The sequence below is a fragment of the Diadema antillarum genome, unplaced genomic scaffold, assembly GCF_040938485.1.
Source record: "Diadema antillarum isolate AM-2024a unplaced genomic scaffold, OU_Dant_1.0 seq00000271_RagTag, whole genome shotgun sequence".
Classification (NCBI taxonomy): Eukaryota; Metazoa; Echinodermata; class Echinoidea; order Diadematoida; family Diadematidae; genus Diadema; species Diadema antillarum.
The window spans coordinates 50,179-111,126 of NW_027271306.1; the positions used below are offsets into that span (position 1 = coordinate 50,179).

Below are 60,948 nucleotides of genomic sequence, written 5' to 3' on the forward strand. Positions count from 1 at the left end.
AAAATTTAGTTGTCTTTACATTTGTTATTACATGGCCATCAATAAATACCTTCAATGTACTTATATCTTTCTTACGAGAGTTAAAAATCATCATATGCGTCTTTTCATAATTAAATTGTAACTTATTTGCACTTATCCAATTACTAACTTTACACAGTTCCATGTTAATCATTTTAGCCAAACATTCTACATTTTCATGTTTAAAAAATAAATTAGTATCATCAGCAAACAACAGTACGTTCATGACATTAGAAATATTTGATAAATCATTTATAAATAGCAAAAACAAAAGGGGACCTAATATTGACCCTTGAGGTACTCCACACACAACTTTTTCATGTAAAGAATTATAATCAGAAAATACAGTAAACTGTTTTCTATCAAACAAATAATTACGGAACAATTCAAGTGTTACTCCACGGATCCCAGAAAAACATAATTTATCCAATAATATTTCATGATTAATAGAGTCAAATGCTTTTTTAAAATCCAGAAAAATCCCGACTATTATTTCTTTATTCTCTATTGCTTTTGATGAATTCAAAATAAAATCCAACAAAACATGAGATGAAGAATGTTTAGCTCGAAATCCAAACTGCTTTTTATACAAAATTCCATGTTTATCTAAGTGACCTTGTAATCTAACATACAAACACTTTTCAAATATTTTAGAAAACAAGGGTAATAATGAAATGGGCCTGTAATTTGAAAACACATCAACTGGTCCTTTCTTATGAATCGGAATAACCTTTGCTAACTTTAATTCCTTTGGTATTTGGCCTGTTTCAAGACAGAGGTTAAAAATTGAACACAAAGGTATACATATTATATGAATTACTCTCTTAACTACCAGAGACTTAACTTGATCATACCCTGGAGCCTTTCCATCTTTCAAAGCTAAAACATAATCAATAATCTCTTTTTTATTTACAGGTTTAAAAAAAGCAGTTTGATTAAAATTTCCACATAAAAAATCTCTGTGAGTGAAAAAACTTTGCCTACAGCCTTTAGCAATCTTATTTCCAGCATTAATGAAATAATGATTAAAATGTCGTGCAATATCTTCAGGATTTTCTAATACTTTACCATCATGCTGAAAAACCTTTTGTTGAACCCTTGTTTTACGTACTTGTAATACATCATTAATTAACTTCCAGGTTTTAGATATATCACCTTTTAAATTCTGAAATTTACAAAAATAATACTTTCGTTTGGCAGCTTTAACAGCATTGGTATATACATTACGAGATTTAAGGTAGCATTCTTTTCGATACTGGGAAGGATTTTTAATAAATTTCTTATACAACCTGCCCTTTTTTGAACAAAGTTTCTTCAATTCATACGAATACCAAGGTTTATCAATTTGTTTTTTCTTTACACACTTCAGTGGAAAACACATATCAAATGCATTACAATAATACTCTATAAAATCTGTATATAAATATTGTGGATCCTTACTGTTATTTTCTTTAAACATAATATTATATTCCTCTAATTGCCGCATAAAATTACACATATTAACATCGTTTACTTCATACTGCATCTGCTGTTTATCAATACCACCATCATCAGAAACACCATTATTAAGTACATAAAAAATAGGTAAATGATCAGATATATCTGTCACCATTATCCCAGAAAAAGCACTCACATTATCATCATAATTTGAATAAATATTATCAATCAAAGTCATTGACTTATCCGTTATTCTTGTAGGTTTGCTTATCATAGGCAAGAATGAATGGGCATAAAATGTTTCTAAAAATTCATGAGAATAAGAGCTAACATCAAGTTTCATCAAATCTATATTAAAATCTCCAAGCAATATACATTCCTTATGCTCTGAATTAACAACAGATAATATCTCTTTCAAATGATTGAGATAACCTTTTACAGATTTACAGGGTGGTCTGTAACACACACCAATAATAACATTTTTATGAGATTTATGTATTTCAATGAACAGCGTTTCACATACATCATTGAATATACTAATATCTGGTCTCATAACATATTTCAGATCTTGTTTAATGGCAAGAGCTAATCCTCCTCCCCTCTTATCTATCCTTTCTTTACTGACAATATTATATCCACAAAAAGAATAACATTTTGCATTGCTAGAATCTAACCAAGTTTCTGTCAATGCAATAACATTAAAAGAACACTCAAGAGAATCCAATAAAAGTGTAATATCTTCATAATGTTTTGGTAAACTCCTGCAGTTCATATGAAAAACAGAAAATGATTTTTTATATTTACAATTATAAAATGCACTAAAATCAGCTGGGGTAAAATATTTTGAAGTCTCACTATCCATATCTTCCTTCAAAAAATCGTTAATATCATTGTCAACACAACAAAAGTCTGATTGATGAGAGTGCATTGTTTCAGAATTGAAAAAAGTATTTATTGCATTATAAAAATCAGTATCAGAGGAGTGCATATTAAAAGGTAATTCTTTACCAATGCATACATGACAATACCAGGATAATCTTCCACTTTCACCAAGTTTTTCAAAATCATCGAGTGAAAAATTAGGAATACATTCTACATGCACCAGATGGGTACATAAATTACAAAGCAGTGATACTTCTGTATGTGACTGTGTGTGAGTGGCTTGTTAAAACAATGCAGTTACATTGTTGTTTGATACACGCCACAGTCGCTGAATTTAAAGGTACATTGTATAGTAACGATGTAATTGTCCATTGCAGGTTGGCATCCAAAGAAGCAAAGCATTGAGCAATATTCCACCCGAATTATGAAACCATACTTTGTCATCTAACTTTTTCATCCTTAATATGTTTTTTTTTCTGAAACTCCAACAATACTGGCAGTAAATTGCACTTTTGGTCAAGGGTTTGAAATATTCTTCGTCATTTAGCAGCTTTTTTCTTCTTCTTCTTTTTCTTTACCGTTACCTCTTTTTAATCGGGAGGTATTAATGTATTTGACAGCCTATCTATCACATTTTATTCCGTCGGGTGAGTGCTTCCTATCTAGAGATGTCGTCATGAGAAATTTCGCCTTTGTCTCAAAAGAACTATCAATCCTATTCATCACAGAAAAAGAAACGAAAAGGAAAACCACAAAAAGGAATTTTCTCTAACAAAAAAAAAAAAATCAAAACCAAAAAACATTAAGATCATCTGGAGCGAATAAATGAATTTTTGCATCGCTTTTTTTTTTCTAAACGTTTCCTTCCAGGAGGAGATAAGATCCATCAACGTCCGCCAAAACAACTTATAATGCAAACTGGAACACCTGCGTGGTGCACCCGCGAATGCTGAGAAAACGCACTTCAAAAGCCTAGAGCTCTCAAGAGTTCATGAATTATACAATTTTCCTTTTCCCATACATCTTGTCAAATGGGAATCAGCCAGTAAAAGTGAAAACAGAACACACACACAAAAATGCCTCGTGTATACTTCATGAGGCTAACTCAAACGTCGACCATTCCTTCATCTACTCAAGTCACATAATTATGGCTTATACCAGCATGTGTCTCGCACAATATTTACGACTCCCTATACAGAGGTGAGTCAAACTGTTGGACAAGGCGGGAATTCTATCTTTAAAGGGGAAGGCTAGTAACTGATCAGTGGGAATCAGTGGAAATGCTGGGAGATGATTGTTCCAATCTTTATGGGATTCATTCAAGAGTTCATTGTATATCTATTGTTGTGTGAAAATGATTTGCTTCAGAACGGTCTCATATTCAAGTAATGTGCAGATTAATGCTCCGTCACTGACCAGGGACGCTAACCTGGAAGCATTAAACTGCACATTACTTGAATATTAGACCATTCTGAAGCAAATCATTTTCACACAACAATAGATATACAATGAACTCTTGAATGAATCCCATAAGGATTGGAACAATCATCTCCAAGCATTTCCACTGATTCCCACTGATCAGTTACTAGCCTTCCCCTTTAAACGCGCATCTTCATCAACCAATAATTGCAATCAGTCATCATGAGTGCCTTCGAAATGTCTTCGCTTTGGAACAGGTCACTTCCATCATCTTGATATTTGATATATATAATTTTTAAGTTGTCACCTGAAAAAGGCGTTTTATAGAAACCTTATTTTCTTTTCAAGATAGATTCTCTAGCAGAGGAAGTGTGATACGTTTTCACCAGTTTCCGAGTCCTATACCCTAATCAGAGAACTATGAACTATTTTCTTGACATTGCGAAATTGGCTCGAAAGCGGTTCTACTCACTTTAGATTGACAATCTATCATGTCCATGTAGGGGAAACAGCCTTCATTCTTACCTCTCCTCCATGACTTCTATTTTGAACCAATCCTACTCCGGGAATGTATTGTGAAAAACTGATCAATATTTCTGTCCCTTAAGCTAATAGTCGATATGCCCCATAAAATGCAAGGGCGTGTGATAACTCTAAATTGCTTTAATTTCGTGCTGTCACCCTTTTACGAGCCATTAGATCGAGCACTTTACATAAGGCCAATGTCGACACTTAATCTTCCCAACAGGATTCACAATCCTGGACCAGAACACCCGTGTTTTTTTCAAACATAGATAGAGATTGAGTCGATATCATGGGGCCAGAGAAGGTATTTGGTGTCACCCATTGAGGCCTACCACTCTTGAAGATAGATTTCTCCACGCCGATGCTCTTCCCTTTTATGATACATATACCACTGTAATTCATTTAATAGTGTTTCAATCACCTGGGATTGAAAGCATCATGTCAATCTGGGTTGTTGCTGTTTCTTTTTTTCATTTTCTTTGTCAAGCATAATAATGAACATTGCTAACTCAGACCAGGTATTATTACCATCATTTTTCGCAATTCGTCTTATCAATGGAATACTCCAACTTTGATACTCTAAGATATGTATATGATATTATGTATATGCATATGCTGACCATGATAATTCTGATTTATTGTCTAATTTCGAGGAAGAGTCCCAGCTTCAGAGTTCTCAGTGTTGTCCCTGAATGCCATGTTCATTACATTTTCATTACCCCCAGCATCGCCAGGTACTCATTTGATATCGTATAATACACCTGGGTCAAGAGGGACATTGTGCACAAAGCATATTCTCCAATTAAGGATGAACTCACCTGGCAGGAATTCGAACCGTAGACCTATTCATTGAAAATCCACTATACTCAACCAGTGCTCCCAGAGAGGTTTTCTCGCTTGATTAACTGATATCAAATTGACGCATGATTCAATATCAATGAAGCAATAGTGAATAATGACTCACGTTTTATTCCCGCACTCTTAATCATGCACAAGAGCAAAAGCGATCATGAAAAGCTAATTACAAGGTTGCGCAAAATTATCAGAATATATACGTATATATATTAATACAATACTAGTAGATGAATATAAGTATATGCCGCTGTAACTTTGATACTACAGTAAAAATACACTCATGTGGGGGACTTTCTTACTTGGACTCAGTCAGGTGGTTTTAAGTTAAACCTGCCTTGTTCCTCACGTCCTTGGACAACATGTTTTACCCACGACGTCCTTCATAGTTCAGATGTAAAAGTACGTACCTGCCAACACTTAGGCAGTAATGACAGTGGCAAGGGCCCTTTGTTAAAATATTGCCAGCGCTGTAGAGGCAACCATGGGTAACTCAGACTATCATAACGACAATACACTTGAGGAGAACTAATGAAAAAAAAGAGAAGTCTTTTTTGGTTAGCTGAGGTCCAGAAGGGAAAATACTCAACTGATCCATGGACGTTCTCTTGCTATTGAGATTGTATCATAATTTTGTAACATGCATAGGGGGAGCTTCAAAATATATACGTTTGACAAAACAACAATAACAATAAAAATGAATAAACAAATAAAAAAGCAACATGAAGAGTGATAAATACTCCCAAAACAAACAAACAGACAAACAAACAAACAAACAAACAAACAAACAAACAAAACTGCAGTCATACATTTCGACGGTGCAGTTGTGTGACGGTGCATCAATTTCGTGGAGTGTATTAAAAAAAGAAGTAGATATTATAGGCCGGCAAGGTATTGCTACAGCGCGGCAAGCTAACCGAAGACGGCATTTAGAGAAACCACAACTTTTGTAATACATTGTGTATTATAACTTTTCCCCAGATCAATTTTCATCATACAAAGAAGTGCAAGTGAAGTACAGATTTACAAGGGGGAGAAAACAAAGTCAAACTAACGTGTGGGATTAGTCCCTGTTGGACACACTTTCCAGAATAAACATGATAAATCCCAAGCCCTGACGCTCGTCGATATACAGTCAGTCCGCAGCACGTATGCTAATAAGCCGATCCGGCAAGATTTATTCAGCACTCTCGTTGACGATCTTTGCGTTCCGAAGGTGGTTCTTGAGTGCGAGATTTTGCGAGAGTTTGACAGGGCTTTGGTTTTCACAGTGCAGCGACTTTTACATGCATTCATTGTGGTCACGATAAATTGTTCCCCCAGACTTTGATTTTTATTTTGATACCAAATTTGCGTATGATATCGGTTCTTGTCATGACGTTATAATCAGTTTAATTTACGTAAATTTCACTGCTTTTCACGCAACGGCGTAGCCAGGATTTCATCTTAGGGGGGGCGGTTAGTATGCGAGGGAGCGAAGCGACCGAGCCCGAGCGAGCGGAGCGAGCGAGGGGGGGAGGGTGGTGTCCCCCCTCCCACGGTGAGAACTTTTTGCATTTTGATGTTGTAAATGGTGCAATTTGATGCATGTTTTTGCGCGTTTTATCGACGTGAAACAGTTCCACTTGTTTAAGGTAGCAGTTTATTTTGATGTAGATTATCATTGAACAATTTGCCTATAAAATGGTATAATTTAAATACACTTCTTGTATTAATTCTTTTCACTGAATATCATGAACGCGACTGAACCCGAGCGAGCGGAGCGAGCTAGGGGGAGGGGAGGGTGTGGGAGGGGGGTGTCCCCCCTCCCACGGTAAGAACTTTTTGCATTTTGATGTTGCAAATGGTGCAATTTGATGCATTTTTTGCGCGTTTTATCGACGTGAAAGTCCCACTCGTTTAAGATAGCAGTTTATTTTGATGTAGATTATCATTGAACAATTTGCCTATAAAATGGTATAATTTAAATAATCTTCTTGTATTAATTCTTTTCACTGAATATCATGAACGCGACTGAACCCGAGCGAGCGGAGCGAGCGAAGGGGGAGGGGAGGGTGTGGGAGGGGGGTTTCCCCCCTCCCATGGTGAGAACTTTTTGCATTTTGATGTTGCAAATGGTGCAATTTGATGCATGTTTTTGCGCGTTTTATCGACGTGAAACAGTCCCACTTGTTTAAGGTTGCAGTATATTTTAGTGTAGATTATTATTGAACAATTTGCCTATAAAATGGTATCATTTAAATAATCTTCTTGTATTAAACAATTCTTACACTGAATATCATGAACGCTGTCTGTTCAGCAATCAAACAGAAAAAGCACAGGGTGTAGATAGGGGCATATCCCCTCCCACACGAAGGTGATTTTGCGTTTTCAGACCTGAAATTCAGCGATCATGTGTAAATTTTTGGTGCAATACTTTTTCATCGAAGTGAAATCACGGAATTTAGCTCTTATTCCGAATGTACACCATCTGTATGTATAAAGTCTAGTGAGGTAGAGCTTAGGGGAAGGGGGATTCCCCCTCCCGCTCTCGGAGTTTTTGCGTTTTTAGAATTGAAATAAAGCGATCTGGGTATAGCCACAGTCTTTTTCTATGCATGGCGGAAGGGGGGGGGGGGGAGGGGCGGGCGAGCAGGGAGAAGGCGTGGGCGAGTGTTATCTCCACCCTTCTCTTCCGATGGAGCTTTTGCCTTTTTAAGGTTGAAATTGAGATATCTCGTATATACGCATATTTGATGACCAACATTTGGGAAATCAAAAAGAAAAAAAAAAAAACTGATGGGGCGGGGGGACTGAGGGAGGAAAGGGTCGATTAAAAGGGGAAATTCCCCTTATACATGAGGGAACCTTGAGTTTATAAGTGATAAGTCTTGTGCACTCAGAATTATTCATATCTTTTTTTTTAATCTAAAAAGTGTACTAAGCTAGGGAAAGAGGCACAGAGGGGGAGGGTTTGGGAGGGGGATACCCCCTCCCAAGCAAGAGAAATTTTGCATATTTTGAATTGAAATTCAACGATCTGGTGCACACTTTGAGTGAAATATTCAAAAAATATCTTATTTGATGAAAGGTTCAAAAGGAGACCCGCTTCATGTGCATGCATACAATATACACGCATTTTTTTTTTCCGCCTCCCAAATCCCCGGTCCAAATCTTAGGGGGGGGGGGGGGCGACCGCCCCCATCGCCCCCCCCCCCCCCCTGGCTACGCCAGTGTTTTCACGGAAGATTTTGTTATCTAAAGTTCGTTTTTGGTTCCTGACCGGATTAAGAAACCGATGTTTCTGATTTTGGCTTTTTCGTAGAGAGGAAACTTAGATGCTCATAATTATAGTGGAGACAAGGAGACGCAAGCATATTTATACTAGTTTTTCCGTTTTGAAATGTCTGTAAAATTCACTCCTAAGCCGGAAGTATGCTCCACACAAAGTGTACAGTGGCCCGAAAGAGCTCTCTCATTGGACAGCGCCTTGGACAGCGCTCGCATTCGCGCGCGCTGTACCAAGCTTCTAGCTTCTGTCCGAAGCACAGAAATCTACACGCGTTCCTATGCAAGCATGCGCTCTGCACGCACGTGGCATGAAATCATAGCAGCGTAATGACGTAATGCAAGCGCTGAATGCAAGCGCCGTCCAATGAGAGAGCCTACTCTTGAGATTGCCCGGTTTCAAACTGACCAGCACTGACAGCGATGTATATTTTACTGGTTCCTGACCGGATTAAGAAACAAATTGTCAAGATATTTACATGGATACAAAGATTAAGAGATGGGCTACCAAATAATGCATTTTCATTGAGACGCAAGGTGAATTTGGTATTCTTTTGACGTCTTGAACGTGTACTACACGAATTACTTTTTTCATCATTTTTCAAGCTCAAATTACGCTATGATATTTTTCATTTACAATAATTTGAGTAACATGAGACGATAGCTTACATATTTTCCTTGGATTTGATACCAAATTTGTGAATATAAGGTGTATTTTTGTTTCCGAAAGCCCAAGGACAAAATCCCCTTCCGCAGCTCATTACGTATGCAGGCCTAGAGCGAGCTTGCATACGAGTTGAATAAATACGAGCGAATTATCGGGTGCTGCGGTCTGACTGTATAATAGTGTCCCATGAAATATCGCATGCGATTGACACTTATAGGTATCGAATTCTTTTTTTATATATATATCGATGTGGAGATTGCCACATTAATGAGAATCCTCGAACTAAAACGTGGATATGGCTGAAAATCATTTTTTTTTTTCGATTGTAAGGACATCTACATATCTTTACAGATGTTGATTCGTAAACATTTAAAAGTCAACTTCACTTTTACTCAGGAACACTGCTCTTCGTCTCATGCTCATAAGCGCTGACAGACGTAAAATCCTCTATTGGGCATAGCGTCTTGAGGTGTCATCAGAATAGTTCGTTTTGTTCCATGGTGTCACATAATTATAGTGATGCGAGCTTACAGTAATTTCTACCATACGATGTCAACAACAGATTCAATAACAACAATCACAATCACTTTAGACACACACAAACACATGAACAGATAGACACATAGACATCCATACATTGCACACACAAACCATTATGTATAAAATAGATAGATGGATAGATAGACAGATAGATACATAGATAGATAGATAGATAGACAGATAGATAAAACGGTGGATAGATAAAGACATACAAAGATATTCTGAAATAGATATTTATATCAGGATGTATCATAAGCATACCTTGTCGTTGTAGACACACTTTCTGACCACGTTGAAAACGTAGGAGAGTATGATGCAAAACATCGCGAAGCAGATGATGATGATGAGCGCACTTCTCAGCGAGAGTGTTGCATCAATCGAGGTCATCGTCGAGTTGGACGACGACGCGTAGGCTATATCCGAACAGGCACTGACTACGGGCATGGGGCCGCAGCACGCCGCGAAGAACCCGGCGAGAAAGAGGTGCGTGGTCCTGCAGACACCAAGAGCTCGATTTCCAGCCATGTTTGTGTGACTTTTCGACTAATTCATTTAATGGCATCAAAGTTGCTAGACTGATCGATTTTTAAAGAAACGTAAATAAGAAGGAAAATGTCTCCCTTGTAGGTTTGTCAAGAAACGCTAATAGCATGAACAAGAAGGGAAATATGCTCCTGTTCTGAAAAAGTGTTTTTTTTCCAAGACGATTAGCTTCTTTATTGTTGTTTTCTTCTTCAGACACGGCCTTCCAGTTTAAACCAGAATGATTTGATTGTAAACGCTGATAATATATGAGCATGCCAAAATATAATCACTTATTAAACAAACAAACATTCGGTGAAATCGTAAACCAGGAACATCATAAAAACGACACTTGGCGACCTCTCCGGGAAAGGATTTTTCTCAAAGTGAAGTCGATCGTCGAGAGACCACATCCATTTTCCACGAGGGTAACGCTCTTATTGACTTGAGAGAGGGGAGAGAGAGAGTGAAAGCGCGAATCGCATCATTGGGAGCTCGCTTGGAGAGCGATTACACACGTTGGCATGGCAACCCTCATCACTCCTGTCTCCGATTTTATGGAGGGCGATAGTCGGGAATCAGCGATGACTGTAAAGAGACCAAAGCATCTTATCTCATTACACACCCTGAGAAGCAATTTGATTACCAACACAAAGTGTCGTCTGGGTAGTTTGAAGAGGTTTGACAAGGGTCTACCTATTCATCACTGACACCATTAGTCATCATTTCTTTTAAGGAAAAGTGCAAAATTGTTGCTGAAAAGGCTAAATTTGGTGGGATTCGTTTAGGCGATTGCGCCTGTTAACTAATGCGACTCATTGATAGGAAAGAATTGAACAAAATGAATTTCGAGTCACCCATTAATTGTGTGTTATATTCGCAAATTAGTTAAGTCGCTGGAATATATTGCATGTAATCAAGGTCAGTCACTGAGGTCCGGTCTTTTTCCGAGACCTGAAGGCAATACGTTGTATAGACGGGCACAATGGTGACCATGCACCTTTATGATGTTGCCTATCTATTTAAGTTCGTAGTTGATTATACAAACTGCAATTTATCTAGTTATCGTCTTTTTCTTTTATCGATTACATATAATTCATGGTTTTTTCATCTATACAGAGATAGATTGGAAATTGCATACACTTAACAGTCGCTTTACAATTGAAATGTCAATCTAAATTTCAATTTAAATCGTACATGAATGTTATTAAACTATACTATGAGATCATTGTTTGTATCACAGCAGGTTTGTTACGGATAATGCATGTTCATTCTCTCAGAGTCTCTGTAGAATAGAAAATGAAACGTATGAGCATTTATTCTATACATGAGAACATGCACAATCCATATGAAAAAGAAGCAGGGCGATAATTGCGTTTGTTTTTACTCGGAAATATATGCCTTGCGTATGTAGGAACCTTTTCGAGGAACATTATATCATAATGTTCTTCTAGAATATTTGGTATCTATTGAAACCAAAAAAAAAATAGAAATAAAATGCCTTACCAATATTGAAACTGAAATTAGGCTTATGGAAGTTAAATTAGAAGAACAAAATTTGGCAGTACTAAAATACGCTCTTTCTATCCATCCAGATAAATGGATGAATTTCAGATTTTAGTATTCTATGCTACTTTATAAACATGATAAAAAAGAGAAAATCTGTTACTCAATTTAAAATATGCGCAAATGAAGAATTCTAGATCAGGCAGCTATATCAGCTGCCTGAGGTGGGGTGGAGTAGGGGGGGGGGGGGTAACTAGAAAGATTGATTGATAGATTCCTCCATGTCAGTATGTTGTTTGTGTATATGTGTTTTCCTTTATCAAGACTTCCCATATCTGTTTTGAGGACCCACACGTCGAGTTTTTCCAATATTGTTTAAATCCTATTATGACACCATATTGTCAACTTTGCTAAAAACAACTGTTCATACGTCCGCAGAATGTGGTTGCTTGTTTGTTTTCCCTATCTGTATTTTAGAAGAATTTGCTGTATGCCCCGGGTATTCATGCCATTTATTTTTGTTTTCTATATCTTTATCCTATGTCGCATCCGTGCTCCTTATCTTGTTTTTTTTTTTTAACGCTCTGTTCAGAATGGGACCTACGCTTAACAAGCTTGTCTTTTAGTAGGTCCCATCATATTTCCTTAGCATTTATACATAGAGCCGAACTTTAATACAAAGATTGACCGTTATGTTCTATATGTTTACAATAACTTTTTGCGCATCCTAGCCGGATATTGTATTTCACTTTGATATTCGATGTATATTCCTTCATTGAGAATTGAATGGAATGGAATAGAGGGAGAAATAGGGAGAGCTTTGAAGAACCTTTATAGTTTTGTTTTGTTTTTGAGGGCGATGCGGACATCAGGGCATTCTGGAAACTCATTTCGTTTTGATTAGATTCATTACATTTATCATTAGTTCGATCAGATATGTTAGATATTCGTGAAGGTTGATGCACGATCAGGTTATGAATGTTTTCATAGTTTTATGGGATTTTTTTTCAAATGTTTTATAATGATTATGTAGTATTGTTTGTGTTTGATTTGTAATGTTTGTGGTCATTGTTATTTATGACGATTACAGAATTGAGAAAATGAAAAATAAACTGGAGAACAACAACTTTGAAGATTTTACTTACCATTTATTTCTTTATCTCCTCTAATCATTGGGTTTATGATATTGAAATGTTCATAGCCACCTCGCTGCATCTAAAATGTCTAATTGAAATACTTTCCTCGATTTTATGCAATAGATACAGTCTTAAAGACTATCTTAGCTGTAGAATAATTGATGCAGCACTGTCACTACACAACATTGATATCAATACCACTCAGCTTATATACACGGATGAATACGCATTGAATATGCGATATCGCCGGATGCGGTAAAGTCCTCTGTAGATCAAGGACATTTCTTTTTTTCCATTTTGTGTCAACATTTAAAATGAGTGTATAAAACATATATAATTTGTAAGCACAAGATTTTAGAATCGCTCGCAGAATACAGATCAATCTCTATCTCCTTTTGGTACAGTCTATTCGTTTTTGTAATGGTGTGTTAATTTTGAAAAGTTGTTTTTGGTTGCAGATTTGAAATTATTTTGGGTATATTCAATTAAAGAAAAACTAAATAGATAAAGAGTGTATGTATAAGCAGTTGCGCTATAGACGACGTGAAACAAATAATTAATATAGTTCAGGAGAGTGCTTCTTTACAATAATGTAAATATTGTAATTGTAATTGTATTTGGCATGAAGATTGCCATGACATGTATGCTTCCTGCTGTTTAATCAATCTTATTCTTCCATTCCAGCGACCTTCTTAAGCTTATCGGCAACACCGTGCATCACACACAGAATATCCTCACGTCCACCCCCCCCCCCCCCACACACACACGAACAAATACATACACAGAGTGGACACACACAATGTGTGTATGAACCGTGCGTATGAACCTTGAGAGAGTGACTCCCATTCGTTAATTATTAAAAACAGAAAAGAACCGTGTTAATCCTTTAGTTGTGAATCTTACCCCGTCAGATGGCAAAATGCAATCAATTAACTTGCTGCAAGGGCGCCCCTGACGATATGAGACGTTGAAAATGAATACTTTTACTTATATCAAAACAATCCAACATTATAGTTGTCATTAGATAAGAAATAACCTTGCCTTGTTTATCGAACCGTCCTGATGACGGGTGTATTCATTATAACGATAAGTAAAAAAACGAAGATAGCACCATCTCGATGCCCAGTTGTAGAGAATCTAAATACGGATAGCTAAAAACGATGATTAAGAAGAGAAAACCTTTCGGCCATCGGAATCCGAATGAATCATACAAAATGGCGTCCGAGCGGACTACCGTCTTTAAAAAATAATACCGTTGTCATGATCAGTTGGTTGCTTCTCATTCGCCATTTCCTTGAAATATTGACAAATATAATTATCACGAGATATTTCACTTGATACAATTCAGTACAGATTGCTTGTAATAACATGACAAATTGAAATACGGTGTTTGAAAGTGCTCAGACATAATCACAAAATCACAATTGTTGCTGTCATAAGAATTATAATATGTAATTGGTGCATTGGACATTGCACAAGTAGTTTCTCAAAATATACCGATAATCGTACCTACTTTGCTTAAGAGTTCAATTATCTATTGTATTTTGCAAAGCATTTTAAAAGATGCAATCTCTCCTGTTGTGGTAAATAGTGATATAATTTCAACAAAGTACATAAAGAATATACCCGGTAATATTTAAACCGGCATCCATAATTGGTAAGAAAGCAACTTGGTCTAGAAATCGATCAATATGCCAAAACGCAAACGAAATCATTTTGACGTGAAATTTAATGGAAGGTTCGGGCCTTCGAAAACAATGAGGATATAGAGGTTTATTCTGTAGCCAATTCTTCACAACCATATACAAAAGCATGTATGTTAGAAGTCCTTTATGAGTAACCATGATTTACTTGGTAGCTCAGATCACTATGCATGGTTCCCCGTGCCAAAAGATCTGGAAACAGCGATAGCGATAGCATTCAAATCTGTCAGGTAGGGAAAAAAGTCAGGAAACATTAATTAGCTCTAATGCAGCAAAACAGCTTTTGACAACATTTATGCTACAGGATGAAGGATATTGTTCATCCGCCAGTATCACCACGACAATAGCCTTGTCGCTGGAAGATGAATGTGTCCTTCGGAAAATGTGTCTCCAGTATAAATCTTTTTCGTCATTAACTTTATTTTTTATTACCCGACAACTAGCCACAGCATTGCTATAATGAAGTGTACTCTTCCTGTTTCATTCAACTCCTGCGATTTTCTAAAAATGAAATGTCACGCAAGAGTTGGTCTTGCATATATGAATGCACATCGCTGTCGTTTCTGTTGCTACGGAGTAAAATCTACAGCAAGAACGTTTTTATATTGAACACACGGAAGGCTTGTAGAGCCTGGAAAAGTGCAAACGTCTTGCCAGGAAATGTGCAGATCTCTAAATTGCATCAACGGGAAATGTGCAAACGCTCGATTTTGCCGGAAAATGTGCAAACGCCGCCGGGAAATATGCAAACCATTCACTTCAGCGATATTATGTTCCGTAAAAGGGCCTAGATGGAAGATAAACTCTCTCATGTCTATCGAAATTACGCATGAACCCATTACCATTTTCTGTCTTAACGACCACCTGTCTACATGTATAACGGCCACATGTCCTTAACGGCAATTTTTTTTTTTCGTTTCCCTTGGGTGGCCGCTATAGACGGGCTTGACTTTGCAGTAAAACCTGTCTTCGCGACCACCTGTCTATAGCGGCCACCTGCCGGATACAAACACTAATAACAATTCCCTCCGAGAGAAAAGGCATGGTAAAGAACCTGTCTATAGCGGTCACCTGTTAATGACGGTCACCTTTTTTTCGTCTCCCTTGTGATGGCTGCTACAGACAGGTTTGATTGTAGCCCCTACAGTAAAACCTGTTTTAACGACCATCTGTCTATAGCAGGCACCTGCCGTATACGACCACTAAAAAACATTTCCCTCCGAGAGAAAAGGCATGGTAAAGAACCTGTCTATAGCGATCACCTGTCAATAACGACCACTTTTTTTCGTCTTCCTTGGGTGGCCGCTACAGACAGGTTGAAGGTGAAAGTGTAACAGCTCTGTCACAATCCCCCCCCCCCCCGGTCCCGTGCAGGGCATCCTGGATCCACCAGAGATAAGCACACTTAAAACTACAGACAACAATGTAGCAATACAGACGAGGTCCATGGCAAGTGTAAAAAGACGGGAAAAATGGATAAGAAAACAAAATTCGTAGTCTTCAGTCTCCTCCCCCGACCGGGAGTTGATTATTTAAACAGATTGAGATTCCACGACTTCTATAGGGATGCTATCTACCAATTTCATCTGGTGAAAATCTGTTCTGGCGTTTTCAAGAAGAAGCAGAAAATGTGAAAATTCCGCCTTCTCTCTCCCCCTCCCCCCCCCCCCCCCACGGCCCCAGTGGGATCTGCCATTAAACTTGAAACTCCAGTCATCAATGTCTTTATGGCGCCAACCTAGCTCTCTCTTATTTGGTTATTGTTCTGGGACTTTGAGGTGCCCCTGATCTCCATAATTTAAACAAATTGAGATCCTATCAGCATAATGGTGTTAGCTGCCAAGTTTGGTGGAAATCTGTCAAGGATTTTTATCAATAGAATACAATTAATGGTGAAATTCATGCGCAGTTTCGATACAGAGTTCATCTACCATCTCTATACCTACACAATATCGGTTAAATAAATCTGATTTGCACATTTCCCGGCGTATGCAAATTTCCCGGTTTCACAATGCTGTTTATCTAAGTTTAGAGTAAGAATTACTAGTAGACAGAAGCACGCTGGCATTGAATGAATTTGTACTGGAAATGGTATAGGAATGTTGCACGGAGTTTTCATCAAACCTTTACCAAACTCTGGTTAAGCCCTGGCATTTTGCAGGGTGGACAGAAGGCGCAAAGAGACGACCCCCATCCCCCCCCCCCCAAAAAAAAATAGTTGTCTTTTCGTGCAGAGGGCGCTGTTGATTTTCTTCGAGACCTCCGTGGGTGGTGCAGTGCAACTGATCCACATTATTGCAGCAGAGCCATGCGGCCGTAAAATGGTGTTTCTTACCTCCGCACTGGGAGAAATAAAATTGAGAAGACTGTCTTTAAAGTTTTGGCATTCGCATTTGCTCGAGAAGTGACTTTAATAGATGTTTGATGATGATTCTGTTTGAGACGGGGATTCAGGTTTTGAAGGCATTATGTACCATTTTGCAGATGAAACGAAAACCCACCTTTAGTGCTAAAATGTGAGTTAGGGATAGAAACAACCGATGTAATAATTTTAATCAGGACAATCAATGTCAAGTATTGTTAAATATACAAAATGTGAACAATAGTTACAACAAAAGTGTTTCTAGACTAAACCATCTACAGTTGTGGTTTAGTGAGAAAAATAGTGATATCTCCTTATATTTTATGTTTTATAGCAATTTTTTAAAATACAAATTATGGTAGGATGGTTTTGTGATACACCTGACCTACACATTATATATATGCATCAAATGTGATAACTTTAACATTTTTAAATCACTGCTCCAAATGGTAAACTTTAACTTAAAAAAATTAGAAACCATGTACTTACATGAAATATCTTTAAAAGATGATCCTACGAGGAAGCAAAAGTTTGTTTTTAAAGGAAAAATCGGTTTTGAAATGCCCGAGATATCCCAAAACAAAGGAAAACAAAGTCGTTCTAATCAAAGGCGGAACCCACCTTTTTATCAGGACCTTTTTTTTTTTTTTAATATCTCAGCCATTTCAAAACCGATTTTCATTTTAAAAAATGCCTCCCCTCAGAATCATAATTATGCTTTAGTATTTCAAATAAGTGGTTTCTAATTATTTTGCAAAAAAACTAAAACCTGGGGACTATCGATAATCAAGTGGGTTTTCTGCCTGCCCACTACTGGATGGAGAGGGTGTTTCAGACAAAGGGGTGCACCGACTTTTTATAGATCTCAGGATGCTCGCACGGGCAACTCATTGTTTTGGCAGTTTATGTGTCAGCCGGACGAGTATCATAATTAAGCCCTTTTGATGTATTATGCGGGTTGCAAATGTTGGAAAATGTTTTCAGAGCCTTTTTGTCAAATATTGTTTGCCTGTATTCTTTTTTAATTCTGTTTTGAGTTTGTACCGGTTTTTTTTTATTTTTTTATTTACCGTGCTTTTGTACTTTTGTATTTAACTTTGTATATATTTTGTAGTGTTTTTAAGCAGGGCCCCTTTGTAAATAAGTTTTCAGTTTTTTTTTTTAACTGAAATTCAATTCAATTCAATCATAGTTTATTTCCAATCATCGAAAATAAAAAAAAAACATAGTACAAAGTATACATGTGTTGAAATAAGGTTCAAACGTTTGCAAAAGATTCATGTAATATATATACGAGACAAATTATAGAACAACATATAACATGTTCAATATTTAGGAAAAACACTGTATAAATTCTTCGTGGGCGAGCGGAAAATAAATTCGATTATGGAAAATAGTGATCCACTAAAAAGCAAAGCTTGTCGGACGTGGATCGCTAGATAAATAATGAGTAAATTATATACTATTCTATAATAATATACATGTAATTATTTTGAGATACACCGGTTGGGAAAAAAATATAGAATACCAATGCTAGTGCCCGGACACTGCTCACTGAACCACGTGTACCGGGAAAATATGACAAGGACAACACGTTCGTACACACATTCGATTACCCACACGTATATACACTGTAAGACGCGAGACAGTACCGAGAGGAGAGAAGACGGTAACAATACAAGTCTACAAAGAACAAAAGACAGGAGAGGAAGAGGAGAGAAGAAAGAAGAGAAGTCTGCACACAGAACACGCCAAGTGCTGCGACATCAGGACAGGTGAAGGCTCAAGCATGAATCAAAACAATTAAAATTATCTATGATTATAAGTAGAAAGTAAATATTTTCTGAGTTTGTATTTGAATGTAACAAATTTGGGGGAATCTTTTAAACTATTATCTAAATCATTCCAAAGTCTGGGTCCGGTATAAAGAAATGTATTTTGGGCATGTGCGGTTCTCATTAATGGAAGATGAAATTCGTCGGATCGTCGCGTGGGATAGTTATGAACATGACTGTTTCGATGAAATAAATCACGGAATATTTTAGGTAAAAAGTTACTGTTGTAATTAAACATGAACTGGCCAAGTTGAAACACATACAAATCATTTACTTTTAATATTTTATGGTCAGAAAACAAAGCATCTGTATGTTCTCGGGTATGTAAATTAAAAACAATTCTAAGCGCTTTCTTTTGCAATAAAAGAAGTTTATCAAGTAACATCTGATATGTATTACCCCAAGCAAGAATCCCGTAATTTAAATAAGGTAATATCAAACTAGAATAAATAGTTAATAATGCAGATGAAGGAAGATAATATTTTAATCTATTCATTACGCCAATGTTACGTGATATAATTTTACATATGTTATCAATATGATTCCTCCATGAAAGCTTGTTATCAACGCAAACACCAAGAAATTTAAAGGAAGAAACTTCTTCTAAGGGAGTAGTATCAAATGTTATTTTGCCTGGGAGGCTATCTAAAGAATTACTAAAAAGAATTACTAAAAAGCATAACTAGCATAAAAACTAGCATAAAAACTAGCATAAAAAGCATAAAGGGCTACCCTGTAAAAATAAAACGGAATAAATAAATAAAAATCCCCATCTCAACCAGAACTAAACCAACCCTTTAAACTGCAGAGATTATTTCTTTTTAAACATTCATTATAGTTTTTCAAATCATTCATCTTCAGGATTAGAGTCAGTTTTATCTAGATACGCCCTCCTGCCAACAAAACCTGACCACGGCCCAACAAATTCTCTCACCAGCTGCATGCGGCAAAAGGACGTATTTGAATGTATCTGTATATATATATATATATATATATATATATATATATATATATATATATATGTGTGTGTGTGTGTGTGTGTGTGTGTGTGTGTGTGTGTGTGTGTTTGTAAATCATATAGAGATACGGTACCTGGTATACAAATATAATAATGTATAAAGAGTAATACGGTATAGCATGTATATTTTAATACTTGTGTCTATATCAAAAGACGCAAAAGTTGAATACTAGTATACTAGTACACCAGCTGTACACTCAGCACAAAGAAAAAAAGAAGAAGAAAGAAAACACTTTTTCAAGTTTGTATTTCTCATAGAAATTTTGGCTAAATGTTAATGTATTATATACCACATGAAAGGTAATTTGATTGGCTATCAACGTGGTAAGTCAACAAAAAGGGAATCTTATAGCATGAGTGAACACCTTTGTTTTCTCTTCCAAGGCACAAAAGTAATATTGCAAATATCAACAAGTTGTCATTCATGCGTATATGCTCTTCCATGTAACAATAAGAACAAAATACAAATTTAACACAATAAAAAACATGAATTCATTTGCAAAAATATACCTATGATCTCTATATCATTGAAGCCCAAAAGATCAATAAAGACTAAAACTAATGGAGGAAAATGAAGAATTTTCTGTCAAATCCAAATTCAAATGAAATGAGAGAAGAAGCAATATTAACAAAAATTGACAATTGACTTATCAGGTTGATAGCCAATGAAATTATCTTTAATATGGTACAGTATATGATACATTGATTTTCATCAAAATCTTTTATGAAAATCATGAACTCAAAGAAGTGTTTACTTTTTTTTTTTGCAGAGTGTACATTACACATGAAATTGCACTCAAATATTGTATTTGCAAATGAGCTCATATTTATTTTGGCCTCGCTTGCATTCTTTTACAGAGCTGACAGAGCTTCACTATGACGCAAATTGCTCTGACCACAACTACATGTACTTCAAAATTAAAAATCAGTGAGACCGAGCAACTGATACCAGACAGTTAACACGAATTTCACACATTCCGAGAATACAGAGACTATACATGTTTCATTGAGACAGACACATTGTGATTTGTGACTACCTGCGTTCATGATTCAGTGGTAAACGTGTTACATGTGATGACGCAGTTGCAATATGGCAAGGCAGTGAGTTGTTCTCAAAAGAAAAAAAAAAGAGAGCACAAGGGTCACTGAGCTACTGCAGGATATGCCTCACAATCTAACCCCTCCTTCCCTTGATTTACACTACAATAATATTGAGTGTATCAGTTACCTGATTGTTAAAGACAACTATCTGATCATCATAAGCAGGGCTACCGACACTAGCCAAGTGGCGCACTCTTCATAGTGCGGGGAAAAGAACATTGCAAACTTTGACTATACATCTGGAACCTTATGTGAAATGTGAAGGCAGATCGTTGCAGAGAAAATGAACCCAGTGGTCAAGAGGGACAATACTTGTCGGGGAAAATGCTCCATGCACCCCTGAATTTGACAGACGCTTGTGCAACTCAGGCAACAGTGATGGCAGCATTTCATTTCTTCTTCTTTTTTTCACTAATCTAAAGTACTTGACTTTCAAAGCAGATCTCAATTGCGCATTCAGCACAGTAAGTTGAAATGTAGATAAATTGAAGTTGTTTATATTCTCAAGGTTTTTTTTTTTTTTTTTTTTTTTTTTTTTAATGTACTTTGCAGCAGGATAGTCACTGTGTGCACAGGGAGATGCTTGGCAAAAGAAAGTTGGCCTCTCTTTGTAATGGGAATGTGTCTGCCATCCTACCTGTCATATACACAAAACAAAACAAAAAAACAACAAAATATAACAAAACAAAATCCAGGGCGGCTCATAAGCACTGATGCTCGGATGTTCAAAATCGGGATTATTTCTCCCTGACACAGCACGACAATGAAAATGCGCAGAAGAACAAGAGAAGAAAAAAGACGAATTATGAGGCATAATTAACACAAGTGAATGAACTCTGCTCTACAGCTATGTACACATTCTAGAGCCAATAGAGGCCAAGTATGAAATGTTTCGTTTGTAACATCAGACAAGTGGACACATGGATTCTTGTGACTGGGCAAAGAAACTTTCCACCGCGTACATGTACATAGTCTATGCATCAGCATCATCACATATCACTTGTAGAACTCTTTGAAGGTAAAATTTTTCCTGCCATGAGAAATCAAAATATACATATCAAGGGCAAAATATCACAAAATATAACTTTTCAGAACAAATCAACAACTATCATGGCAATGCTTAAAATCGTGGTTACTTGACATGTACTAATGACATAATGACATTCGTAAATCAAAATATAAACTTTCCTAGGTCAGTGGCAGCCGATCAATCAATCTAACTTGGTATATAATATATATATTTTTTAAATATATTATCACAGCAAATTTCATTTCATTTTCTATAAAAGCAAACAGACAACTCTAAAAGGTAAGGCCCTATTTCATGGTATTTTACTGATTCAAGGAAAAAAGCACCAGTGCTTGGCACAGCAAAGCTGACACTGACACTGCATTACAATCACTAATGACCAACAGCAGACTACAATTACCCCTTTCTTAAATCATGTGCCTCAAGCCAACTTATTTTACATTCATTTAGTAAAATCCCCACCCTTAACAAAGAAATCTTCATCACAGTGTACATGTACTGGTAAGTTAGGCAAACCTTCCCATATGAGTACATTGTGTTTCAGTCCACCATAAAACCACTGTGATAGAATGATGATCCAGGAATGACCTAACTCTCAATGACAATTAGGTTTCACACACCTACACGTACATTGATTGGTTAACCACATAGCACACCAAATGATGTGCAGATTGGCCAAACAAAGCATTAAAAGGGTTAATGAATCAATGTCTGTAAGATCACATGACCTGAAAGACATTCAGTCTGGCAAGAGCATTGCCACCTGAGAGTTAAAAACAAACAAACAAGAATATACATGAAAAAACCCCCAACAACAACAAACAAGATTTGTGGTACCCTCAGACAGATTTTGCACAGCAAACAGCACATTCATTTGTTGCTGGATCAATTTTTTGACATGACATCATGAACACTGGGCAATGAAAACCGAAAGCATGCTCTTCACTGACAACCTTTTGCCAAATTTAGGGATCAAACACACTCAGTTAGGATTCTGGACAGCAGTCATCATGCACCATATCTATATGGTTTCTTGTACCTGAAAACTTGCAATACTATTCTACCTTGTTAAAAAACAACAACACCAAAACAACAACAACAACAACAACAAAAAAAAAACAACCCCCCCCCCAAAAAAAAAAAACCAAAAACAAAACAAAACAAAACAAAAACAAACAAACAAACAAACAAACTTCTGGCATAGCATACAATGTAAAACAACATGGAATTATTCAAAGGAATAAGAATGATATCTACATATAGTGATTTGCATTATCTTGCTTCTGATTCTCACGCAGAAATATCTTTGTGACCTTCCGCACAGAGAGCATGCCTATTACAAATAAGATTGTATGCATGGATTGCATCTCTTTGCTGATGTTTTTTTTTTTCATTTACATGTATTTATGACAGTCCTATTATATGGGGCCTTTTAATTTCTTTCTGACAAAAGAAAAAAAAAAGTTTCTCTGAACTACAGTGCCAGACCAAATTCATCATATCCCCATGACAGTGCAATTAATACTTTCCATCAAAACATTGATGAGTACTGTTAGCTATACAAAAGACACTACATGTACAATAATTTACCCAAATCAATACAACCATAAAATACTGCCACTAAATATCATCAATCAATCCGAAAATGTACATGTACATAGTCTAAAGAACAAACTTCAATTTGACAAATAATAATAAACTAGAAATGTCGCTATGGCGACTGATGCCTCCGCTATAATGCATGATTCTCCCAATAGGCGTATAGTACAATGTCTTCACAATGTGTGATCCATGACAGTTTCTCATAACTGGCAAAATATTGAAATGACAGGTTTGTCAGAAATGTCTTGAACTGGGTTTGCTTTAATTTTCTAAGAGTGCAGGTACACATATTTGGGGAATTGAGAATTTTTACTTGAATTCTGACAGACCTTTTTATAAGTTTATGCATTGAGTAATTTCCAAGGTATGAAGAAAGAGTGTAACGATGGTACAAAATTGATTTTTTTTTTTTTTTTTTGGGGGGGGGGGGGGGAGGGGGGCATTGAAACCTGGCCTTTGACCCTTAACCTTTGACCTTCCGGCTGGAAATTTCCAAGAGAATCTCCATTAGGTAATGCATGTAATACGTTTTGAAACTAATAATGCAAGCATTGCATATACTAGTATATGAGGGAAATAGTAAAATTTTGAGGAGTTGACCTTGACCTTTGACCCCTGACTATTGACCCATGACCCCTAAATTCCCTAGATAAACCCTGCCAGTCAGTACATGCGTATGTACCAAGTTCCATGAAGATACATTGAACCATTTGCGACAAAAGTGATATTGCAACATTTTCACCTAACCTTTGACCTTTTGACCTTTGACCTTATGACATGAAACTCTCTCTGGAGAATCTTTACGCAGTAGTACATGTCCACACCAAGTTTCAAGAAAATACCTTTGGGCATTGCATAGATATGGGGGAAATTGCAACATTTGTAGCATTTGACCTTGACCTTTTGACCTTTGACCTCTTGCCAATGTCACTAAAATCATATCAACTAATTGTCCCATCATACATCATCCTTGGACCAAGTTTGGTGAAAGCTGCTTCATCCAGTTTTGAGTTATCATGTAAACAGATAAATTTTAGGATTTGACCTTGATCTTTGACCTTTGACCTCTGTCCAATTTCACTGAAAAACTAATCAAGTAATTGTCCCATCATACATCATCCTCCACCAAAGTTTGGTGAAATTTACTCCATCCAGTCTTGAGTTATCGCGTAAACAGATACAATTTCACGATTTGACCTTGACCTTTGACCTTTAGCCGATTTCACCCAAAATCTAATCAAATAATTGCCCCATCATACTTCATACTTAGACCAAGTTTGGTAAAATTCCAGTAAATATTACTCAAGTTATCGCGTAAACGAAAGCGGACGGACGGACGTACGGACATACGGACGTACAGACGTACGGACGTACGTACGGACGTACGGACGGACGGACAACCCGAAAACATAATGCCTCCGGCACCACTTCGTGGCGGAGGCATAAAAAAAGTAGACCATCACATAAAATCAAAATCAGGCAAGCACTTTTACTATCTATGCTTTGTCATATCATATACACCATACATGTATAAATTCGCCTCAATATCAACATCATTTATAATAAGATTACATACAAAATAGGTGGCCTCATATGGACTACACATGATATGAAGTAAGAGGACATTATTTGACAAACTGTATCTCTTGCCTTCACTGCTGGCCTGCTCTATTTGATAACTCCTTCCATCAAGATGTATACTTAAAAATCCAAGAATAAAAACTTTACAATCCATGTGACATGACAAGTTCTGAGTGACAAAATGGAGTAAGATTTTACTTTGAAGCACTAGCACCTACATAAGAGAAATAGCATTCATGCTATGAAAGGCATCTGGCTTTCTACAGAAAGCAAAGGTCTTTTACAACTACCTCAGGCATTTAACTGACAAACTTTTGCTGTGACGACACATTCAATGACTAACAATATTGCTCCATTCCACTGGTGAGCAAATCTCCACTATCTGCCTTTAGAAACCAAATATCGATATGTATGAACATTTTGAAGGGATGAAGTACACTGAACAGTATCTCTCTTACAGCAGGAATTCTCATTATGTTCTATCACTAAAAGGATGGCTCATTCATCAATTTTACATTGTATTTTGCAATTTCAAGTTAGTGAATCATCAGGTAGGTTCGATATACATGTAAAGTGTAACATTCCAGTGTACAACATACTTCACGTTCAGAGATACAAAATCATCTATAGTGTTGGCAATTTGATTTCTCGTCCCCACCCCCTAAAAAAAAAGAAGAAGAACAGATTATATGGATTCCTGAAGAATAAATGCCTGAATTCACTAGAGGATGCTGTGTAAATAACACCTACTCTCGGATCTGTACCCTCCCAAAAGAGCACACAAGTACATATTAACATACAAACAAAAATACTGATGCACTTCATTAAAGAGCATCTGTTCGAGTTGTGTTTCAAAATTTTCATCAGAATTTCAGTGGCCGCATGTTGTTATTATTTTTGTTTAGGTATCTATTTTGTTCTGCATTGCCTGGTTTTGTTTCAAGTATAATCATAACCTTTTTGTACATATTATATCTATATCGTTCAATAAAAACATTAATAAAAAACTTTCATTAGGATTCTTCATTTCTAAAATGCTTTAGTTGATAAAATGTGTCAATTTATGATCTATCAAGTAATTTTCACATATTTGTACAGTAAAATATGGATACAATGTCACACTCACTGTCCCAATGTAATTGTAGTTTGCACACAAAGAACCTTCAGTCTTTCTACATTGCATGCTGCTGCAAAAAAAAGGCATCAGAATAACTCATGGTAGGTGACTTGGTGTGCCTCTGAAGCCACTGTTTACATCATGACCCAAACATGATTTTGACATGGAAAGCACGTAAGAGAGCCTGGTGCTGTTGTGGTGCTTTGCGTGTCTCGGCTTGATGTAGCAGATTCAGCATTCAAATGAACAGATTAATACAGTATGCATGGAAATTAGCTATCTGCAACAAATCATATCACAGGAATTTCACAAAGTACTAAGCTAGTAGACAGCTTGAAATGCTCAGTATTAACTAACAAGACGTGATGTACATGACAACCAGCAAAAAACTGTAGTGGTGTTCCAAGCAGCTGGATGTAGCGCTTAGCGTTATCTCCGCTTGGATTCCATTTTCCTCTGTTTCTTATCTCGACGTGCCTTCTCTCGGCCATGGATGCTGGTTGCAAGCTTATAGACCACAAACCCTGTCAGTGAGAAAAACAAGACAATGAGACAACAGTAAACAAGAAGAACAAAATAAATAAGAACATGATAGTGGTACATAGAGTGATATTGGAAGTGTCTCATATGCAGCTAACCCCGGGCGCTCCTTGTACACAGTCACTGTTTGGGCTGGTCGCAGTTAATGTGCAGCAAGTATCATTATTAGATACCCTATGAAATGAGCAAAAATCAAGAAGTTTACATTCTTTTGTTTATGAAACCTGACAAAGATCATTAATTAATGAAAATAATGATGAAAGTGCACCAAATTTACTGATCCAAAGCAACCAGCTACAACTGTAGCAATAGCACAAAATACTCCAGGAAGTTTATGTTGATCACGCCCAATCCTCTAATCCTCTTTTAACATGAAAGAAATGCTATGAACGGACGACATGTGTGTTCAAAGCACTGCTGAGCACTGACTCCCCCACCCCCCCCCCCCCCCACCCCCAAAAAAGAAAAACTTTATTAACTAATGAACATTATTTTTAACGGATTGGCCTAAACTAGTAGTAGCTAGTGACAATCACAAAACAGACACACATATTTTGTATAAGCTAAAAGAATAAAGGCAGTTCCACTTAAACTACAAATGTTTATCTGATGTCACTGATGATACAGACCCAACGGCAACGTGTTACAGTGTAAATTTATGTCCTTACTGACCTTAGCACTTATCATCATGTATACTGGCACTTTGTATGCACAAATTGTATAAATACAGATCTACTTAAGATGTGTGTTAACAAACAATTAAGTTGAGTTCTCATGTCAATCACCTTTCATTCCCATGGTGTTGTCAAGTTGAGAATGACTTACCAATCAAGCCCAAGATAATGATGGCTGGAATGATGAATACCCGATTGTCAAATCCTTCTTCCATGGGTGAGTTAGGGTCCTTGAATTCAACCATGATTGCAGTGATGACAAGATGATGTGGAGCGTGGCAGGACGTTTGAGTGAAAGATTGCCAATTAATGCTTCAACCCGACTACTATACTTGCAGCTGCTTTTAGTTTGGTACCATATGGTAACGTAATTCCTAGCCGAAGCTCTGGCGGCCAATGCACTGCCACGTTCAGTGACACACGGCCACGGCGCGGCGGTCTTGTGAATGTTCGATGATTGAAAGATAACAGTTTCCGTGCCAGTCGTTCTGTTTCTGTGATCAAAAGCCCACTAGCTGTATGTAAATAACCTTTGAGACTTTCGAAGTCTCAAAACGGACCCTGTTCCTCACTACGAGTAGAAAAACAAGATGGGATTCGCAGAAACATAAGCTGATAGGGATTATTTTGGTGGTAATTACGTGATTGTAATTTCCACCATAGGTTGATAGTTTCCGCTTTTATACAGAAGCAACGAATTAAAAAGGGCACTTCGCTGCACTCATAGACTGTACGTGTGTGCAAAGCTATGGTGTGATGTAAAATTTTGCTGTTAGACTTGAATCTTTCTGCTTGGTAAGTATGGGTCGAAATAAAGCCTTTAATTTAGTCAACCGCACGATTTTGTCATGGCAAATAAACAGGCAATACGTTTAGCGAAAGGTTTCGAAATACCCTGAAGGTATTTCAAGACTGACACTGTTAAATGTTTTGAAACGAAGTTTAAGAGCGATATGCGATTGTTGCGAAATTTGTACTTGTGGTCCCATGCGTACAAATTTACGTAACTATGAAAGTGATGTAGGACTATACTACTAGACAAGTACAGACTAACATTGCAAATGCAATCCACAGACACAGTCAGTATACTGAGAGGTCTAGTTGGTTTAGGTACCGGCACCTATGACAATCATTGATTATGCTGATGGATCCCCTTGATCATTAGCCAGAGCCCCAAACCAGGCCAGGATTATAGTACATATTCAAATCTGTATGTTAATAGCTCAATTGAGTTTATTATGTCTAATGATAAATTGAAGACAAGTTTGCTGGTGTGCTGGTGCATGGTGATCTGCAGGTGTCACCCTGTCTTTACACTAATTTTGCTTTGCACTACCATGACTAGAATTTTACAGTTTAGCTGCAGTTGTAGAATCTAGATCTATATTCATTCCAAATTGATATCTATTTTTATAGTCTAAATTTTTATGTGATTAGCTAGCCCGACCAGACGCTGTAATTACGTCGTGCGAATATGTCGCGACGTACCTACGTACAGCGACTGGGCTGTGTATAGTTAGTGATTAGCTAGATCCAGAGTCTATGCAGAGACTTGACCTAGAGCTAGTCTAGTGTAGTGAATACCAGTATTCAGTAAACTTTACGAAATGCCAGGACCAGGGTGCACCCGGCCCGGTGGGTAGACATACAGATTGACATTTCAGTATTCTCTTGATATAAAAAACCCCTTGATATATCAACATTTAGTCTAGCACTAATGCAGTTTCATACCCCAATGACATTCTCATACTTTCTGACAACAAGCCCAAACCCTGATCCCAACTTCATAATTAATAGCATCATGTGGACATCAAGTCTTAAATCCTAGGTCAGATAAAAAGAAAGAAAAGGAAGCCACCTGGATGGCAAGATAGCAGACTTTTGAAAGATTGTGTCATAAATTGTTTTACCTCTTTTTTACTTTTCACTTGATGCACAATAAAAGTGAATTATCCTTAGTCAGTCCAGACAAATGATTCCAGGGAAGGATGTGCGTTTCCGAGAGTATAAGTTGATTGAAAAAATTGAATTAGTATTTTTGTTTTGTGCATGTAATTTACGTCACAAACATTTGTATGTCCTGCATGTCATATTTTCATATGCTCTTTTTATTGTGTTGATATAGGTTTCTCATGGCTTCCAAGTATGAGTTGAAGACACCAGATGTCTCGCATCTTACAACGGCAGATTTTGAAAAAGTGTACGAACCTGCTGAGGACTCTTTCCTCCTCTTGGATTGTCTCCAAGAAGAGGCTAGCTTTATCAGAGACTTGAGGTACATAAAGTAAATGAAAAGAAGTGTGTTTTTATTAGAATGCAGTCCCAAAAATTAATTTTTACATGTGGTATTAAATTCATCAAATATGCATTTTTTTTTTTGACTTACCCTATCCCCGTTGCACTTGTAAAGTATTTGTGTTTTTATTGTGAAACTGCTGCAAAATGTTCTAAAGCCAATGCATACCATTTCATCAGGCACAGCAAGACTGGACTTGATTTCACCCGCAAACTACCTCTTTTTCATACAGGAAGAAAGCAAAGAGGGGAAATAACCTTGCAGATGAATCTAAGGCAAATTATGGGCTGGATCTTCAGTCAAGATAAATGTCTTTCCTGTAAACTTTATTCTATTTACTGTATAGTACCAAACATTGTTGTGTGACAATACATTTGAAATTTCCTTAATGATTTTTAAGAAATGTCTCATATTTTTTGTTCTATATCATACCGATTTTTTGTTTGGATATTACATTTAGCTATCTAGTTTGTTGTCAAAACAATACTCCATAGTTGGAATGTAGCATGATTTGTCTATTTAATTTCTGTCATTGGGTGACAGAAAGACTTTCCCTAGGTGATATTTTGACTCTTACTGTGTCTGTATCATTATCATACTTTAGCTGGTCTGTATTTCTTTGAGTAAAAAGGAAAAGCACGGAAATCAAACATTCTTTTTTTTTCAGATTTCTATCCCAAATGTCTACAAAAGCTGATGATCGTAGAGGAAGATTTCAACATGGCGTGTGAATTTTAGCAGTCAGAGCTGCAGAATTGCAATTCATGAAAATGAATAAGAAAATGTTCTCCAATCTTTCTGCACAGGCCTTCAATATGTGTGGAGATTGGTTCAGGTTCAGGTATTATCATCACAGCTCTCTCACAACTCTTGGACAATACTGCACTCTGTGTGTAAGTATTCATGATAAATCTCTTTTTGATGCATAAAAGCCATCATTTAACTGTAATATGTAAAAAAAAAATGACAAAAGACAAAACAACTGATCCCCCCCCCCCCCAAAAAAAAGAAGAAAAGAAGAAGAAATGATTCAGATTTAACTAAGGTGCACTCCCATCATAATGAACACAATTATGACCAAATTCTCATTACAATGAAATCAAAATTCATGTTTCAAAATTATCATCTATGTGTTTTTATACACACTTTTTACTGATCGGTTATAACAAAATTTCCTTGTAAGGAAAGAGAGCCGCCGGTCTTGAGGACTTTCATTATCATTACAGGAGTACATTGTACAGTTAAGTGACAGTTGATTTCGTATCTCTGTGAATACTGACCATGTAATTGAGATGAAATTGGCCAAACATCTCTAGTCTAATTCATAGTGAAGGGCATGTGAGTCACTAATACTTGTTACATTTTGGTAAATGATAATGAAGAAAGGAAGTGGAAATATGCAACATGGCGGCACATTTCTCTGTTTTCATGTGATGTAATTTATCAACATACAAAACAAGTTGCCGGACAAACTTTACCCTTGTTATTTTCCCTATCTAAAAAATAGTGCTACAGACAGAAACCCACATGCAGCCATGTGCACACAAAGAACCTCAAGACAAAATGGCTGCCAGATAGAGGTTGTGACCTCTGACCTACTGAGCCCCTTCCAAGACAGGTTCTGTGGAGCTGTAGACATCCTCATCTTCAACCCTCCTTATGTTGTGACCCCTTCGGAAGAGGTACTGCATGCTGACTATTCTGTCTGTTGACAGTGGCGGATCCAGGGGGAGAGCACTGGGCGCCTCCCTTTACTTTTTGTTTTAACAAAAGAAATAAAAGGGGGAAAAATGTGTTCACCCCCTTGAATTAAAGGTGCCCCCCTTTTACAGAATTCCTGGATCCGCCTCTGGTTGAGATGGCATTATTTTATTGGTTCAGACATGTATTTGTGTCTTTGTGTGCTTGTGCTTTTGCAAGTGTATGTGTGTGTGCCTTTGTTCAGAGAACTGATGAGAAGAAATGCCCACAGGTCATGAAATATCATGACCAAGCTACAGCTACAAAGAATCAATTGTTTCTATGAAGTCCTGCCATATTCTGTTAATATATGAGATTATCATGAGATAGTCTGCTCAAACTAGGCCTTTATGTAGAAGGTAAGATTTTAATGCATACTTGTGGAAAACTACTAGAATATTGTGTTACTAAGGTAATGCTTGGCTTGAAATAAGAACACTTTGGCATTCTCTTTTGGATATCAGTGATTATGTCATCTTTACTAACCCATTCTCCTATAATTACAGATGACTAGCAGTGGGATAGAGGCCTCTTGGGCTGGTGGTATTGATGGGCGTGAAGTCACAGATAGATTGCTTCCGCTTGTGGCATCATTACTCTCACCGCTTGGTGTAATGTACCTCATCACAATCAGGGAAAACAAACCATGTGAGTTTTCCATGAAATTGTAGTTTTTGCAATAATATAATCTATATAAAGAACAATCTTTATAGTATGCTTTGCAACAGAGCTTTATACCAAATTAATTTCACACTGTCTACAGATTTCTTGTGTTATCTTGCCAAGGGAAATGCTGCAGCTCAAAAGATGATAGATTAAACACCAGTATGTTGCATCTTTATCTTACACCCATCAAATCCATTGATACCAATGTGATCATTTCACTGCATCACCAGAAATATTGAGGCTGATATTCTTGAGAGCAGACAAATTTAACTTAAGATTTCAATCTAACTGATGCCACTGCAGAAGATGGAGGAGAAGATGTGAGGTGCCATCGTGTACCCTCAACTTGTAAAATGCAGCTGAAAGTGTTTATTACTGTCAAGTTCCTTCTGTATGTTGTTCATCAGTATCAACATAGTGCTACCAAAGAACCAAAATTATAATGTTTATACATTTTCTGGTTCTAGACCCAGTGCCCATATGATATCATAAGCAAGAATTCAATCCGGGATGAATATTTAATTACATCTTACATCTATTTGATGTAATTTGTATGTCAAGAAAGCATGAACCAATTAAGCCCCCCCCCCCCCCCCCCCCCCCCCCCGAGATAGACTGATTGATAAGAACAGAAGGATGAATAGATAGATAGGAAGATACTAAAATAAAAGAGAGATAAAGATCAAATGATTCCCTGTTTGTTTGTTGGTTGTTCGTTGTTTTTTTCAATACTGCTAGTGTTTGAATGCCATGGCTGAAGTAAGCAGCACTTGCATAAAGTTCAAATTAAGTGGACAAGTTCACACTCCAGATGAGTTATACACCTCAGGGTGCTACATAACTTTATTTATCCACTTGCCCGGTCGGGCCAGCAGGTTTCCAAATTGGCTGCAAAACACTTGCCCGAACATGAATTTGACTTGCCCGAAAAAGATTCCAAAATATAAGGAAATCATATAGAAAAAACATGTGCTAGTCAAGGGCCTAACAAAAGACAATCATTTGAATAAACAGCACACATTGATTGGCACGCCTAAACACAATGGATTAACAAACTCTGTCCGGTGAAGTGATGCCATCACATTGCATTGTGGCTTCTTTACGTATGTGTTGGAAAGTTGCTGAAATGAAATATAAAGTGTGTTGCATCAGTAAACAGCCAATATCTTTGGGCATCTGTATGGTTGACTTTGTGAGTATGTTGGGGGTAATAAGTGAAAAACAGGTGGCTTCAAAACTTCTTGCTTGCCCAATTCGGGCAAGCATTTGTTCTTATTGTTCAAACACGCTTGCCCGAATTTGATTTTCTCTTGCTCCGGGCAATCAGGCAAGTGCTTAAATGTAGCACCCTGCACCTGTATATTTTGTTTCGCAAAGGTCTAGCTTAGGAAACTAAGCATGTCTACAAATAAGTCATTAAATTTCCTGGGTCATTCAAGTGCAATATTTTTCTGTTTCTCCATGAGAAAGTCTGGGTAGGAAGCTTTGATGCATCCTTTGGGTGGGTTACAGACTGAGGCTGGAATGATTTGATCAGTATGATTCATTGCTGTATGTTTTATTTTTTGCATGTTGTAGTCAAACCAAGAATGACCAAGTTTCACCACATCATCAATGCCTCATACCGTGTTTTGTTTATCACTCCTGCAGACGAACTGATGAAGTGGGTCTCAAACATGGGTCTAGAGTCAAAGGTCGTCTTGGAAAGAAGAGCTGGTCCCGAGCATCTTTCAGTTCTCAAGTTGTTTAGAGCAGAAATAAGGTGACAAGCTCTCAAATCGTACCCAGAAATTTGAACTTTCGAAGGAAAAGGAACATACACAGAAGGACAAGAAGAAGAAGAAAGAGAAGAAGAAGAAGAAGAGGATCAGGAGGAAGAGGAGGAGGAAAAGGAGGAGGGGAGGAGGAGGAAGAAAAGGCAAGGAAAGAAGATAAACATCATGGTGTTACCTTGTACAATAATGTAATTTGCAAGTGTTACTTAGTCCTTTGCATATACATGTACAGTATTGCTTTTGGTATACGGTACGTTGTATACAGTATATGTAAATCTGTTCTGATCTACAGCAGTGTCTCGAGGTCCTCCTTTCAGACATTTGCAACAGTCCACATCACTGAATGGAAGAATTCCTGACTTAAGGAATCATACAAATGACTACCTCAGAGGGAGATTATGTTTTATGTGAATGAAAACATTGTCAAAGTCAATGTCAAGACCAAATTCTTGAAAATTCTTTAGCAAGCTTTTAACGGAATAGAAAGTAATAACCATTATTTCATGGTTCTCAAACAAAAATTATTACACCGTTTGCTTCAGTATCTAAAAGTATGTCAAGTGATACATTTAGCACAGTGAGCAGAATGTATAGCATTTGGAAAATTACTACAATAGATGGGCCAGAGGGTATAAGAAAATAGTAAACATTATTAAGCATTTGTTGTTTTTTATTGCTTTGGTTATGCTGAGATTGTGCACATTAATGGGTTATGAATACTATTGTTATTATCTCTGTGAAGATGATTTAGCCTTTTCATCCCTGATGAAGGGGGAGGCCCCCAAAAATTTGAAATTTAAATAAATACCAATGGGTAATTAATGCATTTCTCTACTGTGTCATTCCTTGTACTATTATTACTGCCAATATGCAGAACAAATTATATATAATGCATACATGTATATATATATATATATACAGTAAACCTCGCATGAGTCGAAGCTCTCGGGACTGACAAAAATGCGTCGACTTAAGTGAACTTCGACTCTCGCGAGAGTCGATTTTTTTTCGACTCACAGTTATGTACATGTATTATGGTATATTTGCATGCATGTGTGTGTGTGTGTGTGTGCGTGCGTGTGTGTGTTTGCATTCAAATTTGTCTGTTCTTGAAGATAATGTTCTTATTTTGTTCTTAATTGAACACGGAATTTGTATCAATACTAGTAGTTAAACGTAGTTTTGAGAATGTCTGCGCTAATGTGGCAATGTGCATGTGTTATGTCTATGGTGCAATATAGGTAGCCATCTCTGTCAACCTACCCTGAGACAAACACTCTCCCAGGCCCATCCCACCTCCATTGAACAAAACTATACAGCCAGCCGGGCACGCACAAACAAGCTCCGCCCACTTGGCCTGTCACTAAAATATTAAAGCAGCGATTGGTTGACCAAGGAGTTCTGGCTTGACATGGATAAACTATGGATGTGCTGTGTGTATGGATAAATGGATCGATGTGCTGTGTGTATACTATACATGTGTATGTATTCGACATGCGTGCGGCGGAGCGGTACAGTGAGTGTGCATGCTTACCTGCAGCAGGTCAGGGACGGGGTTCTGCGACATGCCGATTTTTTTTGTTCTCTAAATGTCATGAGAATGCCAGACAAATCTTCTTCGGCTCAAGTGATGTATACTACGTGTATTTTGTACAAAAGGGACTGAATGTTTTACTTCGACACAGCCGAAATTCGACTCTCGTACTTCGGCTTATCCAAATATTTCTTACGGAAAATACATAGGGGAAAATCAGGACTTTTTATTTTGCTTCGAGTTAAGTGATTTTCGACTCACTCGACGTCGACTTATCCGAGGTTTACTGTATATACAACGTATATATAAGTAACAAAGCTGCAACAAAGTTCATGCTGTATTCACCAACGGTTTATTTCTTCACACAAATTTTCGAGCGTCTCGCCGCCCTTTCTCAAGTGTTGATGTATATATATATATATATATATATATATATATATATATATATATATACACTGTGAGATATGAGAAAAGGAGAAATCAGTATGTAGCTTTGACATATATATATAATGATATGTCAAAGCTATGTACCGATTCCTCCTTCTTTTCTCATCTCACGATATATGAGATTTAAAAAAATGCTATTTTAGGTTTTTATCACTTGTCATCACATATACAGTGAGATATGAGAAAAAAAGGAGAAATTAGTATGTAGCTTTGACATATCATGTATATGTATGCTTTTCAAAGGCACTGCTTCAGTGCATGTATGTGTGTCCACTATCAATAGATGGCAGCATACATTTGAAGACCTGAATATAAGAATGACCGAAGTCCAATTTTTGGCCAAATTCAGTTTGACATGGGAAATTGTAGCTTATGCATGGACTCATCTTGTGTATAAATGATAAATCCTAATTACCCCCGGAAGTGCCTGAAATGAATGAGTTAAATCTTATATTAATGTAAGAATGAAGGACTTGGGTCATTCTTACATTCATATTATAGCGCCCTCTCTCATCCTTCTCTCGCCTCCTATAGCAGAATATCATGCATATGAATCAAAGAACGACCCAAGTCCACCACACAAAATGGCCTTTCCACAAATAATGTAAATATTAATTGTCATAATAATATATATTCTAATTTGTATATACAATGTTGCCTTCCCATCACAGTTAAATAGAATATTATTGGACAAATAAAAAAGATATGAAGTTTTTTTTAGTTTACTTGAAATGGTCTTCCATGGACTTGGGTCGTTCTTATATTCATATACTCATTTGTATGTGGTGCATTTTCAGAAAGAATATCTGAAAGTGTAAAGACATCAGATTCAAAACATTGGGTGTCCTCCAAGATATGAAGATGCATTGTCTGTTGCAGCAAGGCCTCAAAATAAACCTAAAGAAAAATGTGGATAGAGTGAAAGCAGCAACAGTAGCAGAACACATCAGTGAAAGTTTGAGGAAAATTGGAGAATTGATGCGAAAGTTTTGAATTTTTAAAGTTTTAGTGTTGGAACCGCTGGACGAGAAGACTACTGGAAGTTATTACATGAAAGAGCACTCGACTAACCTCTTTCAGAAGCAGGGGAATAATTCCTACCTTTAACATATGTCAGTATCAAGTTGGTGGAATGTGTAATTTTCATGAAAAAGGAATTTTTGTGGAATTCCCTTTATACATGTATTTTCTCTATAAATTGTTGTCCACATATGACATCACAAGCTCTAGTAGTCTCCTCATCCAGTGGTTCCAACACCAAAACTTTACAAATTCATAACTTTTGCATTGATTGTCCAATTTTCCTGAAACTTTCACTGATGTGTTCTACAGATACTAATGTTGCTGCTTTCACTCAATCCACATTTCTCTTTGGGTTTTGGTTTCCTTTAATACAATGTTGCATCTCTCTGTCATTGTGTGACTGACCTAACACATCTTCAAGGAGAGCAAAATACTCGTTCAGATCACCATTCTCATGCACACATCAAAAGAAAAAGTTGATAATTGATATCTGTGAGCATGAGTCATTAGTAACCATTTCTGAGTTCAAGACCACAAAAGAAACTGCAGTAGGTGAATACTAATTGTGCTGGAACACAAACATAAAACATGTAACCCAAAACATATAATGGTGCCATAGACTATTTATTGGCATTGATCAAACTATATGCTATTTGTATAATCATAAACGGAACAGAAAATGTGATGTGTGCATATTATTCTCCCATAGACCACGGTCACTGTAGTGTCTATTCAATCTGTACAGCTACATGCTGCACAAAACCAAAATCAGAACACATTTCTATCTTATATCCACCACCACTGTGCCTCATGTATGCACATATATACATGTATATTTGCTAAAAAAACAACTTATCTAATGCAGCAGTAGATTGGCAAAGAATATCTGATTATCTATCTATACCTGCACGGTAATTATACACAATTATGTAATGTATCATATGCTAACGTGGGAATGTGAAAAGTAGTGTAAGTGCCTATTTTAGCATCTTGCATCACCTTTTTGGTAATTTCCCCTATGTGGGCAACATTCACATGTACAAGCTTACATATACACTGTAGTACATTGTATAAAGCAGCACACTTAATGTGTTGCACCTTATAAACACTACATGCAAACAAACAACAAATACAAAGATTATCATTCTTTGAGAAGATCGTATATAGACACATATCCGCACTATCAAAGGCACTCGGTGTGCTGTGTATATACTTAAACATCACTTTCAGTAAAACAAAAATGTGCAAGTAAAGTACCGCCGACTCCCAATATAATGGAGTCGATCCTCAGGACCAGCATTTTTCTTCTGTTATTTTGAAATTTTGTTAAAACTGATCAAATAATGTGTATAAAGATACACAGACAATAATTCTGGACCTGAACGTTAACTTCTTTAAAACAGGAATTCTATTACAACCATGTTCTTTGTGCTGTGTGTATACAATGACATGTACCTGAACATCACTTTCACTAGAACAACAAGGTGCGAGTACAGTTCAGTCGACTCCCATTATAATGGAGTCTATCCTTAGGACCAGCATTTTTCTTTTGTTATATCAAATTTTTGTTAAAACGGAATAAATAACGTGTATGAAGAACTTTCACTAGAACAACTAGGAATTTTGCTATAAACATCCTAAACAGGAGTACACTGTAATTTAAATGGACCACCTTTTCTCTGATCCCTATCCCTGCATAACACCTGGCTACGTCAAAAAAAAAAAAAAAGTGCTGCAAGTTTGTAAACTCCACAGTTCATGGTAAGCAGTTGTTCTCTGCACCTTTTTTTAATAGATGGATACCTATTATGGATTCTGCATTCATGATTGGTCACAAATTTTGGGGCATGGTAGGTAGGCGGTATAACTGAATACTGTAAAAGCTGTTATTTTTGCAAATGACGAGGACACAGACATTCTTCAGGAGACTTGTTTCATGATTTGACAACTAGGCTATTGTAAGTGCACTGATGCCTATCTGGTCACTTTGCAAATTAAATGTGATCAAGATCAGGGCCCCATTTCATAAAGAGCTGATTTGATGACAACTCTTTGCTGGAATGACAATTGTCATGGTAACGACAAGAATACAGCTTCCTGATTGGCTGTTTGCTGTGGGAAGTTGTCATTCCAGCAAGAGTTGTCATCCTAACATCTTTTATGCAATGGGGCCCAGGTCTCAATATTTTTACTTACATTGTTAAATTTGCGACCCAGCAGTGATTCAAAACAAAAGCTTTTACAGTATCCCATCAAGTATTGACTCTCATTTTCAGCAGAATTTTATGGGAAGTCTTGGTATAACTACAATCAGTCACGAAGAAAAACTGCGTTTGGGCTTAATGAAAAGAAGCGAGTACACTGCACATGTCATATATTCAAAATATTTGGAAATCTATACAGCGCAAAAAACGACTAGTTCACATGCTGTATTTCTAACAAAAACACTCCTCAGATTCAGGTGGGACACATATGATCACACAACTTAAAATGATAGCATTGTGGAGTTCATGCCCTCCTTCACACCTTCACTGGCATCAATTTGCCCCAAAGCTATGCCAACACTTTTACATATAAAGGGATGCCTGCAGCCTCCATTGGGTCTTTTTGTTGTCAAAGCACAAGATACTGATGCCGTAGGACGAACTGCAGTAGCCTGTGTGACATGGCAAGTGTGTCTTTTTCTAGTTCATCTCCGATCAATTCCATTCCGTAGCATATCTAGGTTATAAATCTGGACACATTCATTCACTAGGGTATCAAATAGATTTGGACAAGAATCTGTGCTACATCTTGTATTTCATAGAGCAAGCAATGGAGTTAGTTTGTCACTGCAACACAATACTTATCTCGTAAATCACAGAACCATTCGAGCGCAAAATGCCTTATTCTTTTTTTTTTAAACTCATGACCTATTTTCAAACCCATCCCTTCATGCTGCATTCAATTGTTTTTCTTTCTTTATATTTTGTTGATCAAATTCCAGACATACTTTCATATGCTTTTTACAGAGTCGATGGCATTCAGTTTGACTTTAAAGCCATTCTCATGACCTAGTTCCTGGAGGTACATGAACAAAAACCACAGGCAAATATAATATCACCTGTTCTGTGCTACATGTACCAAAAGTAATAGTGAGCATACAATTCAAGCAGAAGGGAGACTTGTTTACCCGCTGACTTTCAGTACATTCCATCTGTTTTTATCTTTTCAATTGGCACCTCACCAACTATCTTGTCCCGGGAGAACTTCAAAGGCATTCTTCACATACAAGTTCTACTGAAAGCTGAAAGGGGGGGGGGGGGGGGGTACCTCTACGTGCATTATTGATGGCACGGCTTCTGATAAAGCACAATGCAAATAGGATCGACATGTCCATTACCCTGCCCTTCTCTACCAGAAAACTGCTCCATCACTGTGAATAAAACATCACTTGTAACCATGACAACACTGGCCAAGTCTGGATGTTCCGGCTTAGTTACACAGCTTCAAATGATTTATCTCTGAAAATTTTCCTGTGTACGTGTCAGCACTGAGGTACAATGTAATTCATGTCAATTTATGAACACAAAGACAGAAGCATTTTTTGCACTCACTATTTTTCAAATGTGAAGTTACAAAAGGTAGGGTAGGTTCTATGTACTATAATGCATTTCTCTGCTAGGTTTATGTCACATACCACTAATTTTTATCTCCACCTTGAGGAGAGCGAAGGATGGCTTGTAGGACATTAAAAGAAACCAAAGCCCAAATATCAATGTGGATTGAGTGAAAGCAGCAATATTAGCAGAACACATTAAATGAAAGCTTGAGGAAAGTCAGACAATCGATTCAAAAGTTATGAATTTTTAAAGTTTTGGTGCCATCATTGCTGGATAAGAAGACTACACTACAGTTCATGATCATGTCATTTTGGGCAACAATATAAAGAAAATATAAGAATTCTACAAAACCTCATTTTTCATGAAAGGTACGCTTCCATCCACTTGTTACTGGCATAAGTAAAGGGTAATATCATTCCCTCTGCCTCTGAAAGAGGTACCAAGGCAAGTCAATTGCTCTTCCACTTTGCTAGAAAAGTGAAAATACATTGTATATCTTAAATTTCGTTAAATTTTCCTTTGTCCATAATGACGTCATGAAGTGTAGAAGTCTCCTTATCCAGTGATGACAGCACCAACACTTAAAAATTTATAACTTTTGAATCGATTGTCTGATTTTCCTCACACTTACGCTGATCTGTTTTATTGATATTGCTACTTTCATTCTATCCATGTTTTATTTTGGCTTTGGTTTCACATACCAGTTGATAAAATGACAGTTTTGTCAGCACAAATGGAATTTAATGGAAATCAGATACACAAGTGAGAATTATAGTAGTCCACGTTTTGATCTGAGTGAATTACATGTTGTATTAGCATTTGAATACAAAATGGCTGTGACCATCTTATCAAATTGCGGGGTTGCCAACATCTGCAAATCAGCAAAATATACAGACAACAGTATGGTTTAAATCAGAGTTTGGTTATAAAATATGAGAAAATTGCACATTCTCAGCATGCTACATCATACTGTAAAACGAGGAATGTTCGCGTGCATTTTAACTTCGCGAATTTCGCGAGCGCCAAGATTCGCGAAATTAAAATGCACGCGAAAGTTCTTGTCTACACTATTGTATGCATTGAATGCCAGTGGCAGTTTGCGAAAATTTCATGCTGCAAAAAAGGCCATCGGCTCCATTTCTCGAAAAATTCATGCCGCGAATATATCATGTTTTACAGTAATTGACGTTTCAGAGAACTATTTTTTTCACTTTTTATGTGGAAATATAAAACACATCATAAAAGCATAAGTGTTGGCAGTCTTGATGGAAATGCACCTAGTTTGAAAAAAAAAAAAAAAATCCTGCCAGAGGTAAGATAAAAATGAGAATAAGAAATAACATTCCCTGAATTCACATGGACTGTTACAAAAACTCACAACATAATGCAGTACAATAGAGTACATAATACACTTAAAAGAGTAAACACCAACATAGCCCCTTAACAAGAACAACTGCTCAAATAATTACTTGCAGAGAAATTCGACTCAAATATCTGTGCTCATTTTTTTATAGTAATAAAGTACGCAATCCTTTGGCTAGTTACTGATGATGACATCACTCACCACGCCTTCTGAAGAGGTTGAAGTGCTCAATTCTATTCATTATGCAAGCAAAGTGAAAATACCCTAACTTCTCACAATTGTTTGTAGTCTTCTCACCAATCAATAACAGCACATAGATTTAACCAAAACTTTAAAAAGTCAGAACTTGAAACGGATGGGTCCAATTTTCCTCAAGTCGCTGGTCATCAACTGTACTATACGCACATATTCATTGTACCACTGAACAATACTGAATCCACATATGTCATACTAACTTTAAGCTCCTGACATTTTTACCCATACACCTGATCTGCATGTGTTCCCAACAAAAGCACAAAATTACCCAAACTGGTGTAGAGGTATGCATTAGAGGTATACATTGGTAATGCCTCAGGATCTACTATACAGTAACTCACTGGATTGCTGTTGGTTTTAAATGGTGATGTCTCCCTCATTTGCTGCATGATTTTTTCCTTGGATTGGATACACAAGTGCATACAAAACAAGATGATGACTGTATTCTGACTTCTTCAGATATCAAAAGCTGTGCAATTACTGTGCTGTACAGATATTATACCTTGTCTGTCTTTTCTAGTAGAATTTCATCGAGAAGTGGTTCAAACCACCTCAAAAAATCATGCAGACTGACTCTCTTGTAACATTCAAAATAAATTTGTCCTTCTGTCAGTCAGATTTCAGCCATTCAATCTTATAGGAGCAAATACTAAAAATAAACAACCAAAATCCACAAAGGTTTGGAATGCAGGAACTATCAGGGTATATGCTCACAGAAAAAAAAAAAACTTACCATAAAATACTGATAAAGATGAGAGTTACAGCATTAGCTAAGATTTTGTGTGATACTAACAGTATCTTTGCATAAAATTTCTGTAGCTATGCTAAATCTGCTGCAAGGTTGTTAAGAACTCTCCTGTGACATATTTGAAATCAAATCGATGTTTGAACTCTGACCTCACCAAGACCAACAAACTGAGTGGTGATCCTGTCACATGAATACTTGGTACTCTCACTGGCCAGCATTAAATAAATCTGAAGGCTTGTCTGACCAATAACAGGATACGGTGAGAGGTATGTTGTGTGTGCAGCAAAGGACTACCTATACATTCACAGAGCACACTGTTTATTGACATGGCATCGCATATTCTATAATAGTCTCAAATATCTCACTTGATCAAAAACACAACATTCTCTCCTTTAAAGCCTCCTCCCACCCACCCCCGCACTGACCATAGGAGGCTCATCTGATCCCCAAAATGCCCCCCCAAAAAACCAACCAAACAGAATAAATCAGTGCTTCGAGTTCCCATGAAATCTGAGCTACACGTAAGAAGCTCCAGAGATTCGCACCAAGGCTCATCAATGGTGACACCAACCAATGCCAGAAGAGCCCTAGAACCAGAGCTCAAATTCACTTGTTCTATTACCGTTACCTTGGTAACCCTTGGATGCTTGACAGACCGTAATAGGAAGCTGGCTGGACACGCCCAATTGTTGCAAAACAGAAATGTCATACATTCCAATGATTGGATTGACTTGATACTTATCAGATTTAATTGCATTTATCCGACAATGACTTGCTTTGCTACTGAAAATGGTGTCCGAGGATGAACTAAGCTCTGAGCTTAGTTCCTTTATTGGACGATCTTGCCTCATCTGACACATCTGACATGATAGTTGACTAACACAAATCAGATTCATTGGACTGTGATACGATACACTTTAGTCCAAACCCCCCCCCCCCAACAAACTTTGCTTCCGACAAGTGAGTAAAAGCTCTGTGGAAGAGAGGTATCATGGTCTTGCTGCATTACACTTCACTGTCAACATAGACTGTGCTGTCATTTTGGCAAGTACAGAAGACATTCAGATTACAACATACAATGACCACACATAATTCTTGGCCCAATTTTTTAGTTTTTATTTTTTATTTTACATGTAACATACGGCGACAGACGACGTAGATCTCATCTGATATGAACTATAACTCACAAGGTAATGCTCACATTCTTTAGAGCAAGACAAGAGCATCCATTTTTTGTGCTCCCTCCCCACCATGTACTACACATAAATCATGTTTTTTATGGTCACAAGGAAATGCCGGCATCAAAAGAAATGTAGTGATCTATATACCATAACAAACACAACGGTAGCCCTATTTGTCGTTAATGGCAAAACAGAACTCTGTATTCTAAAACAGTGATGGGATATTGCAAAACAGAGCCGTGCCTCCTAGAATGACAAAGTGAAAAAAAAAAACATCATTACAAAGAAGTCATTAATCGTAGTCACTGTTCTTTCGGTAACACGCTTGATTACTCTGAAAGAATTTTGAAATAAAAAGGCCTCCATTGACACTTTGTGCCAGGGAAATAATAAAATGAACTTTAAACTTAAAAAAACACCCCTGAAGTATTGATACAGTGCTGAGAGCACCTCATCACATACAAAGATTCCCAAGAAATATTCTGAATAACTTATGATTACTTTCTTTTTTATTCAAATAGCATCGCTTCCACCACGCATCACAATCAATATACTCAAATTCACGCAACACCTGTACTACCAACACGGATATGCACCACCTTTAATTCTAATTCATCAGTGTATTTCATTTAAAGAACGTTTGCAAATTTGTGACAGAAATACCATTAAGATAATTTCTATTCCCACTGACACTTACATGTAGTTGCTTCCCATTTCTATCAATAGCTTTGAGCTTCTTGCAAAATATATATATATATATATATATGTAACAAGTGCATATAAAAATCTGATTTAAAAACTACAGAGGTCAACATTTAAAATATGGTCACAATTGTGAAGTCACGTCCCTGAAGAAGTTTTCGTCCTTGTATTTGACGGCGTCGGGCTCTGATAGTTGCTTCTCTGCATGGGCTATGTCAGACTTGATTGCATTTATCAGTTCATCTGAGAAAAAGAAAGTAAAAAGAGACAAAATATGTACAATTGTCATGTGTAAATTTGTATTTAAAGCAATTAGCATAGTGTCACATCACAGAAGTCAAAACCTTAGATAGAATGAAAGCTCTTTTTAAAATGTACTAGCTACCCAAGACTATTTGTGACCCGCTGCAACAAAAGGGTCCTAAAGTCGCGCATGGTCGAAGCCGTGAAAATCGAGTTTGAAGTCAGAGCATCATAATTGGTCAAAACTTATGATTTTCTGATTTTGACATATTATTGGAGTCTGACATGTCTTCTATCATCTGTCGAAATCTTGAAGCAAAATGATGAAAGGAAAGACCATAAAATAGCGTTTTTCTGGGCCATGTTGTTTGGCGTTTCAACGAAGCAGAAACTGGTTCGAAAATTTGGATTGAGCGCCACAGATAGGCTCCGCCCCTAACAACGACCAGAGTGATCTCATTGGTCAGTTTGCTGCTTGCCGCTAACCGAAGCGTGAAGCTCACACACTGCCCAGTCGACTGGTGCGTGTGGGCGGGGTGCGCTATGCCCAGCCACTTCTCCTGGCATCCTGGTCACTAATTGGTTAGTGAGGAGACCACCGACGCTGTGCTTGAATGAGCATTTCGGGGGTTGCTAGGACTTACCCTCTATTGTCCGGAGGTGAAAACTGACTTGCGTGTCCCTTGATCGCGATTGCGTCGCAAGGAAAACTTTTAGGGGGCTTTTCTCGAAACAGTGATTTCCAAGACGTCTCGACATGCTCTCTTTTAAACATCGATATCTCCGCAGCCGATTATTTTCATAAGATGTGTTATATATCAATTTAAAGCAGAAAGATTAGGGAATTTTGTCATGCAATTTTCAAATAATCGACTTCGCCCGACTTTATGATCATTTTGTTGTAGCGGGTCACATTTAAATTTTGATTCCATTTGTTGTAGTATTGAATGAATTACAATGCAGTACATCTGGCTACACAAAAAGTGAATGTGCCATATCAGTGTGACTGAAAGACAACCCGCCACATCTAGACAAATAATGGTACAGTGAAACCCCGTTATAACGAGTTCGGTTATAACGAGGAACCGCTTATAACGAGGTGATCGCGTCGGTCCCGTTTTCCTTTGCGTGTAAACCTATGGAAAAACGAATCGGTTATAACGAGTTCGGTTATAACGAGGACATTTACGGCGCATCATGATAAAGAAAAACATGAGAAATTTGATCGGATATAACGAGGTACCATTTTTTGACTTGCCGCTTTTCAAACACGCGACAAACGAAACATTGAAAATCGAATTCACGCTATCCATGTCTTTTTCCCGTTTTGCAGAGAACAGTTCCTTCCGTGTTTTCTTCTAAACCACGCAATAAGACACATTAATACCATCCGATGTTCCTACTAAGTTATTAAACATAATCACTCGATTTTCTTTTTCGCGAGATCACACGCGTGCGTATGTTATAGGTCAGACCACAGCACAACTAGGGAAAAAAGATAACGCACCCAAAAACTTTTCATGTAGCGACTCTCGTGGCAAATATGGAAATTGGAATGCGTGTGCAACTCAACATTCCTTTCCATTTGTAGTCCCTACTTCCAGTTCTTTTGCTGGTGCTGGTTAGCAAATATGAGTGTATGATTATAGCCGAAATAATTAATGAAATCGTGATCTCGCCGGGTGACAGTAGCGTAAAAATAGTTGAATAACGCAGTCCTGTCGCAAATTTTTAAAGAACGGATGTACAAAACGCGAAGGGATTTTCGGAAGAAGATAAAGAACGCATCTTTAATCCCTTCGGGCGCAACGATAATACATTGTATGAGATTACAGCCGAAATGATTCATGAAATCATCGCATTCCCGCTGGGCACCAACAGCGTAAAAGACCCTCGCAAGTTACGGTAAACGACGCACATATGTTACTCTGAAATCATCGCGATCTCGCCGGATGACAGTAGCGTAAAAATAGTTGAATAACGCATGTTAAGCTACTTTAATCGGTGTTCAGAAGAAGCAGCAAACGCATTTAACTATTTGAATAGATCCGGGTTTGTTCATTATCACAATTTTAACAACGCATTTCACAATGAAGATTTTTCTCTCTTTAAGAATGGTCTACAAGGAACAGATCTGCGTAAAAAGGATCACAACCTTCTAACTTCAATCCTGTCGCATATTTTTCAAGAACGGATGTACAAAAAGCGAAGAGATTTTCGAAAGAAAATGAACAACGCATCTTCAATCCCTTCGGGGGTAACGAACTTACATTGTATAAGATTACAGCCGAAATGATTCACGAAATCATCGCATTCCCGCTATGCACCAACAGCGTAAAAATACCCCGCAAGTTATGGTAAACGACGCATGTATGCTACTCTGAAATCATCGCAATCTCGCCGGTTGACAGTAGCGTAAAGATAGTTGAATAACGCATGTTAAGCTACTTAATCGGTGTTCAAAAAAAACCAACCAAACGCACTTAACAATTTGAATAGATCTGGGTTTGCTCATTATCACAATTTTAACAACGCATTTCACCATGAAGATTTTTCTTTCTTTCAGAATGGTCTATGAGGAACAGATCTGCGTAAAAACGATCACAACCTTCTAACTTCAATCCTGTCGCATATTATTTTTTCAAGAACGGATGTACAAACCACGAAGAGATTTTCGGAAGAAAATAACGCATTTTAATCCTTTCGGGCACAACGATCATACATTGTATAAGATTACAGCCGAAATGATTCATGAAATTATCGCATTCCCACTTGACACCAACAGCGTAAAAATACTAGTACCTCGCAAGTTACGGTAAACAACGCATTTATGTTACTTCATTTGTGCTGGCGTTTAGAAAAAACTTAACAAACGCATTTTTTACAATCTGATTATAATATAATATAGAAATAAAAATAATACAGGAATAAAATAATTTCCCTTGATTCTCTCGATAATAATGATCCATAATTGTGTAACAACGCAAAGGATGTTCTTAACTTTCATCGATGGGTAGGATATGACATCGTCCTTATGTTTTTCTTTGTTTCTGATGCGTACGGTTATAACGAGGTACCGGTTATAACGAGGTAATATCGCCGGTCCCACGGACCTCGTTATAACGGGGTTTCACTGTATCATTTTTTTCCCTTGTGAAATTTGACAAATGTGAGATACACCAAATTGATATACAAAAAGATACAGCATAGGTGTTCATCTGGAGGTAGTAGCCATCACCGGGTAATGAGTTTGGGTAGAATCCTGAGGTTTGCAACGCGGAGGCAAAACTCCTACTCTTAAAAATCCTGCTGAAAAGTCTTTCTCGGAATAAAGCATCTATGACAAGAAATGCTTGCCCAGGTGCTTTAAGGGAAATACCTCAAGTGGGACCATGATTTAGTGAAAAGACTATTGACTCCTAATCAGCTGATCCTGAGTTTGAACCCTGCCTTGTGGGAATGTCCTTGCCAAGTCATTCTCTTCACCGAGATGTAAACTAGAAATATCACTTAAGGTGATTAATACCCCCGCCCCGTGACGACAGTCTTACCCAAGGAATGATCTTTCCTTGATCTTCTGCCATTTAAATGCTGTTACCATGGCAACGCAGCTTCCGACACGTCCGAAAAATATGTCTTGCACATCTTCCCACCAAGACTATTGTGTGTGCCACATTTCATAAGCTTTTGTCAAAAACTGAGGAAGTAGTTCAATCCACAAGATCTTTCCTTGATCTTCCACCATTAATATGCCGTTACCATGGCAACGCAGCTTCCGACATGTCCAAAAAATATGTCTTGCACATCTTCCCACCAAGACCAGTGTGTGTGCCACATTTCATGAGCTTCAGTCGAATACAGAGGAAGTAGTTCAATCTGCAAGATCTTTCCTTGATCTTCTGCCATTTATATGCCGTTACCATGGCAACGCAGCTTCAGACACGTCCGAAAAATATGTCTTCCACATCTTCCCACCAAGATCAAGGTGTGTGCCACATTTCATAAGCTTTGGTCAAAAAACTGAGGACGTAGTTAAATCCGCAAGATCTTTCCTTGATCTTCTGCCGTTAATATGCCGTTACCATGGCAACGTACTTTCAGGTACTGTCAAAAAATGCGTCTTGCACATCTACAACCAAAGGCACACATCTGTACCAAGTTTCATGGAAATTGGGCAAAAACTGAGGAAGTAGTTTGCAACACAAAATTTTCCATCATTTTGGCTCATAATATGAGCTGTTACCATGGCAACATACTTTTTGTCACTGTCAAGAAATGTGTCATGCTGACCTATATCCTAAGACAAACATTCAATATGAATTCCACGAGAATTGGAAGAACACTGATGAAGCAGTTTTGCCATGAAGCATTTTGCCCTATATTTTACCAATAACATGCCGTTACCATGGCAACGCACTTTTTGCCACTGCGGAAATATGTGTCTTGCACATTAACATATTCAGATGAACATCTGTACCTAATTTCATAAAAATTGATCAAAAACTGTGGGAGGAGTTCGCGACGCAAGATTTGTACCCATTTTTGCCCATAATATGCCGTTACCATGGCAACGTACTTTTGGGTACTGTCAAAAAATACGTCTTGCACATCTACAACCCAAGGCACACATCTGTGCCAAGTTTTATGGGAATCGGTTGAAAACTGAGGAAGTAGTTCGCGACGCAAGATTTGCAACGGACCGACCGCCCGACCGCCCGACCGCCCAACCGCCCGACCGACCGCCCGACCGACCGCCCAACCGACCGCCCGACCGCCCGACCGTCCGCTGATTCCTATATACCCCCTTCAAACTTCGTTTGGCGGGGGTATAAAAAAAAAGGATGAGGAAGAAGAAAAAAAAAAGGACACCTGACGTTGCTGGGGGTAATAATTATGATCCTAAAGGGCTCCCTCTGGATGTGCAGTGCTAACATTGGAAAAGCTACCTGACCCTGGGTAACAAATAAATGACCTTATTTTTATATCTAAATGAGAGTCTGCGAAGTTTTCATGCTGGTAATGTGCACCCTATCCATATGCAAGCCAACATCTCATTGGGTCGTCGTGGTGACAGAAGGCAACTCACCGAGACTGGGGTAATTTTGCTCGGGTCGGATGTACCCCACGATCCCAACCTTCAGGATGGAGCCATAGAAGTCTTCCTTGAAGGTATGGATGATATGCGTTTCCTACAGAAGAAGAACAAGAACGGGAGAGGCTTTGAAATATGAAAATCTCTTGTGAAGAAGAAAGCCTTTCTTGATACACAGCATACATTGCACTTATTGCATTCTGTGTCCTGGAAAATTGTCTTGATGAAAACATTTAAAATAGATGTGCTACAGGAAAAACCTGCAAACACAAGCACCAGAATATCTGTGATACAGAGATCTTGTCTAAAATTGTAGGTCTTTATACTTATAATGGTTTTTACAACAAAACTTTAATTGCATAATGTCATTTAGATCGATTCATGCATTTTTTTCAACTTCCTTACAAAGGATCCAATCACTGTAAACACTACACAACCACTTTGGACATTATGATTATTTTAAAGTCTTACAGTTGTATTTAACATGTACTGTATACGCACCTAATGACACTGCCACATTTTAAGTGCAGAAGTTCAAGGAAATTATCTACTGACCAGTAGGGCCTACATACATGTACCGGTACAGGTCTACATAGATCTATCTGGCCTTCATAATCTGGTCAGGAGACTAGGTGCAAAAGGCTAGTGGTATCTAGGTGAACTGGTCTGTACAGCCCATACCATTAAAGAGAAATACAACAACAACCAAAACATGAACACACAGAAAAGGAACAATTCATGAGTCAGACAGAAAAAACAAAATTTCCAAATGAACCAGCAGATAAGGTGTGGAGAGGAAGAAATGTGTTGTTTCTCAGTGTGAAAGCGTCGAGAAGGAAATGGAAAGGAGAATACACTGTAGGTAGCAAGTGGTTTTATCATTAGGGCATGGCAGAAGAGGAAATGTGGGTCAAGTCAAATCCAGGTTCACTTGAATCTAGGTCTATGTGTGACACATAAACTTGACTTTCCCTTGACGTGGCATAATCCTCTGACATGACATTCACGTGGTCATTTCAGTGCCACGCAGCCTTCTTGGCCGTTACTGTGACACCTCTGACCCCCTTTCAAAAATCTACATGAAATTACGATTCTATTCCTGTTGGGGCAACAAAGTCTCGTGTCTCAAAAATGTCAAATGTTCAGCAGAGCAAAATAACACAGCAGCCAAAGCTCTGAGATTAAAAATGGGATTGCCTTTCCTTTGGCATACCATGGTGACTTCAAGGACAGCTAGGATTTGGACAGTGCATTTTACAAGTTGTACATCCTTGACTGACTACTGGACATGTACATTAGGTTGATAAATGAAAAAAAAAAGTGACTTCTACCAAAATTTCATAATTTGTAAGTACTTCAGCTTTTGTTGCCCCAGTGACAATGAATATTTCCTAGGATCTGGTGGATTCACAATTTCGTGCACACTGACAAAAAAGAACTAAGTACTGGTTTTCATAGAACATGCTATTTATTTAATCATCAAGTACAAACTATAGGTACACTGTACATTATGCAAATGCACTGGTACTAATTGTTCCTAGAAGGTTCTACATGATGTACAACTGTACATTGTGTACTTGTCTTAAACAGGGCAGTGAAGTGAACTGATAAAAGAATTCATTTAGTCACAGAAGAACTCTTGTCAACTGCCAGTAATTTCCTTGTATGTACAGTGTACACCACATACAGTGTACATGTAATAATGCAATAACAATTCTAAACTTATTCCTAAAAATGAGTAGTTTTTTCCCATAAACCATTAGAACCCTGGTACAATATGACTGATGGTGCTATGGGTGCAATTTAAATTGTATGCCATCACTCTGAATTTTCAATGAATGAAATGATTTTTTGTTCTTTTTTTGTTCAAAGGAAAAGACAAACATCAAATCACAAAGAGGGTCCCAGATCTATCATGATCAGAGGTACATAAACTCCCTCTTTCTTATCTTTTTTTTTGAATGTACATTTTTGTCACTTTATCACCTACAGAAATGGGAGTTTGATTTACTGTATGAAACAAAAACAACTACAAGAGGTACAAGTACTGTACATATGAATGTGGGTTGGGTAGTGAAACAGCATTTCCAAGGAGTATTGATATGCTGGCGCCAGCTGGAATGTGAAGACCTGAGGCAATTTGCGATAATCTCACTAGAATTTAACTTACATTGTACAGTATATAGAAATACATTTTTGACAGTGATAAATGACAGGAGGGTGTGACACAAGAATACAAAAGCAGACACTGCCATACAAAGCATAATGCCATGGCTTGCTAATTCCACAGTACAGACCTGAAAGCCTGCATGGGAAAAACATCCTTTCATCTTTTTTGCTGGCTGGCACGACATATAAAACTCTAGAATGAACTAGAGCTGTACTTTTTGACCTTTTTAAACTGGATGCCATCTTTGGCTCCTGTATTGCAACAAGTGTTTGAGGCCCAGTTAGATCAAATACAAATAATTTTTTTTTTTTTTTTTTTTTAAATTCTATTTTGGAAAGACATCACAGCCCACCTGCAAGAGTTTTGCTACCAGGTACCCACAGATTGAGAAGCACAGAACTACACATTGTACATCTATGTGCAATGTACACTTGTTGAGTAAACCATACTCATAACTTGTGCCTTCACACAGTGGAACTTCAGAAAAGGTGAAACGACATTTGCTCCTGCTACAGTTGCTCTGGTCTTATTTTTTTCCGAGGACTTCAGGTTGGGGCAAGGATTGTGATAGGGTTTTAAGTTTAGTTGATGTGAGGATTAGGAGTCAGGTTAGGGTTACAGTATATATGTTTGTGGGTAGAATTTATGCTTGGCTAATATAGCTTGCAGATAGTAATCATAGGAGCAATTGTTGCAGGAACAAACGTTATACTGTAGAACCCCATAAAAAGGACCTGAAACACACAACAAAATGTCAGCCAACAAATTCATCATGAAGGATAAGCTTGATGACCTTACCTTGCTGACTGTATAAAATAACTTTACAATATCTACACATTTCAAGCACTGTATGTTCTAAGTATGTGTATCTCTGCAGGTCTGTTAAACATTGACACGAGAAATCAGCCTCCAGGTAAACATCTCATGGATAAGAGAAATACCTGGGCAAGCAGACCATTAGTGTAAATGGTCAGCTGACCACAGCTGACCACAAAGTTTGATCAACGGAGTAGTGATATTGATATAACAAATGTGTGGTGATCTCCTGACTTAAAAAAAGAAGAAGATAGGCTGCAATATATGCTCTTGAATGACCATGATGACTTTAAATTATTTTTATTTTCAAATTTAACAAGAGCAATCCTCAGTTTATCTTTATAATTCAAATCTTATCGACATGCTGTCACATCAAAAGCTTTTCACACAAATCGTTCTTTGATTATTAAAAGTATTCTTTGTTCATCTGTTTGTTTGTTTCTTGGGGAGGGTGTTAAACCCTTATGAAAATACTGTATATCGCAATAAATGTTTTCCAAATGTTTTCCACATGTTTACTAAATTATTGTTAAAGGATATTTACACTCTACAGCATTATTCAGTATCACTACAGGATGCTTAAAGATTTGAACATAACAACACTATGGATGAAAAACCCTGATGGTAAGAAACAATTTTAAGGAAGAAAACAACCAAACGTTACTCACCATGGACTTCTTTTCATTGTGGTAGTACGGGTTCCAACCAACGCTCATCACCATCTTGTGAATGTCGCCATTGTCGACTGATGCCCAACCATAGTACACCCCGGTGGAAAGGGCTTCTGGTAGGTGCTCTACGACGTCTTCTGGGAAGTTTGCTGAGCGATATCAAACACAAGGCAAGGATTTATGAAAGGCTGAAGGTATCAGTAGGTGAGGGAACAGAAGATTTTCTAAGTTTTGATCTATCATGATTGATTTGTACTGTAACTGTACATTTCCATGTTCAACTATCAACCCACTGAGGACGAGTCCCGAGTATACTCGGGCAGGTGTCTATGGGAAATGCGTGTTGTAGCAAAATCAGTCCGTCCCCAATGGGGACGGACTGATTTGTTGGCTCAGTGAGTGTTGGCTCAGTGAGTAGTACTCACTGATGTGTTGGCTCAGTGAGTAGAGCGGCTGCCCTCACAATCGGGAGGTCGTGGGTTCAAACCCCGGCCGCGTCATACCAAAAGACGTTAAAAGATGGGAGTTGCTGCTACCTTGTTTGCCGTTCAACAGTTGAAAAGGTTAGAGCAACGTCGATCTGGCGCTGCTCAGTGGCTGCCCGGCCCACGATCAATTTGGCAAAATGAATTTCCATTCTTGGACAATAGAATTTTGAGTTTTTATCCAAACAATTATTATTATTATTATTATTAATGCTCATACGTACAGATGCTGTACAGCTGTATGTCAATCACATAGGTCTGCTTCTGTCCACAGGATGGAAGCATTCTTGACAGTCCTTTTAATGATACATTTTAAAATGACCAAAAGTAACTGTGATTGCCTAGGTGTAGAGTCTTCTCATTTTCGCCAACATGACTTCAGGCTTGATCTGTTTTTGCTTTGTTTTGTTTTGTTTTTTGGGGGTTTTTTTTGCACTTATGAAGGACTCTGGCATTTAGTAACAGCTTCAACATTTTCTTCCATGATTTTGAGATCCAGAACACCACTTTATGACGATCAGCTGACTTCAAAGCTGTACAGGGTTAACAGGAAGCACATTTTATTTAAAACAGACAGCAGTGAAAAAAAAAAAATCACATTTAGCTGATTAGCTGGAGAATAGAAAATGCCAGTTGACAACTGAATATGCATGAAAATATCATAAGAGAGCTGTACCTGTATCAAGACATAGGAAGGAAATGGGATGGCACCATAGGCGCCGGAAGTGGGGGGGCAGGGGGGACGGCCGCCCCCCCAATCCAAAAAGTGGGGGGGCAAAACGCATTTTTGCCCCCCTAAAAAGCCCCCCCCCAAAAAAAAAAAAAAAAAAAATAATACAAATAAATGAATAAACAAAGAAAATAAAATAAATATGTATATATATGAATAAAAGGGAAAAAATATGGCTACAAACGGCAGCTTTTGGACTGTAAAATGTCAAAATTTTCAAGCTCGCTCGCTTCGCTCGCTCGCATCCAGCAGTTGAGCCCGGTGCGCCTCCCCCTTAATTTCTAAAGCGAAAAACATAGCTACGACGGCAGTTGTTGGACTCTAGAATGTCAAAATTTTCAAGCTCGCTCGCATTGAATCGTTATGCCATTCTCCTAATGTTGCTGACAGTAATTGCCAGTAGTTGCGCCTGATGCCCCCACCCCTTCATTTCCAAAGCGAAAGATAAAATATAGCTACAAACGGGAGTTTTGGGACTGTAAAATGTCAAAATTTTCAAGCTCGCTCGCTTCGCTCGCTCGCATTGAATCGTTATTCCACTCTCCTAATGTTACTGCCAGTAATTGCCAGCAGTTGCGCCCGATGCCCCCCTAATTTCCAAAGCGAAAGGTATAGTTACAAACGGGAGTTTTTGGACTGTAACATGTCAAAATTTTCAAGCTCGCTCGCTTCGCTCGCTCGCATTCAATCGTTATGCCACTCTCCTAACGTTACTGCCAGTAATTGCCAGCAGTTGCGCCCGATGCCCCCCCTTAATTTCCAAAGCGAAAGATATAGCTACAAACGGGAGTTTTGGGACTGTAAAATGTCAAAATTCTCAAGCTCGCTCGCTTTGCTCGCTCGCATTGAATCGTTATGCCATTCTCCTAATGTTGCTGCCAGTAATTGCCAGCAGTTGCGCCCGATGCGCCGCCCCATTAATTTCCAAAGTGAAAGATATACTGTAGCTACAAACCCCTTTTTTGGACTGTAGAATGTCAAAATTTTCAAGCTTGCTCGCTTCGCTCGCTCGCATTGAATCGTTATGCCATTCTCCTAATGTTGCTGCCAATAATTGCCAGCAGTTGCGCCCGATGCGCTCCCATTTATTTCCAAAACGAAATATATAGCTACAAAACTCCAGTTTTGGAACTGTAGAATATCAAAATTTTCAAGCTCGCTCGCTTCGCTCGCTCGCATTTTATTGTTATGCCATTCACCTTATGTTGCTGACAGTATATAATTTGTCGATCGTTTTACACCGTCATTCCATCTTCCACGTAAGGAAAACTTACAATGTTCCTCAATGACTGCGTTGTTGAATGTATCACATTCCGTAATGTATTGTAGTCCCATTATTGCTCACGCACACACGCACAAGCATACAGACCGTCAAAATTACTTTATGATTCCCCCCATGTTTCGACCCACCGTACGCCACTTTACATATATTTATGTATATATATATATATAATAGATGTGTGTGCATGTGTGTGTGTGTGTATGTGTATATTGTGTAACATATGCATGGTCTAATCTTGAGCCCCCTCCAATGTTTGCCCCCCCAATCCAAAACTGCTTCCGGCGCGCCTGGATGGCACAGTATGAATACAGTCAACCTTGTGTAAGTCGACCTCGCATAATAAAGTCGAATAATCGCCTACGTCGAAGGTCTTTTCAAGTCCTGTTCCCTTTCTATTCTATTGATTTTAACCACTCATATTACATAAGTCAAATTTTCCCTAAGTCGAAGCTACACTGTATTTCTTCAGTCCAAATAGATTCGACTTTAAGGCAAGGTTGACTGTACAATGTACATGATATGTAAGTAGTGTAAACCATCACCTCTTCACATGAGAAAAAGCACTCTTCTGTCCAAGAGTGGAGAAAGATTAGTAAAAAGCCTTGAATTTGAATATAATATATATCTTTACTATTTCTACACTACACTTGTATTATGTAAAAACGGGTACTTGCACTTTAGACTGCAGACATTGTACATGTATCATCCATTGAAAGAGGTAATTGTTAAAAAATACAAATGAAAAAAAAATGCCATAAATATGAAGCGACAAATCACCCACAAAAAAAAAGTAAATCAATCTTTCGCAGAATGGATTCTTCTACTCAAAGTACCTAATGTCAGAAGGAAGCACATTCAACATCATGTGCCCCCATTTGGGTACCAGTATAGCTGTGGAGAAGCTTTCATTTCTCATTTTACTTTTCACTGAACAAATGAATGTTCACAGATGCAGACCCAGACACACATAAAAAACAATGAATGATTATGATGAATTGTGTTTGTTATTCAACGAATACACCAGTTTGTTGTTGCAATTAAATATCACTTATGATTTGCGGAACAGGCTTTCTTCGTCTGGTGTTATTGAACATCACTGTATAGTATATGACACAGACAGACACACACACACACACACAAAAAAAAAGAATTATTATGAGGAATTTTGTTTGTTACTCAATATGCCACTTTGTTGTTGGAATTAAATATCACTTATGATTTTCTTCTTCTGGTTTCATAATGGTTTATGACAACTAATCACAACTTAAAGTAAATTGTACTTATTTGAAAGCAGCAATAGAGTGAAGTATTGGTTGACCGAAGTGGGCATTTCGTTATTGCAATCTCACCCGTGGGAATGCCCAATTCCTTGCTTCCTCGTCCAAATCCCTTCACCACTGTGCCTTGGGTGAAAAACGGTAGATGGTCAGCCATTCTACGTGTCAGATGACGGAGACTTTGGCGAAACACAGTCCAAGAAGACATACACAACATGTACACATGTGCCCACAGTTTCGCGGTGACTGTAAGTTCTGACTCTGACTCTTTTCTGGTGATGGCAGAGCGATCGGAGCTGAGCTGAGTGAGTGGCCGATCTCCACGACACGCGAGGTGCTAAACACCGCACACTGCCCGTGTCGCTCCTCCTGACTTAGCTTAGCTCTGCTTGGGTTCACCAACCCGTCCCGTTCATGGACTAATGCTCTTGATTAAGAAGAATTTCTTCCGCTAACCTTGTCGGCGAGCCTTTGATAGTGCTATTGTTGTTTGTGACGAACCTCAACTCTATTGTCAACTGTATTTTGCGGTGGATGGTGGATCACTTCAGTATTTCGCAACTGCACGCATTTGCCACACGTAGCGAGTTTACACAAGATTTCACGCATGGGTCTGTTCTACAGAATTAAGGTTGCGCAACATGCCGGTATGTAGGGCTAGCGGCTAGCAGCGTTGAGAACGGTACTCCCTCCCGTACGCACAAATTTCTGTGTGTTGTATACAGTGAACGCCCCCTACTAACAACTCGGTGTAAATGTGGGTTTGGTTCGACCCACAGAGTGGACTGAGTCAGTGGTTTGACCATGGTCGACCATGAAGGTGGTACCCTCCCTGTTTCGACGGCCTCATAAGTAATCTCTTCAAAGAAAGTATGGGAATTACCCATATGGGTACCCTATTTCGAAAGAAGTTTGAAACTTCCATGCATGACCACAGTCACTGCGCGACAACAATTAATTGCATACACATCACCTATTGATTGCGTCCTGACTGTAGCACCGCATGGGAACTATACAATATTAGCATATTTCTGAAAAAAAAATGTTTAAATGGAGAAAAAATCGTGCCTCATTTCTTTCAGATAAAACTGGTATTCAAAAAAAAAAAGAAAGACAAGAATTGCAGTCTCCATTGGTAAGATCTTTGCGCATTTCTGTTTATATACGGATTAAAAACGTTTTTTTTTTTCTATAATAATATGTCCCACTTTGGGTCTGTAGGCGTACATCAAATCTTGTTGATACCTGTAATTCTTAAATCTAAGGCTATCGTGAAGAGAATTTGCAATGATGCACATAAATATGCACTGTATTTATCTCCCCTCTCGCTCCATGCACCCCTTTTCCTTATATCTCGTTCTCTCCCTCTCCCTCCCCCTTCTCAATTGTCACTAAAAGATTTCCATGACTCAAGTTGTAATCCATATGTTATTGACAATATCCTAACAAAATGCAACATCATTTTTTTTTCACTCATCATGCATGCCTTGAATATTACCATAATATACGAGACCATATCTATTTATAATCAGTATACGCCTTTGCCATATTATGTCCCCCCCCCCCAAAAAAAAAGATACAAACGGGACGCTCCACAATGATAACTTTTAAAAAAGTGAATCAATCCAAATAAATTTCAGGGTACGAAACTATATATAGATAACTCATCGCCCACATCTTACAGAAAACCCCATTCGATTTGCTTCAGTGGTCAAAGAAAAATGAGGAATTTTGTATAGAGCATGTCGGGAATTTCTTCCCTCCAAGTTCTATTGTGTTCACACACACAGAGCATCCAAGTGCTGAACTTGGAAGAATCAGACTCATGACGTGCATGCTTTACAACAATCCATATTTCTCTGTGACCGCTTAACCAAATTGAATGGGGTTTTCTGCAAAATAGAGCTAAGATGTTGTAGATCCTGCAGTAGCATTTATAGTTTAATCATATTGGGTGTTATCAATGCGAAAATCTTGGGGGGGGGGCATACTGTATAACAGCCAAACTTCATCAGAAGGGCGAATGCTCCCTCCCTTCGGCCTTCACTCTCTTTTCACTAGACATGTATTGTGTATACGTGTAAAAATGTAGAGAAAGATGGGAAGTGTAGCAAAAAAAAAAAAAAAAAAGCTGCTGAAAACTGCTTATCCAATAGTGGCGAGCCAATGGAGTAAAATGGAGTCTAAAGGGGGAATGAGCTTTCGATCCTATATAGCAGAATCTTTGTCAGAGGCAAAATTATGCTATCCTAGCAGAATCTTCGTCCGAGGCAAAATCACCTATATTATGGTCATTTTGCCTCTGACGAAGATTCTGCTATAAAAGGATCATAAGGTGAGGCCCCTTTTGACTCCAACTGGCCCTTATCCTTATCACTTATATGTATATATACAAGGGCGTACCGAGGGGGGGTGTTTTGGGTGTTCAAACACCCCCCTTTGCCAAAAGGGGGGTGTTTAAGGTGTTCAAACACCCCCCTTGGGCAAAAGGGATGTGTTTGAGCTATTCAACACCCCTCTTCAGCAATGCTTAGATGTTGACAAATGAAACAAAAGCTGTCTTTACGGCTTTTATTTCCGTTTTGAATTCCGCCTTTCCTTTCTTTTGCGTTCATTTTCTCTCTCTCTCTCTCTCTCTCTTCCTTGTTTTAATGTCTGTGTGGATGATGATACATTATGGAGAACATTACATTATTATCATACGCACTAAAGAACTCGTGTACAGTACGTGTTAATACTACGTTACTGCACCGCGCGCGAAGCTGACGCGCAAACAGTAGACATTCCCGATCCCTGCTTTGCTTTCTGACCGAATCGCGAAGATACATTGCGCATAATGTTCACTGTTTACCGGTCAAAGAGATTACAATCTCTTTGTTACCGGTACTATACCGTACGCGGTACCGTAAATTGTGTATGATGCATAATATTATGTGTGTACAATGCATGCTGCGCTGCAGCCTATTATAGGCACATTGCATGCTAAGTCGGTAGTATCAACTACCAACAGTGGCGTATCTGGGGGGGGGGGGGGGGGGGGGGGGGGCAAGGGGGCACGTGAAAAAAAAAAACGAGAAAAAAGAAGAAGAAGAAGAAGAAGAAGAAGAAGAAAAAAAAACTCGCCCGGACTGGGGGAAGGAGAATGGGGGGGGGGGGGGGGGGCAGAAAACCAAATCAACAAGATAAAAACAAAACATGAATTCCATGAATTCCATGTTTTGTAACGCTGAAATATAAAAATTTTCGGCTCGCTCGCTGCGCTCGCTCGCCAAAATTTATCAAAAAAAAATAAGAAGAACAAAACGTAATGATGACGTGGAAATATAAAAATTTCGGCTCACTCACTCGTAGTAAGTATAATTTCCAAGTCCTTAGTTTGCTGGCATAAATCGTTATCTATGAAACCGTCACTATATCTTGATTAGTATTGTAAGATTTAATAACCAAAAAATGACAAGAATTCCATGTTTTGTAAGGTGAAATACAAAAATTGTCGGCTCGCTCGCTGCGCTCGCT

The 60,948-nt window shown here is 37.9% G+C and overlaps 2 protein-coding genes across 2 annotated transcripts; one reads left to right on the top strand and one right to left on the bottom strand.

The window, feature by feature from the left end:
* Positions 1–29,466: 29,466 nt before the first annotated feature.
* LOC139729921 (methyltransferase N6AMT1-like) lies at positions 29,467–33,802 on the top strand. The gene is made up of 5 exons (XM_071640837.1): positions 29,467–29,609; positions 30,437–30,523; positions 31,138–31,312; positions 31,877–32,018; positions 33,687–33,802. Exons 1-5 carry the CDS (start codon positions 29,467–29,469, stop codon positions 33,800–33,802), a joined length of 663 nt encoding a protein of 220 aa, XP_071496938.1.
* A 10,988-nt stretch (positions 33,803–44,790) lies between these two features.
* Positions 44,791–57,835, bottom strand: LOC139729922 (riboflavin kinase-like). The gene is made up of 4 exons (XM_071640838.1): positions 57,505–57,835; positions 53,656–53,807; positions 49,996–50,098; positions 44,791–44,909 (listed from the first exon to the last, which is right to left on the bottom strand). Exons 1-4 carry the CDS (start codon positions 57,647–57,649, stop codon positions 44,791–44,793), a joined length of 519 nt encoding a protein of 172 aa, XP_071496939.1. The 5' UTR covers positions 57,650–57,835.
* Between the last annotated feature and the right edge of the window lie 3,113 nt (positions 57,836–60,948).

What these genes read in the sequence shown, in the direction of transcription:
- LOC139729921 (XM_071640837.1), top strand. Translation starts at nt 29,467, where the DNA reads ATGGCTTCCAAGTATGAGTTGAAGACACCAGATGTCTCGCATCTTACA. An exon ending in GACAATACTGCACTCTGTGT is followed by an intron (nt 30,524 to 31,137) that starts GTAAGTATTCAT and finishes TCTAAAAAATAG; the next exon opens with TGCTACAGACAGAAACCCAC. An exon ending in AATCAGGGAAAACAAACCAT is followed by an intron (nt 32,019 to 33,686) that starts GTGAGTTTTCCA and finishes TCACTCCTGCAG; the next exon opens with ACGAACTGATGAAGTGGGTC.
- LOC139729922 (XM_071640838.1), bottom strand. Translation starts at nt 57,649, where the DNA reads ATGTTGTGTATGTCTTCTTGGACTGTGTTTCGCCAAAGTCTCCGTCAT. An exon ending in GGAATTGGGCATTCCCACGG is followed by an intron (nt 53,808 to 57,504) that starts GTGAGATTGCAA and finishes GATATCGCTCAG; the next exon opens with CAAACTTCCCAGAAGACGTC. An exon ending in ACAATGAAAAGAAGTCCATG is followed by an intron (nt 50,099 to 53,655) that starts GTGAGTAACGTT and finishes CTTCTTCTGTAG; the next exon opens with GAAACGCATATCATCCATAC.